Below are 71,445 nucleotides of genomic sequence, written 5' to 3' on the forward strand. Positions count from 1 at the left end.
GGGGGCTCTCATCCAGCTATTTCTTGTTGTTGTCCCCCATAGGAACCATTTCAATGTCATCACCATGCCCCTTTTGTAGGTCCACACTATCAGGTGGGAGAGTCAACATAAAGAGCTCCTTATTGAAGCCAGTGAGGTCTTGTTCATATCTGTTGTCAAGCCCATGGAGGTGAGCAGCCCTCAGAGCAAGACATTGGTTAACCACATGGGCTCCAGCTACCTTAACACCCATGTGAAGGTCAGACAAGCCAGTTGGTTCCTCTCTCACCGATGTGATATCTTGAGACACCAACATCCCACATTCCCCAACCTCAGAGACAGCCCTATTAACTATGAGCTTCCCTAGGAAAGGATCAATGAGGCCAAGGGAGAAATGATAGGGCAGCTTGACTCAAGGATCAAAGGGGCCTCATTTTGGGCATGTTTACCTTTTTCCATAGGCTTGTGAGGTCTGCCAGAGTTTTTCTTGGCCTTGTCCCCTCCCTCATTTGTATTTGTGTCACCCAGACTTGACTCCTCATCAAAATCAGTCATGTCCTCTCCATCAGAGCCTTTATCTTCATCATCGTCTGGCTTGTCTGGTTTTAATGGCCCATCCTTGAAGGTTTTGTCAATGAAGCACTCCATGATATATCTGATTAGATGCCCTTCACCATTAAAATATATCTCAATGAAGTTCTTTATCTTGTATGGATCCCTGCATAAAATCTTGACTCTAACAGGGTCATCCTTTAGGAGGCTAAGCTCATCCACCACCACAGGTTCTGCTACCAAGGAGGTGATTTTTTTAACATATTCCACATCCTTGGCAAAGGCAGATATTCCATAAATCTTGATCCATGTAGACTTAATGATGTCAGTTATGTCTGGGTCTTTCCCATGTTTACTGACTTTCACTTTCAGCTTATACAAGGCCAACTCCACATAATTGATTCTGGAAAAAGGTGGTTAGTGATTCCTTGTTAGGAAAGACCACTATGAACTCATTATAAGCAAGCTTCCTTACTTTCCAGTCCCATTTAGGATCTATTAAGTGTTCGAGTTCAACCTCAATCTTTTTTGCTGTTGCCTCCCCCTTGAGGACAGTAAGCAGTCCAATAGAGTGAATGATCTGGGATTTTTTCAACCAGAATATGCATAGAATAGAAACCAAGATTTTGAGTGGCAAATCCATACATCTGGATCTTCCTAGCTTTTGCAGGGTCAGTGGCACAATCCACTGCCATATGGCCAGACTGCTTGCATTTGTAACAAACCAGCTCATTGATGAATCAGCTTGGTGATGCCCTTCCATTTGGCATCTGAAGCACCTGAGCTTCTCAGCTGGCTTGCTTGGTTTGTCTTGTTAACCTTTGTGGTTTTGCCAAGAAGTTCCCCATTGATGATGTCCACTACTCTGCCATTCTTCAGACAGGCCTTCCTGTCTGTTTTCTTAACATCCACGGTGGCCTCCACAGCCAGCATCAGATTTGGAGTCGCCTCCTCTAAATCTGCGGCCTCCATGGTCCGCCGGTGGTCTTGTATTCCCGGATCCCCCACCTCGACCTCCTTGGCTGCAGTAAGGGGGATCTGCTCTTAGTGGCATCCGAGAGCTCCCTTGATCTTGGTAAGCACCCATGCTCCACTGAAGCTTGTGTCTCAGATCCATCTCGTGTTGTAGATCTCCCCCAAGAAGATCATCTTCCTCGGCCCAATCTTCTTGCCATTGCTTGCCCCACGCTCTTCCTAGATCTTGATCGGAGCACCTCGCCATGGATCCCTCTTTGACCACTTGGGAAAATGAGAAGGGCCGCGTCGACGGAGCAGTCCCTCTGCTGATCTTCTTCACGGTAGCTCCAAATCGCCTAACCTCCACTTGTGTCACTGGGAAACCTAGCCCTAGCGCGACGGATGCTTTGGGGATCCAAATCCATGGGTGCGGCGACGGGAGGGCGGAGTGAGCGTATATATCCATGTGAGAGTAACCGAACAGTAATGGCGACCCATCCCTGTTTGGTGAGCATAGGCCCAACTGGGCTGAGGGAAATTTGTTCTAGTTCGAGCTCGTCGTCGTCCCCGTCCCCACCATGTCCGGCGCCATCAAGGTCGCCGGTTGCCTGCCGATCTTCGATTCCGCCCCCGATCCAGAGTGCATCAGAATTTTCAACATGGATTCTTCTAGTCCCCTCACTGTGCTCTCAAGTTTGTCAAAATCCTCTGAGAAAGACGGTGACAGGAACAATAATTGCTTGATCTCCTTCGCCATTTGCTAGCGCTCCTCCTCTATTTTCCATTTTGGAATCGTCGGGACTGAGGTCGAGCCCTCTCTCAGCCTCTTAAGGATTTCGTCTTTGACAGGGGTCATCGAATAGATGTGTCGATGACTCGGCATTTCTTGCAAGCTCCGCCCTTGCACTCCGTGTGTCCAGGCAGATATCCGCACTAAGGGCCCCTCCGCCGAAGCACCATCCATGGTTAGGGGAGTCCCGGTCAGTGGCGAGGTCTCCAGAGGCGTACCGTCGCCTGGATCCCCCTCACCGTCGACATCAAACCAGCCCCCCATCTCCCCCAATGTGGGGTCGACAGGAAGGTCCAAACCCTTTTGATTGGGACCCGTGTGATGAAAGGGGGAGTCGCCACTTCAGGATCAGACGGTCGAGAGCACTAGTCATTCGTCTTTGGGGAGGGTACCGGGGGCAGCATCTTTGTGAGATCCCCCAGGAACCTCTCCCTTGGTGAGGCAACCTCTGGGACGCCGTACGAATCGTCTCTTGAGTCACCTCCTGTGAATGCGATTTCACCTTGGTGCGCTTCACATATATAGAGTGTTCAATATATAGGTCATGAGAAAAAAATGGACTTCTATATCTCATGCGGAAAATCTACACCATTATAATTAGGGCCCACCTCAATAATGAACTGTGTAGATTTTTCATTTTTTACTATGAATAACGTGGTAATTTCTAGTCCGAAGAGCAAAAGTGACTCATTTTAACTTTGCTATATTAAGATAATAGATAGATAGATAGACAAATCTCATACTTATTTGTTTAAAAAATAGTGTCGTTACCCCTATCGAAGTACTTTTCTTCTGATTTATGGGCATGCCTAGACATCGGTGGAGCATGTTGTGAAGCACATTGATGTTGCTCTCGTCGGCCTCCGCAACATCTAAGGTAATTACTGATTGATAGCAAGAGGCAATGCCAAATAGGCAGACCTGAGTGCACACGCACCAGGGTCCAAGCAAATTTTCAGTTATTAGCAATTAATTTTTATCTCTTGCGCACCCTCCAATTCCAAACATCTGCACTACCAATCCACTATCCATGCTAATGCCATCAATTGTCCAAGCCCATCGTGTGGCCCAGCAACTACACTTGCAGCCGAGCTGACCAACTAGACACACAGATTGCAGGTAGAGCCCTAGAGGTAGGCACCGAGCGAAGCGATTGGCTTCTTCTTGTGGCTCTGTTTTTCGCTTTTTTCGCGGATCCAAATTGATCAAGGCAAAAGGAAAAAAAAATAGATGATTACCATCTTAATTTCAGAGAACAAGTAAGAAGAAAGTACTTGGAAAATGAGCATCGTCAACCTCGCACTCTTATTTTTGTATCTACTCGTATTGAGGAGAAAGATAGAAGGATTAATGATGAATGGTTTGATGAATTTGATAGTTGGCTTGAGTATAGCGAGTTTATGGATAGAGCTTATTGTTTTACTTGTTTCTTGATGAGAGATCAGACTAAGAAGGAAGATGAATATGAGAATATCAAGTGTTTGTTGTAGATGGTTGGAATAACTAGGATAATAAAACTAGACTAAATAATCATGTAGGTGGTGTTGATAGTCCTCACAACGAAGTGCTGAAAAGTTATGATGTTTTGTTGAAAAGAGCACAACATATTGATGTTGCTATCCATAAACAGAGTGAAGCTTCTGGTATTACCAAGAAGCTTCTTTTTGAAGTTGATTGCTTTAATGACATTGTTGATTGACTACTTCAAGAGCTTGACAGTCGCTTTAACGAGACTACTCTTAACTACTTGTTTGTTTAGCTGCATTCAATCCAAGAGATTCATTTCATAATTTCAATGTTTAGGGTTTGATATGCTTAGCTAAATTATATCCCAATAATTTTGATTATGAGGGATTGAGAGAACTTAACCATCAATTTCCCCTTTATATAGCTGACATGCGGCAAAATGATAGATTCTCCACCTTACAAATTATTACTAAGCTTTCCTAGAAAATGGTGGAGATAACAAAACATCTTTGCTATCATTTGGTTTATCGGCTTTTGAAGCTAGTACTTGTATTGTCTGTCGCCACTGCTACAGTTGAGGGGTTTTTTTCAGCCATAAAAATTGTGAAAACATATTTGCGCAATCATATCGGAGATGAGTACATGAGTAATAGTCTTATTTGCTATGTGGAGAAATAAGAAATGTTGAAAGTGATAAATGATATCGTGGTTCGTTGCTTCGAGGCCTATAAATAACGTAAATACTAGAAGATATTGTATTACTTTTATTTGATGTTTTCAAATCAGTTTCTGGTTCAAAATGTTAAGTCATTTTGTTTATCTGTTTTATAGTCCATCAAGATTGAATAGTGTGTTTTACTAATACCAATTATATTTCGGTGTTATTTACCTTAACTATACTATTTTAACAAATATTATGGAACTCTTCATTTTGATAACAATTTCCGTTTACTTCTTTGTCACTGTATGTTGTGTTGATTTTTTTTTTTTTGTCACATGTATGTTGAGGTGCGCACTCCAGGTTTTGGAGCTCTAGCTTCGCCACTGTTGATAGCGTCGACAAGAAACAGTTATTTCGATGTGGTGTTACTCCTCATAGTTTTCCTCTTTAGGGTCTGCTAATTAGTTTAGTGTATTATGTTAGTGTTGTGCTATCAATTGGCGTCGTGTTAGACTGCGATGAGTTAAAGATCCTTTGAAATGGATGTTAGCCTGCTAGAAGGGGTCACATCCCTTTAGTTTGCTGGATTGGTGTATCTTTAATGTACTGCTGTCATCCTTCAATTCTAGCTCACGTTTCAGCGCATGCTTCGCCAATTATTTAGATAGTCCATGTTTTAATTTACTGAAAAGTAATCGCCAGATGCGGCACCGGCAGACAATTACTCGTGCTCTAGCAACCAAGTCGATCGCAGCAATCTTTCATCTTGAGCACCACCATCCACCCTGCCCACACACACACGAACCGCTCCCCGTTCAATCCATCCCTGGTCACAACGAAGGCTAACCACTAACGTAAAGCCGTAAACTAATAACACCATTAGACTGGCTGATCTAGTTAGCGAGCAAGCAAACGAGTAGCAGAAGTTAAAAGGAGGGAACAAAGTACCCAACCAAGCCAAGCGAAATGAAAATAAGGTTTCAAACATCATAAGAACTCGATCATTGCTGACGAAATGCTGCAAGGTGTAAGGTTACAAACATCACAAGAAAGAAGTGAACGAGGTTTGGACAAATCCAAAATTTCACCACGTTCCTCGTCTCCGAATGAGTAACTGCAATACATATGGGCAAAATAGAAAATGGAGCGTTGACCCGTAACACTATGTTTTTACACCACCATCATGTCTGAACGTTATGCAACTGACCTGTTCGCCTCAATCCCATAGCTTTTCCGCCTCATCTTGTCACGCAGCAGGTAGTCTTCACTCTGTTAACAACAAAATTAATCCACTTGTGGATGGCCACGCCATGGCTCATTTTTCTTTTCTTTTTGGGTGCTAGGCTGCTCTGGATCGTATCAGTCACTATTTTCCAATTTACAACAGTGCTACATCTGTGGCTCCGACCAGATAAAACATGACAACATACGGCAAAAAGATTAACTAATTTCACACAGATCAACAGTAACAGTTTATGAACCATTAACTTGCATCCACTTCTTGCTTCTCCGCATTTCCTTCCTTTGGCAGCTCCTGCAGTGTGGTCAGGTTACTCGATTCACTATCTTGTGCTGAACTGGAAGCGGATATTCCATCAGCAGGAACAACTGGGGTCGACCGGCCTGAGTTGGAGCCTGAGTATTGCCCCATGGATTGCTTTGATGTGTTCAATGCATGACAATGTGGGCAGTAGTACGTAATATGTGGGTAATCTTCCTTCCGGGCCAAGCCTGAATATATTGATATATTAGGTAATGCATTCGTTCTTTCTAGCACAACAGATGAAAAAGATAAAAAGAGTTTTGTTTACCATACGCACCATTATGCATATGGCAGTTGCCACAGATCAAAGCATACGACTGTGATGGGTCTTCCCCCACAAGTAAGGCAGCAATTTTTGCAATCCATCCAACATCACTTGCCCCTGAGCCTTGATGATGTTCTACCACCATTGGAGCTGGCGGTGCAGTTTCCAGGCCAGCACTAGCAGATGGACTGGATTCAGCTCCCTGTACTGGGCTATGAGCAGCTGTGGTGTTCCCACTCCTGCTGCCTCTTACATTGGGTTGCTTCCTGTTTCTCAACCCATCTGATGGCAATATCTCAACATCGTTGCTTCTAGCCACTGCTAGATCCAACTTTGGTTCTTCTCCAACATTAACTTTTAAGCCAGTCTCCTCCCCAAGCTTAGATGCCAAAACTGAAGCTGCCGCAGCCTTTGCAGCTGGATCGAGATCATATTTCTGCACATGTACAATTAAGGGTACATATCACACTTGAGTATTCGTGTGGCAAGAAACATGAAAATATTTTATACCAGGAACTATTGAATTTCTGTCCGCTTACCTGAATAAGCTGTTGGGTACGATAATAATTTGTTCTCTCTTTAAGCTCATCAATCTTGGCTTTCCTCTCAGCCCTCAACTTTTCAAGGGTCTTCTGGTCTTTCCGTTCAACTGTGAACAGGTGCAAATAGGAACCCATTAAGGTATACTAAAAAGGCATAGTGATAACATCCTATACCATATATGTTTATGTTGGATAAGATAATAATAGAAAACATATCAAGATGATTCCAGTGGCAAGATCTTTATTGGGAAAAAGAATGTTATATTTTCCTTTCTTTTTGTTATCTATTCTCTAAAACAATAATGTTATCCATTTGACAGTTCTACAGCAGAACAATCATTCAAATTTCTACAAATCAAGCAAATTTCTAATCCTTCATTTGTCAAACAACGGCAGACTATCATTATTTCACGATCTTGCTGATAGATACAGCAGCTATGCCAAGTACACAGTGCAGACAACTATGCAAATATATCCAGACATTATACTTTATGGAAAAAAAGTCATGACCAAGACTTTAACCAACTAGGTATAAGGGCACAAGAACAATTATTCATTCCATTTGTCTTCTTAAGATTGTCTTCAAATTGCTCATGAAGCTAGTTTTGAGACAAACTCAGCTTTCCACTTTTGCAGAAAAATGTAAACCAGGGGAATAATTGGGACATCAATCTACTTTCTCAAAAAATGTATTTGTATTGACAAAAGACTCAATTTTGGCAACCGTCAAATTTCAAAACGTTGATAAATAAAGTAGAAAGAGGAAATAGAGCAGCATACAAGACAAAATGAAAGCTTCACATTATAAAACATAAATTCTAGAAAAAGACCAGACACATGTTACAAGATCTGAAAAAAAAAAAGAACTCCCATCATAATTTTTACTGCAGAACACGCAAATTTTACAAAAAGGCCATTGAAAAAAAAGGAAATATAACATCTCTGATAAAATTGCACACAAACAGAAAAGCAAAGACTGGCATTGAAAAAGTTAAGTAGAAACAGTATTGTCTAACGGGGGGTTTCAGGGTACTTACGCATCCTTGTGAAGTTTACAACTGTTGAATATATCACAGAAGCTACAGCAGGCAGAATGAACATAGGCAGCACTCGAAATGCCCTCATTCGCCAAGTTTGATCCTCATTTTTTCTCACCATGATAGCATAAACAACAGCCAACACCTGAGAACATGACCGAACAATCAAACCAGTGGAAATTGCAAAATGGGAATATGCAGTAAAAGGTCAAACAAAGTCACTACTGGTTTAATACAGAATATAAACCACACCATATACAGTAAAGCAACAACCAAAAAAGGAAAAGCGAAAATTGCAAAAATCCACTTGCAGCTTCGAGGATTTGTTAAAAACAACCTTACGACTTCTTTTTTTCTCCAGTCTCCCACCTGCAACTATTCTATGATGTCAAAACACCCCTTATGACCATTGAACGCATGGTGTGGTGCATGCATGACTTCCTAATGTTCCTAGGGTGGCATCGTGATGTCTAGCGTCGCTTCCGACATCTTGATGAGCATTTAAATTGGCCTATCATTCATTATTGGGGCAATTTGCTGGGTACCATCGCAAAAGTTGTAAAAGTTGGAAAATACCATTGGTGTGAGGATGACATACATACTTTTGAATATTGATCCTATTTAAGTGAGCAAAATCAGAGTGGCGGATCCAATTTAATTCTCCAAGAGACTATGAATATCATTCTAGTAGCCACCATGCCGTTTTGGAAGTCACACAAGCACCATATTATGCAGTTAAATAGTGATATTTTTTTTGGGGGGGGGGGGGGGTATTTGGTGTAAAACAAGAGTTGCAATGGGCAGACCAACAATAAACTTGTAGGTTTTTTCTGACAAATCCTCAAAGTTGCTGGTGAGTTTTTGCAATTTTCCCAAGGGAAAAATCATTAGAATAGAAGAGATAAGAGTCATACAAAGGAGTATTTATTTTAGCATTCAATTGTGAGCAAGGTTTCAAAATGCAGCAATCATGCTCTATGAAATTCTTAAAACACACATCAGCATACATTTCACAAATGCGATTCCTGAAACTTCATAATCCCCAGAATTAAAAAAACAATGATTCACATAACTAGAAGAGCATAATGACAAACCAAAAAGATCCCATGAACAACTCAAAGGAAACGTTCTCAGTTTGACAGAAAACCAACTACATTCATTTTCAGTAAACACACCTATTGGCTATTGCTTCATTTCGAAATACCTGTTATCGTCAAGTTCTTCTAATAAAATATCAAGACACCAGCACAATGCTCGGTAAACACACCTATTGGCTATTGCTCCACTGAGATACCTGCTTCCAATGTGTCACTAACTTATGTATGCAAGTACACATATACCAGCTTCCAATCTGAATGAGTAGCGCATGACTGAACTTTTTGCACAACTGATCAAGATTCTTCTGTGAACTTCAAATGTTTCGCTGTAGGCAATATTTTTGCTTGCTAGTAACTAGAAATTATAAAAGAAATTCATGAATAGCATTGGCTTTATGAACATGAAAGCCTGACAGAAAATCACAGTGCACATCTCTGTATCTATTTCCAGCACCAAGATTTCACTCTTAACACTGGAAATTCAGAGCAACAGTCCATTTCCCACTACCATGGGATGATTACTCCACAGCCGATTTTAACAGAATTATCATATCCATCATTGATGCTAAGCATGAATCTTCGTATCATGTGAGGAACTGCTCTGTAATTCACTGCTGGTAACCTGAATGTTCCACGGCACAAGTAGACAATACATGTGTTGTAACTCGGTTGCAGTTTGTAAGAGATCTGAAACACTGCGTCTAATGTCTTCCAGAAAAGCTGTTGTCCTTTTACCCTTGGGTCGAAATAAAAAAGCGATACATCCACAAGTTCTGTAGCAAAGTCATCTCTTTCTGTTCCACACCACCCTATAAACTCCTCTCAAGCATCACAGCAACAAACCACAGTATCCACAAGAAAATCCCCAAAGTTCGATCACCGGAACACGCACAAATACGCAGAGGGTTTTGATTAGCGACAACAAATCGCATCACCACGAATCCAAAGATAAACACGACCGCTACCCGCATCGCCGGACCACGTCATCTGAAACAAAACAAAAAAAAAATACTAGAGGGGAAGGAAGGGCTGAAAGTCTGTCCAGACCTCAGCGAGGACGGAGATGACGATGAGGTTGCGCACGGCGCGGCGGGAGAACTGCGTCCGGCGGCGCATCCGCGCGTGCACGGCGGCCTCCTCCTTGGACAGGTACTGCAGCCGCTTCTCGAAGTCCTCGCGGCCGCCGAAGAGCGCCCGCCACGCCCGCCCCAGCACCCCTCCCCGCTTCTTCTCCATCCCCTTCCCCTCCGCCTCCGTCTCCTTTACCTCGGCCGGGGCCTCCGCCGCCGGGGAGGAAGCCATTGGTTGCCGTGCCGATCCGCGCGGCGCTGGATCCGATGGGGGAGGAGGTGACGGGCGTCGGCTCCCGCGCGCGCTCGCCGCCTCTGGACGCGACCCGAAGGAAGGAAGGGTTTGGGCCTTTGGGGGCTCGCTGGCTCCCTTCCCTCGAGAGCAAATAGCAATAGCCTTTCGGTGGCTCGGTCGGCGTCCCCGCCCCAACTCCGTGAAACCAGCGGGACGGGCGTGCGCGTGCCGGCTCCAAACCGTTCGGACCGGCCCCGTCTGCTCGAGTCGGGCGGTCTGGATGGCTCAGCCTTCTTTCGCTGCCGGCCTACTCAGATTCAGGCAATCACGAGAACGCAAAGGGGTAGGAACCGGAGGGGTAAGAATATGTATTTTTTTTATTAATTGTTTACGCCATCACATCAATATAATAAAATATTAATATCCATATTCTAATCCCGTATGCTTATATTATATTTATACTCATGTTAATAATAACATTATCGGAATATTGTTAAAATACCATAATTATTATATTATTACATGTTTTACCATCACAAGACATTACACATGTTAGTCAGCCCTTCAGCGACTTAGACGGTAGCCTCAGGGCCTAACCTCTACCTCATTCCTCTAAGCCTTTCGTCTCGCATCAGGTGGCATGTCATCCTTCAGCGAGGGCTTTGGCCTTCCGGTCCTTCACTTCGCATCAAATGGATTTTAATGTCTTCGGCACTCTAGCTCCTTGAGACCGGAGCTTTGGTATTTGAGCTCCTCCTTCGTATTGGTTGTTCCTTAGATTCTATACCTACGAAAAATTTAGTGATATCAGTTAGTTCTTGTATGAGGGGTAAGACCAACTCCAGCAAAGGTAGTATACAGTGCTACAGTACTCCGCAAAGCACTGTATTTTTTGCGGACTACTGTAGCAGCCCTTATCACTGTAGCAACACTGTAGCAGTCTGTAGCAACACTGCTCCTAGGGACTGCCAGTGGGCTCGGATGCAGCACTGTTCGTAGAGGCTGACAAACGGGTCCAGAGAGAGAAAAAGAGGAGTAGAAGATAGGAAATGGGATAGCTGCTGGAGATGAAAAAATGAGGGACGCTGTAATAGTGATAGAGGATATTGTAATAGTATTTTTGAGGATGAAAAATTAAGGTAGTTGCCATGCGCCCCCGGCATCTGCATGTTCAGGCGTCCATCCGGATCCGTGTGCGGGCAAGTCAACACGCGAGGGTTGGCCGATTGGGGACAGATCACCCGAAGTCGCCTGCTGCCATCTACCAGCACCGAAGGGGGGACCGGAGGCTCCACACGCGTCGTCCGTCATGCCTCCGTGTTCCTCCATCGATGTTTCCGCCGCATTAAAAATCGAATACCCTATCGATCGGACTCTGCTCCGAGGTCCAGTTGTACGATAGCAGCTGTTGTAGCCTTAAAAACGCATGGTGTGATAGCCGTATTTGTGACGGGAAGTATTGGTTTCTGCCTGTACGGAGGATTTACAGGGAATATAACCCTGGAAATCTTAGCGTATATATGGTTTATTTTAATCATATATTTCTTCTCTCTTATACATATTTATTCATTGATTCTTTTATCTATCTTATAATTTTTTATCTATTTTTTAATATAAATTTTAATATAAATAAACGATCTCATACAGTAAGTTGTAGTGTGTTTGCGATTACAAGTTCACAGCTATAGTTTGACTTTTAACTGTAAGTTGCTCATAAAGTCTTAATGATGTATGTTAGTGATGTCGCTCTTCCTTTTTTTTTTCATAGTGATGTATGTTAGTGATGTTCTCATACAGAAGCAATTGCAAGCTGCCATGGTTTGACTTTTAGCTATAAGTTACTCGTAAAATCTTAATAATGTATGTTAGTGATGTCGCTCTTCCTTTTCTTTTCATAGTGATATATGTTAATGATGTTCTCATACGGAAGTAAATTTAAGGACAGCGGTTGTGTTTTTTTCTTAGGGCATATTTGTTTTTATTTTGATTTCAGGCTTCTTATTTTAAAATCGGAATTAGAAATAAACAAACCAATTTTACAATCTAAATTCTATAATATGGAGATAAATTATGTCATAATTTGTAATCTAGATAAAGACTACTTCTAGATTGTGCATTATAGCATATATTTACCCACTATTATCATTACAAACATAATATTTCGCTTTTTTCTCTTTGCTCTCTCCCTCTTGATGCCGATCCGAGCTCCCACCGCCTAAGCTCTCACCGCCCAAGCTCCCGCCGACCTGAGTTGCAATTAGGGTCACCAAGGTGGGAAGATGGCGGATCCGATCGGAGTCGGAGGAGTGTCAGTGGCGGGGTGTCGGATTTTGGGGTAGCACTGGTGGGGAGCAGAGGCGAGCAGCAACAGGCTCGGTGGCGGTGAAATTAGGTGTGGCTGGTGTAGCCGAGGTAGCAACACTGCTCAAGGACGGCAGCGGGGTCGCGACGATGTGTAGTGAAGAGCCTCTCGGCGATGTGGGCGCCTCCAGATCCATCGTCCACCATAGGAAGAGGTGCGAGGAGAAGATGGGGAGTGGAAGAGTGAAGAGCTCGAGCTACGTCATGATGCGGTGGTGCGGCAATCTGGTGAGTGAAATCGGTAGGGTAGTTGGAGAGGAGCAGGATGAGATCGTCGGCATTGAAAGAGATGGCCGAAGCTGCGGCAATCGGTGACGACAGTAGTGCTACGTGGAGAGCGAGTCTGTAGGGGCGGAGAGAAGGGATATTATAATAGTATGATGCTATTTGTTTTAAATTGTACAGTCCAAATTTTAGATTATGAGAATTATATCTGGATTGTTAGAATCATAGTCAAAAACAAACAAGCCCTTAGAGGATGCACACTGCACACGTTTTCCTTTCAGAGGAAGCACAACGCCCATGTACAAAACAATTGCTTGCTAGTCTGGGAGTGATCAAGCCCAAGGCGGCATTGCCCTTCTTGTTAGACTTAGGTGATCATCGAAATCACAAGCTCCAAAATCAAGCACCTATAATTTATAGAAGTGTGAGGTGTACCTGCGTTCGAGGATGCCATCTAGTGTTGATAGGTGAGGTGTTGTCGATGTAGAAGAGTTGGTGTAGCGAGTTGATGCAGTGCCGGCATGAAGAAGAGGTCGGTGCAGACATGGCCGACGTGTGGTCGATGTAGTCGTCGATGTGTCAATGCAGCTAGAGGCGATGATGATGGTGTCGACGGTCTTTGAGCTGATTCAGCGTCACATTAGGGTCGAGAAGGAGTTGTTAGGGTGCTTAGAACCTCACCCGGGATGGATAAGCCCGCTAGGCACCTGACCCCCTTATTTATATGGAGCTGCTCGACTCAGGACCAAAACCATGTGTTGGTTGCGCCTCCAATCGTGGTGCGTATGGGACGAGACCCCCCCCCCCCCTCATCTCTCAATTTTATTAGGTAGGATACATTAGCTGTTTGCCGAGATAAATTCCAACATTCTCCCTCTTGATGGTAAGGCCAACATCATAAGCACACTCTTAAAGAAACAACACCAAGACAAAGAGTTACAACGGCTAATGAAATACCACTGAAATCCAAATATCTATAGTATATCACTTCATCTCGAAATGAAAATTCGTTATGCTTAATAGGAGTTGGTTTGCTTTATGATCCTCTTATCCAGAATCATAAGCTTTTCAATAACCCTATGCTTGCAATATGATCATGAAAAATATAGGATTTAAGCCTTTAGTGAGCAGATTCGCATGCATTGACTTAATACTTATATATTTGACATTTATTGTTTGATCCTGGATTATATCTTTCACAACATGATACTTAAAGTCGATGTGTTTGGCAGCACCATTTGGCTTGTTGTTACTCGTATAGAAAATTGTGGGTTGATTGTCGTAGTATAACGTAAGTGGTTTTGAAATGCTGTCGACCACTCTTAATCTTGAAATAAAATTCTTTAGCCATACAACCTACATGGTAGCCTCATAACATGCTACAAACTCAGTATGCATCATTGATGATGTTGTAAGTGTCTGTTTGAAGATTTTTCACGAGATAGCTCCTCCAGCGAAGTGAAGATATAACCGGACATAGATTTCTTAGTATCCACACACCCTGTAAAGTGTGCATCTGAATAACTAACAACCTTAAAGTTATAAGATTTTTTTAAAATATGAGCATATAGTTTTTAGTGCCTTGCAAATAGCGAATGACTTTCTTAACGGCTTTTCAATGGTGTAGTCCTAGATTTGATTGATATCTGTCAAGCATTCCGGTAACAAAAACTAAGTCAGGACGCGTACATACTTGAGCATACATAATACTTTCGACAGCTGAATCATAAGGAACTGACTTCATTTGATCGATTTCGTATTGGTTCCTCAGATATTGAAATGTCCCAAACATGTTACCCTTAACAAAAAGAGCAAGCGTAGCATATCCATATTGTTTTTCTTCAATACTCTGTCAGTATGTGTCTTTTAAGACAAACCTAATACTTCTTTAGAACGATCTTAGTGAATCTCAATGCCAAGAACGTAATAAGCTTCATCGTGATCTTTCGTGTCAAAACTGGAGGAAAGAAATCTGTGGGTCTCAAACAACATATCTTTATTGTTGTTGGCTAATAAAATATCATCCACGTAAAGAACTAAGATGGTGAATTTCCTTCCTTTAAAATTTACATAAATACAGTTATCAGCTTTATAAATTGTTTTCTTAAGACGACATCCTAAATGCTCCTTGCCTTCCACGACAAAACATTCCGGTTGAATCATGTAAATATTTTCTTCCTAGTCACCATTAAGGAATGTCGTATTTACGTTCATCTGATGCAGCTCTAAATTATAATAATGTGCTACAAGTGTCATGATTATTCTGAAAGAATCTTTTGATACATGAGAGAAAGTTTCATTATAATCGATCTTTTCTCTTTGCGAGAAGCCTTTAGCTACGAGCCTCACTTTGAACCTTTCAGTATTTCCCATAGATTCATGTTTAGTTTTATAGATCTATTTATAGCCTACTGTTTTAGCTCCTTCAGGGATTTCTATTAGATCTCATACATTATTATCGCTCATAGATTTTTATTCATCCTTCATGGCATTAAGTTATTCAGGTGAAAGCTCACTCATCATGATCTCTTTATATGAGTTGGGATCACACGTTAAGTTTATGATGGTCACACGTTAAGTTTATGATGCTCCACGCCCACATCTCAATTGCACGTATAGTATACCGCTACTTGACATATTATATTGTTTGATGCACAGAATGTCACTGGACTTATTCCATTCATATATTTTTCTTGAGTGTTACCAAAGAGTGTTCAGATTTTTATTTATGTCCTTCCGGTTTACATTCTATCAATTACTAGAGTCGTCATCTCACAATGATCAGTACATATTTAATTCAACATTAGAATGCTTACCTGCAAAAAATTATGCCTTATTTTGATATTAGAATTGGGGTAGTTTTGATTGCAGTGAGTAATAGTACAGTGATAGTTTATTTGGTTAGCATCTCTATCAAAATCCTACCAGTAAAAGCCTAAAGGGTCATTGTTTCTGACGTGCTTGTGAAAGATTTGGAGTTGAACAGGTACTTCAGGATATAATGTTAGCTATTCAGTTAGCTTCTCTTTTTCAAAGGTTCTGGCTTCTGCTGTGCTATAAAAAATTTGGCGTAGAACAGGCACTTCACAAAATTGTTCTGACGAGAACTCTAATGCACGATGTCTCTCTACAGGCAAATCTGCCTTCCCAAGTTACATGGCTGCTACTGTATGGATTGAATTTACTCTTCTTTTCTGTATATGCCCCAGGTGCACCACCTGCAAGGCAGTGAAAATATATTTTGGTTCTGATACTTCTCAAACATCGCTTGTAAGCAGCAGGAGAAGAAGGAAATAATGGTGCTAACGTCTACACCAAAACCAAATTGATAGCTGAATTCGGAAGGTATGTGCTTGCTTTGAAACTGACAAATTTCCTTCCCTCGGCAAGTTCTTCATATGTATTACATGCATGAAAATGGCCTATATTTATGTGTTTCATGATCTTAGATTTATCGTCCGTAGAAGACACTTAATTAGCATGAGTTGGCTACATAGTTTTGGTGTTCCCTGCAAATGAGAATGAAGCTTCTTTGCTGTTGCTGTATGCATGTTGATGATGTTGAACCCATTAATTTTGTACTACAAAGTGAAATCATTTTTCATTGTTTGCATATCATAGAGATGGATAGCAGTCTTTCAGCTTTTCCTAGTACACTGCAGGCTCCATGTTGAAAATCTTGTATTACACTACTTGTTTGCCTATTCCTAGGCCTGTATTACATCAGATCATACAAAACATGTAGCCTTAGGCCCTCTCCAACAACGTCGTTATCTACCGTAAACTACTGTAGCACCTGCTTTGCTGCCGTTGCCGTCCGCATAGGTCTCCAACAGACGTCGTATCGAGTGGAACAGGGATGCGGGGAGAGGCTCGGCGTCGGCAAACTTGCGAAGAGATGCGGCGTCCTCATCCCTGTGCGCGAGGGGACTGGAGAAGTGGTCGTTGCTCCAGCGGAGCGGCGGAAGTGGAGCTGGCGAGCCCTTGCAGAGGCGAGGCGGGCAGCTTCGGTGGCCGACGGAAGCGACCACCATCCGGCTACACGGCAGACGACGCATTCTCCCCTGCGGCTAAGGACTGGTGCGACGTAGATCCGACGACCGCGCTCGAAGCTTCGCCACCTTCCGTGTGCTCGGCCGCAGTAGCCAAACCGTGGTCCTCTCCAAGCCTGTGGTAAGTCCTCCGGTCCTAGATCCATGTCTTTGCATGGCGGACGACTGGAGCGTGGGTTGGTCGCCGCCGGCACTGAAGAAGATACTACTTGCTTGGTGTGTTTGGTTAAAGTTTAGTTTCTTAATTTGGTGTCTATAAATGGCAGTCTCGAATAATTTGAGATTTAGATTTGTCTGTGATAGAAATGGTCGTTCTTTATTTTTTCCTCAAAACTTGTTGCTTGGACGAGGTCCTCAACTTCGCAATGCATGATTTTCCCTCCATCCTTTCTGTATTTGATACTTGTATTCTTGGTTAATATCTAATGTGGAATGTGCAGCAGTAGCAAGCTGAAACGTTGATGAGAGAGGATATCACTTTGGTTGGTGAATGGTCGCAGATTGTAGTGGAAGTCACAACCGTTTCATACATTGCAAATAATCATTTGTGGCTGTGTAGTTGCAGGGGGCGAAAAAAATTAGCTCCCAAAAAAATAATGCCAAAAAAATATTTATTTTTTTCCGAATAAATGAAATTTATACGTACCACGAATTTTAACTGTGCCAATCAATACCCGTTGCAATGGGAACAGGTGAAATCGGATGCTGCTATGGCGGTTATGACGGTTGGGCAAAAAATATTTTAAAATAGGAAAGAGAATATAGAGGATGAGATATAGAGTTTCTGTTGAAGATGGATAGAATGAGGGATGCTATAATAGTGATAGGGGGTGTTGTAATAATATTTTAGAAGATAAATTTTTAGAATTTCTGTTGAAGATAGTCTTAGGATGTGGTGCTCCATATGAAAATCTCATGATGAAATGGTTGTTTGAACTGAGGTACGATCTCTTATTCCTTAGTTAACTTATTTAGTTTTTTCAAACTGTTATCAGTGAAAGTGCATCTAGACCCTCTAAGTGGGTTTTGACTTATTGATGACAAAACGATTAAGGAACTAATATGTTTATCTAAGTTATGAACAGGTTTAAGTATTAGTTGAGAAGACATATGACGTTTGACGCCCGTCGAAACTAAAGGAGAAGCATCTAAGAGTACTCAATAGGATTTAAATTCTTTTATTGTTGAAATTGAGTCTAGGATAGCCGCTCTATTAAGAGGGTTGCATTTGATTGCTTGAATAGTGTCTTGATGCTCAAGATATCCTTTAGAACCAACAAGTTGAGAGACACACTCACCCACGGACACCGGGTTAGTTCTGCAAAAGTCCACTAAGTCCGGATACTCCGGTGTTCACCGGATACTCCAGTACTCGGTGTTTAGTCCGGAGTCTCCGAGGTAGACTCTGGCAGAGAGTCTCGGTTCCGATTTATTTTTATTGGAAAAAGATCGGAGTCTCCGGTGTTCACCAGATACTCTGGTAGTTGGTGGGTTTTGAGGCCGGAGTCTCCGAGGGAGACTCCGTCAGAGAGTCTCGGTTAAGTCTTTATTTTTATTGAAAAAGACCGGAGCCTCCGGTGTTCACCGGATACTCCGGTAGTTGGTGGGTTTTGAGGCCGGAGTCTCCGAGGGAGACTCCGCCAGAGAGTCTCGGTTAAGTCTTTATTTTTATTGAAAAAGACCTGAGTCTCCGGTGTTCACCGGACACTCCGATAGGAGAAAAAGTTTTAACCGGAGTTTCCGAGAGAGACTCCGGCATGGGTGTCTCAGTTAGCATTTAATCTTTTTGATAAAAAGGCCGGAGTCTCCGGTGTTCACCGGATACTCCAGTACCTGGAGAGGCCGGAGGGTCCGGCAAGTCTCCGGACTTAGTCTTTTTGAAAGCCCTATCAGGACCGGAGACTCCAGTAACTTAACAGAATTGTAACGGCTAGTTCTAACACGTTCTGTGACCGTTCTGATGCCATTTTTGGATTTGGGGCCGGATACTCCGATGTTCACCGGATACTTCGGTCAGGTCTAACAGAACAGTAACGACTAGTTTTTTAGAAAGGGCTATAAATACTCCCACACCCCATGGCATTTAAGGCTTGCTGTTGCTGATGAACTCTAGACTCTTTGAGCACTTTAAGAGCATTCAAAGTCCCTCCAACCACCTCTAGTGCAAAGTTTGTAAAACTTAATGAGTTTGTGTTTAGAGAGGGTTTAAGCCACTTGAGCATTGAGTTCTTTCTCGAGCATTCGCTGTGATCATTACTCTTGAAGCTTCGTGCTTCTAGACGGCAAGGCGTCGCCCGTAGAGCACCCAAACTTTATGGAGTGCCATGGGAAGTTTGTAATCATCTTTTAATTGAGTAAGGGAATTCTAGCTTGATCTTTGTGGTCGCTAGAAGAGGATAGGATTGGAAAAGATCCGGCTCTTTGTGAGCTCCTCAACGGAGACGTAGACACTTCTTTGTGAGGTGGCCGAACTCCGGGATAATCTCTCGCGTTCTTATTTGTGCAATTTACTTAATCGTGTGATTTTGTGATTCTTCATATAAATTACCCTCGTGATCATCTTACTAGTAGTAATTGTTATTTTAGCTCTGTGATATCTAGTAGACCTAGCTTCAACTATAGATTCTAGCTACTTGCTTTAATTCGTAGCTGTTCTTGATTTCCTGTATAGTCCGGAAACTCTGGACTAGACGTGATACTCCGGACCAGACCAGAGTATCCGGCAGATTTAATCTACTGTTTTAGTTTTAATTTTCAGAAAAGCCTATTCACCACCCTCTGAGCACTTTCAATCAGAGCACCTCATTCATATTTCTCCTTTTCTCTATTTTACATGCCCTTTAACTGGCTTCTGATTAGTGTTTCATTCAGCACTGCTTGTTTTGCTCCCTCAACTTTACCTATGCAACACTAATTTGATAATTACCTGCTAAATGGAAAAAAGACACCTTCATAAAGTAATTCTCCAAGAGTTACACTCATTAAAGAGTCATCTGTGTATGTAGTGTGAATGTTGATATCCTCTTTGTATCAATTCCACAGCAGAGACAAGAAAGATGGAACTCAACACAAAAATACCTAGGAATTGAATCTTCAGTTTATCGTCGATGCTACTTTTCATATGTGAATTCTCATGACACAACTACTAAACGGCATTTGCCACACCGTAGATACCTTTATTTTGTGCACGCTCCTCCCTTGCACTCTTGTTTACTCATTGTATATGTGCTGCTTCTATTGTACAGTGAGGCTACTGCTCTCAGTGTTCCATGTTTAGTTTCTATTTAGGCATTCAAACTGTCGCTAAACTTTGGCATCTTAGTTGATCATATATTCTTATTTCATCTGAAAATTCCGTTGATGCAATTCTGGTTACCAAGTTATTGAATTCTACATTTCTAATAGCAAAAACATGTATGTTATTTTTGCTCACCTCTAGTGGCTACACCATTTCTTCTTTATCTTACATAATTTATATCTAAAAGTTATCATAACTTACTATTCACGCACCAGTAACTGACTACACTCACCTATTAAGCTATCATGTAGCGTTACTATATAAACCTCAATCAGATTTAACCAACATTTTATTTACCTGATATACATAATACTCCTATTAGTATATAGTCACCGCTAGATGCTCAGAACTGGATATGTTATGGTCTTTGTATAATTAAGCTAGGCTGTGCTATCGGACAACTAAACTTCCGTATGGTCCGTAGCTTCGCTGCTCTTAAGATTTATTGCACAGTTCAACATTAGATAGATGCCGCCTACCAAGAGAGGCAGGAACGCTATAGTGACCACTGTGCAACAATACAGTGAAGAGATTCCTTTAAAGACTAGGTGCAACTGCTATGAACCACCTGTATCTATTTACTTGAATTTTCCTTTTAAAAAATTCTGACACCATCAGAACTCATGCGTCTCAACATGGTCTATTTCTACTAACGGCGGGCAGGATTCAATTTATTGACGGTAACTGTTTGAAATTCATGGTTACCGAGCTTATCGCTCCGGTCCAGTTTTAAAAACCAAACTTTAACCGAATTTGAATTAAAAAAATTCAAAAAATTCAAAAACAAATCCTAAAAAAACTAGAGACAATTATAAGACCTTATGTGAATTTTTTTTTCAAAATATAATATCGTTTGCATCATACTAGAGACAATTATAAGATATTATGTGAATTTTTTTTTAAAATAATATCGTTTGCATCATACTCTATAGATAGGAAGTTTGAAAAAAAAAATGAAAAAAGTTAAAGCGTGCGGCTCAATTATTAACTCATGTTAAGAAAAAACTTAAAATGCAAACACATGTTTTTTTAGTACGTATCTTAAGAAGATCTTTAAAATTGATTTCACTTCATGTAGAGTTTTATTAATTTGTCCATAATTTTTACAAAGTTCACAGGAATAAAGTGAATATGTTAAGAAACAGTATTGTAATTAACTTTTTCATGTCTAACATTATTTTTCCAACATAAATCATAGTATAAATAAACTAATAAAAGTGGTTTCACTAATTTTGGAGGTGTGATGGGTCAGTTATGAATTAATCTAGTCGTAACACATTTACACAATCTTGCATGTTACAATAACTAATTCATGAGTTCACATATTTTTAAAATATATAGGATCATGTAAAAAGACTAAAAAAAATTAGTTTCATGATTTTTGGATTAGCAAAGAGTAAACTATGCATTTAACTTGGTTTAAAAAATACATTTTCTCACAAAAAAAATTCAACTTTTTTATGTGTATAAATACTTTTATCATGTAGATCATGTTACATGGAAATGAACAAAATTTGTTTCACTTGATTTTAAGCTTAGATGAATTAGTTATTGATTTTACAAGATTTAACCAATTTTTGAATTTTTTGTTGAACTTCACTGAAAATCGAGAAAATCGCTGAATAAATATAGAAAACCGAGCGATTACCAATAAATAGAGCGGTTACCGATAATACGGAAAATTTGAGAAAACCGCTCGATAAATCGAGAAAAATCGCTCGGACCGGTTACCGAACGGAGAATTTGGTTTTTTTTTTCAAATTTTAAAATTTAGCAAATAAATTTTATGCGAATTTTAATCGAATTTTGAACAGTTATCACACTAACAACGCATTTTCAGTTACTACTGGTTTACTTTATTAACGATATGAATAGTACAGCGCAAGCATTAGCTTAGCTTGCGTACGTCTTGGTTTTACCGATTCCAATTCTAATAGTACTGGTAGTTGATGCTAGCTTGTTTGTACGTTTCATAGCCAGCTAGCTTTGGTAGGTACCTAAAACTAGTATTTCCACCCCCAAAAAATAATACTATATTTGAGGCTCTGGCAACAAAGAGGAGATTAACAGCGATGGGCTAACAGGTGGGAGTAAAAAGCAATGCATGAGCGAAATGCAGGTGTTTCCTGTTTGAAGAGATACATGTCAACACAACATGGCATATTTGCTCCTGACGGACAAGGAAATGCAACTTCACTTAGATGTATGATCTACCTTATCCATTTTTACATACCTAATATTTATTTATTTGTTGATTTCTTTACTTACCTTACAAATAAGATGGATGCTTTCAGCCCCTTCTAGTTCATCTTTATTTAACGAGGAGTTAATAAGGGACAGTAGCAGCAGCGGGAAAGCTGGCCTGCTGACACTAGGTCAAAATAAACGAGTAACTATGCATGCGTCGCCCACGCGTGATCCTACGCTATGCGCGCGTGTGAAACCGTTGAATTCTTGATCTCAACAAATGAATAACGCGATAGAGAAACTATTGGGTTCATGCACTGTTACCAACTCCTGAGTTCGGGGCACTATACAAAAATGCTTGTGTTCGGGGCAGGACCGCGGGAGTATTAAACTAGGGAACGGCCGGTGAGGAACAAACTGCCGCCCTTCTTAATTGCTTTATTCTTCAGCGTTGAAATCGAACAGGCCGGAGTACATAATTTTTTTCTGGAGAACGCAGAAAAGGGTGGAGTATGTTCCTTAATTAATAAGAGTATAATGTTAAGCCAGCAGCGTCGGAACTTGCAGTTATAGACTACTACAAAATCGGTCATAAATGTCGGCACATCATTACTGGTTCCTAATAAGCCGGCAGTGATGATGCTTTACTATCGGTCCATACGCCTCGCGAGAAAAATCAACCAATATGACTTACGAACCAATAATGACAAGGGGAATCACTGTCAGCTGATAAATTGAACCGACAGTGATACCCTTCATTGTCGATTTATAATATCAACCGGCAGTGAAGAATTGCCTGGACCCAGAAATTTTATTCCACTCAACTTTTGGCTCGCAAAGCTTCACATCCAGCTCTCTCTCTTATCTTCACGTCCGGCTCTTTCTTTGCCTTATCCACCCACATCCGGCTCTCTCCCCCACCTTATCTCCCCCACCGGCCTCCTCCCCACCGCTGGCTCCCATCCCTCCCTCCACTGGCAGGCGGTTGGCCGCTGCCACTACTACCGCGCAGGCAGGTGACGGCCGCGGGAGGTATGTGCCGCCCGAGTGGGGAGAAGGGTGGGTCGTCGTCGGTTAGGCAGAGCCTCGCCTCGGAGGAGCGCAGGTGGTCGTTGCCGGTTGGGCAAGCCATCGCCGGGTGGCCTGGTCGAATCTAGGGGCCTTTGGCCACCGCCAGACTTCTGCGCCACCACCAGCCATCGGGGCTGGTCGGGCATCATCATCGTCTGGGCTGCATGGACCTGTCGCCTTGGGAGGGAGCCGCCATTGCCGGAGGGAGGTGCGGCCCTGCGTCGCGCGAAGGAGGTTCGCTGTCACCGATTCGTCCAGAGCCGGTCACCATCAGATCTGGGCATGCGGTCATGGGGCTGGCTGAAGGGGCGCCACGGGTCACCGGTGGCAGGAAGTGGAGCCGGGCTCTAGGTGGCGGCTTCTATGGTAGGCCGGCCAATGTCGTCGAGAAGAAGGAGAAGTAGCGCTGGCTGAGGCTCATCGAGAACATCCAGGAGCATGTTGATGCCGCAACACTCGAGATTTTTTTAGAGAAATTGTGTCTTGTTCATGTTTGCTTGTTGCCTTTTATATATGTATAGATAATGCATGATTTTTGTGTTCGATGTGAACAAAAGGGGGAAATGGGTTCATCTGTTCAAGGTGTTGATTTTTCTTTTTCGAGTGGTTGCAGCAGCGGTGGAGCTCGCACGGTGGGAGCACGAAGGCTCAATTTTGAGCCGGCTCGGTTTCTTTTTGGCTTCTGGAACCACCTTCACTGCTGGTTGTATAACCAATAGTAAAAGGGGTGTGACTTTCTCTGCCCCTTACGTACTACCGGTTCCAAAACCGATAGTAAAAGCCAGTTTTGAACCGCAACATAAGGGTGTTATGTAGTAGTGACAGTACGTGCGTGATCAGTTTCATTTGATGTAGAGTGTCTGAACACGCAAACATATAGATCATCATTGACCACCGAATCAGAATTTTCTGTCGCCAGGCTGGGCGTTAACAAAGTAATTATAGGAACGAGATTGAGGACTAGAGAGGGTGAATAGGCGTCTCAACAATTTTTTTTACAAAATCGATGGTCTTGTCCTATTTAGATCACCCAACGTACCTCAAAACTCAAGCGCAAGAAAAAATAGAGAGAAGTTTTAACAAGAGAAAATTGAGGCAACACGACTCCATGGATGTTATATGAACCATATATTCTATTTAAAATCAATCTATGTGTTTTAGCACTCAAAAGATCACAACTTATAAAGAAACAAGAAAATATGAACACCAAGCAATGAAAGTCTCTAAGTTGATTGTCTAGAGGCAAGAGAATTCAAGACCATATCACACAAGCGTGTGTATATGAATTTTATGCCTCTAGTAACGAGAAGAATGACCTCACAAGGTGTTAAAATTTCAGCCAAAACTCAAAACCAAAATCAAAACCGAAAACCGAAAAACTTGCAAACTTGCAAGGAAATCAATAGAGAGAAGCTAGAAGGAGTGTAATTAGAGTATATGCAAAAACATAAACTTCATTACTTAAAGAACTCAGCCATATTTTAGGCGGATTACAAAGATTTATCTCTCAAAAGTCTCACCTATTACACAGGTTAAGCAATCATTCTTCTCTTATCTAAAACTCTAGCTCTAAGCTCCTAAATAGGTGGCACAAGAGGGGCTCAAGTGGCTGGTTCAAACTCTCTCATAGCCTTACCCTTCTATTTATAGGCTTAGAAAATTTGACCCATAAGTTTCTTTATTTTTTTCAAAAATACCCCTCTTGTAGTACACTCTTACCTACCACCGAGGGTATTTGGATCCATTTTCTTCTCCATTCATCGAACGGCTGCGGAGCCTTCACAACTTAGCTTCGCCTCGACGCAAGTTTCGCGATGGTACCATGTACTCCTCTAGTCCTCCTACGGTTTTGAGGTAAAACCGTGAAACCGCCTGCACGCTTGTCAAAGCGTGACTCGCCGCCTTGCTTACACCTTAAGCAAGCGTTTTGATGTTAACGCGTGTACTCTGTTATGTGATTCTGACCGCCAGCAAGTCTCTCCCGCTCCCGATTCCTCGAGCCACCTTGTCACTTGCACCGATATTTCCTTCACTTGACTTTGTCAACACGCCATCTACATCCGCCTTTCATGCTTTACTTGACCTCTATGTATTTAGCTAGAATTAACATTGACTCCGCTCGGCCTCCTTGATCGTTTGGCACCCAGCACTCCGTTTGGCACCAATCATCCTGCCGTCGAATGCCAAATTGCATTCATCACTTGCACACCATGAGACAAACAAACACATATCTCTAACTTCAATTACAATTAGTCCATAATCAATATGCTTAAATGAAATCTTAATTCAATTCAAATCACATTACAGCCCGTGCAAAACCGAAGATCATCAAACTAAATAAATACCAATATCAATCATTTATCATAAGTTAAACCAGATATATTTTAATTTGATTTCTCAATAATAATATATCGATTAATCGTTTCTAGCTGAGACGGTCGTGCATTATATACTACGACTCATTTGAATGCATGATCATGCCTGGATGGTATTTAAGGGCAACAGCGTCCAACTGGTCTATGCCGTCAAAGCATACGGTTCCTTCATAATATCAGTATATCACCATGAGAGGGAGAGACGGCAGTTAGGACCTGGCCATGGGCCACTCCATTACTCTTTATAAGCTTTTGGCTGAACAAAAGTATCTCAGGCTCATACTGCACGTCTGCACATCGTAGCAAAAAAAAAGAGTAAGATTGATCTGTGATAGGATGTTGCGTGTTCTTTTTTTCTAAAAGAAACTGTCATGCGGCGTTTTGCCCTTTTTTTTCTGATGTGGAGGGGAATCAGAACCAATTCAAAGTGCAGTTGCAACTCAAAATATAGGGTGCGTTTGACTTGGTATGGCCTTCAAAACATGAACGTTAATTGTTAATTTCGCTTACCATATATTGTTGATAGCAGCAAAATCATATTCATAGTAAAGTACTTTCAAATTCAAATCCAAAAATATCATATTTGTATCTCAAAGCCTCCCCTCCCTATTATTAGACTAATCGTCGGTCAAAGATTAAAAGCCTTGTAAAAAGAAATAAAGGGAGTAGGAACATCCTCAAGCCATGACCCACCCAGCCGTAATGCCTCCCCTTGTCTGCCGGGAGCAGGATAGCTTAATTAACTCGTGTTCCTTGGCTAAATAATTTCGGTATCAAAGTGAGTTCGCACCGTCCATTTTTCATCAACGGTGGCACGTGCATCGTCCTTTTGCACTCAGAGCCAGACGGAGGTCTTGTGCTACGAGAGGAGAGAGAAACCCGAGCAATGCACCAGTGACGAGCGGGAATGTGCCGTGCCACAGTACCAGCACGATGCTATTAGCGACTGCTGACGCGCGTACCCTGCCAGCTGCCGCCGAGAGACTCTGTCGAAAAGATCATTCTGAGATTCTATTTATATTATTCATTTTATAATTTAATGACTGAATTAAAGATGAAGATGAGATAGAAGAAAGTAATATATATTATTACATAAGAGAATAATTAATTAAATTAAAGGAAGAGTCTTGTACAGAACAGAATAGAACAATTTGCTTCCGTCCGTAGCGCCAGCGCAGCGCGCGTACCCTGCCAGCTGCCGCCGAGGTGGGTGGGGGCGCGACGCGATGCGGAACACCCTTCGTCGTCCCTTCGAGAAATCTCACTGCTGCTGATGCGTACGCGCACACGTGCCATGTAAACCTTTGACTCTTCAACCAGCAGCCGGTACTAGCACTACTGTAGCATTTAAAATGTCTCTCTGCGTCGCCATGCACGCCCAGTGTCAGTGACAGCCCTGCTCGCCGCGCTGGCCCAGTCAAAGCAGGGACCCCCCCCCCCCCGTCCCCACCATGCTGCGTCGCGTCGCGCCTGCCGCCCCAAGTGTCGGCCTGCGCCGGCGCGCTGTCCGAACGAGAACCCGACCCCTCTCGATTAAATACGTGCCTGCGGCTTAATTAAACTGATCAGGCCGGATCCATATGCAGATTGAATAAGCTTCCTGGCCACGTGTGCCCAGCTGCGTGTCCCCGATCGAGGCCCTAACTGGCTAGCCAAACAAAACCACCGCGTCGCTCTGTGTATATAAGCCCGATCAGATTGTGTTGTGTTAGTCGAGGGCACTCGCACAGGCAGGCACGCACAGCTAGCTCCTGATCGTCGCTTCCTCGTGCGTGCCGTGGGACGCCAGCGAGTTTGAACTCTGCACAGCTCGGGAGCCAGCCTGCCAGCCATGCCGGCCTTCGCGGGGAGCGCGGCTGAGCCGCCGCTGGCCGACAGCTACCACGCGCTGCTCCACCTCCGCGGATGCGCGTGCACGACAGTGCCGGCGCCGTCGGAGGTCCCGCTATACGTGTCAGAGTGCGAGCTCCCGATGATCGACGTGGGGTGCCTGACGACCGGCACCGGGGGCGCGGAGAAGCGGGCGGCATGCGCGGCGGCCATCGCCCGTGCCGCCGAGGAGTGGGGCTTCTTCCAGGTGCGCAACCACGGCGTGCGGCAGGAGCTCCTGGAGGAGATGCGCCGCGAGCAGGCGCGGCTGTTCCGCCTGCCGTTCGAGGCCAAGGCCACGGCAGGCCTGCTCGACGACTCCTACCGCTGGGGCACCCCGACCGCGACGACGCCGCAGCAGTTGTCCTGGTCCGAGGCGTTCCACTTCCCGCTCGCCGGCATCTCCGGCAACAGCTGCAACTTCGGCGAGCTCACCACCCTGAGGTGAGTACGTACGTGCCCGGCCGTGTACAGTGATACAGTCACCTCACCCCCTTTATTTTGTTTTATTTTATTTATTTTGCAAAGCACCTCCTTAATTAGCAAGCGGCTAGTGCCATACTTTTTTCATTTTTGTGCATAGTTATTGTCTTATTGAGCAACGAGAATAGAGTGTTCGACATGTGTACATCCTGATTCATATATATTCTTGTTTTTTTAATCTCGTGCACGTAGAGAAGTAGTACTATTTCCATTTCTGATGTCTCAGGAATCGTATCGAAAGGCTTTCCAGTCCTAGACGGACTGACAACTAAATATGATTCGATCGGGTTACATGACTCTCACGTTGATTAGTGCGGCGGAATATGTATCGGAGCAGGGAAGGAGAGACGGTTAAAATATACGGCTGTTAAGGAGTGAAATACAAGTCCACGTGAACTTGTGCATAGAAAATCGAGGGGAATTTAAAGGTTGCTTGCGTGTCGACGTCGCTGCAGGGATGTGACGCGGGAGGTGGCAGGCGCGATGTCGAAGCTGGCCAGCACGCTGTCGCGCGTCCTGGCCGAGACCCTGCTGGGGCACCCCGCCGGCGAGCGGTTCCCGGAAGGGTGCGACGAGACGACGTGCTTCCTCCGGCTGAACCGGTACCCGCCGTGCCCCTTCTCCCCCGACGCATTCGGCCTGGTACCGCACACGGACAGCGACTTCCTCACCGTGCTCTGCCAGGACCAGGTCGGTGGCCTGCAGCTCCTGAAGGGCGACAGGTGGGTGGCCGTCAAGCCCATACCCGGCGCCCTCATCGTCAACATCGGGGACCTCTTCCAGGTACACGCATGCACATTGCTTTCCACTCTACCAATCGGCCGAAATCGTCCTACCTAGTAAAGCCTACTTTGTTTTGTGCACGTGAAGAAAGACCATTCACAAGAATCTACGAACATATTCCGATTCCAACTCTTCAAAAGTGAGTCAGTGACGGTGAGGCTCGCCGCAGAGAGTGAGTTGCGTGTACAGTGTACTCGCGTGCGCTAGCTGTTCCTGCGTGCTGGATGTACTGCCGCAAACGAAAGAGCCTAAGGATCCCGCCGAGTTCGAGAGACAGCTCAGACAGGAAAACATCGCAGTACAGAAGCTGACCTGTCCATGCATGATGTACTAAAACATCGCAGTCCATAAGCTGACCTGTCCATGCATGATACACTCGATCATCACCACATGGTACGTTGCAGCTTTTGACAAAGGCTACCGAGGGAGATCACACTAGTCCAGCTACTATACGCAGAACTAAAGTAACTTGCCATTATCCAAGAAGAGCAACTGCAGATCTAGCTTTACTCGCAATGCAAAACTAACTTATTAGAAAATGCGTAATATGTGCTGTACGTATGCTTTTCTTTTACAATCTATCAGCATCGATCATGCATGCATTCTGATCCCAAGATGGCTTCTCTTTGTTGTTTTGACTGGTTGTATTTTTGAAGGCATGGAGCAATAACAGGTACAGGAGCGTGGAGCACAAGGTGACGACCAACGCGACGACGGAGAGGTACTCCGTTGCCTACTTCCTTTGCCCGTCCTACGATTCGCCAATCGGCACTTGCAAGGAGCCTTCGCCTTACATGCCATTCACGTTCGGAGAGTACAGGAGAAAGGTGCAAGAAGATGCCAAAAGAACCGGGAAAAAGATTGGGCTCCCGAATTTTCTCGTATAGATTATTTTGCATACATGGACGACCTATACTTACACACACCCCATCATGTCAATGCATGTTCCTTTCTGTATACCAAAAGTGTACGGTCGAGAGTGCAGTGTGATTGGTACATCAATTACTAGTTTGTAGCTTAGCTTGATGTAGCTAGCTAGCTTACAAGGAAATAGTAGGATTGAGAGCGTGCAGGTCGTTACAGTTTAGGGGCTGATCGTTTGTGTTTTTCCTATTGATTGTTTCCCTTGACCTTCGTATGCTTCTATACTTTGCTAAAACATGTTGTATGTTGATGAAAGTTTATATATGTTTGTTGGTGTACAAGAAATATTGAAACTTATGTATACACAAGTTCACACACTACCACAGAACAGATTATCACATACGGTTGTTATGATCCGTCTATGTCTTTACATTACAGACAATTTTCTTAATATCTGTTTATGTCTTCACATCACATATGGTTTTTCTCAATGTTTGTCTATACATTACAGATAATTTTTTTTAATATCCACTTATGTCTTATAAAACATTACAGACGATTTTTTTTAATGTTTATCTGTATCTTATCACATATGATTTCTATCAAAAACCGTTTGTGACGTCTGGCATACCGAGATGAGCAGTCATGTTACAGACACGTCTATTTTAGTAACCGTCTTTAAATATTTTGTTAGTGATGAATATTAGGAAACCGGCTGTTTTTGTCCAAACGTTAGTTTGCTCCTCTTGAGGTTTTTGTGCAAGGTTTGCCACACCTCAGGTAAAAAATAATCGTTGTTTAGAATTTTGACAGTTTGGATCGATTGCAAATTATTTTTTGCGGTTCTTCAGATCGCATAATTAATTTGTCTTGTGGGACATCAAGCTTTCCACATTGATCAATGATCATGGGTACGGAAATTTAAATTGATGCATGTGTATGAACTTCCGTAAAACCCATCGTAAAGTCAACGACAGGATCAAATTAGTTAATTACCGCTACATTTCAGCATTGATCGAAGCAGGATGGATTTGCCGTATCTAGTACTGAAAATATTTTTTGTGTCGTTCCTGAACAAACAAGTCGGGGGCCGGCTGGCCGGGCCTCAACGGCACAAGACTACTAGTGGTAGTGTATCTGACGATGCTTCTACGTGTGCAAGTATAGCTCGTCACCTCCCTCGCCCGCGCGCCCGGCGCAGCACCGCACGTACGATCGGAGCAGCCTCTCCGCACCTGAAGCGCGTCGAAAGAAACTGGCGAGCCTCTCCACCTGCGTGCTTGTGCGCGATCGATCACATCTGATCCGAGGCCACCCGGTAGCGTCTTTCCAAGATCGCAAATACGGGCTGCAGGAAGCAGGAGCGCGCGTAGCCTGCCGCTGCTTGGGGCTAGGGATGATAATTAAACTTGATTACCTGTTTATTCACGTATAAATATAGGATCATGTATGAGTTGTATTTGATACCTATGGATATGTTTATGGGTTAAAAGTACTACCTGATGGGTAGACGGGTACGAATATATTTAGTATTGATAAAGTATATCTGTACTTGTGAAACCCGTATACCTCTTTGACACGTGGGCTCGAGTATCTCCAAACCCTAATCCTTTCATCCCATGAGTCCATGACTGTGTGCCCGTCGCTATCTCACTCAGTCACTTTCTCCCTTCATCCCGTGAGTCCATAACTACGTGCCTGTCGTTACCTCACTCAGTCACTTTCTCGTCTCTTCTTGAGACCCCAAGTTCCCATCTCCCTATCTCGTGATTGTGTGCCTGCCGCCGCCTCCCTCTCCCTGGCCACCCGCAGATCCGTGCAGGCACAGTTGAGATGCGCGCCACCGCCTCACCCAGCCAGCCCGCCCACCATCGCCCCACCCAACCAGCCCACCACCGCCTCCCTCTCCCTAGCCACCCCGCGCTGCCATCTCCCTCTGTGTGTCTACCAGCTAGAGGCACGGACCCTGAGTCCCTGATCCAGCAGCCCGCTGAGCCGCCGTTGTGCATCCTGTGCTGTTGTGTTGGTAAGCAATCCTTGCTCACTTGGATGGATTCCTTTGCTTGTTTGTTGTTAATACACTTACATAGATTTGTAAGCTGTCCAGTTAGAAATTTCAGAGATCTTACTGGTGCAAAAACAGTTAGCTGAGTATACCTTGCTTGCTGCTGTTCAGTTAGAAATTTCAGATATGTAAACCTGTTTGAAATTTGGGTACCCCTATACCTTGCTGCTATTGGGCTGACAATGGGTTAGGTTAGATCCGGATGGAGTAAAACTATACCCAACTCAAAACCTGATAGCCTCAATTCGACCCGAACCCAAATTACTAAATGGGCTAAAACTAAAATCTAAACCTGAACCCGTCAGGCGCCAGTTGGGTTTTAGGCGCCCGTCGGGTTTGACCTTCTTCCTCTATCCTCTCTCTCTATCTCCACAGCACCGACACCTCCTGCTCCTCTCACCGTGTGTCGTGCCTCTCGCCCTCTCCTTCCCCAAAATCAACCTAGCCGCCCAGATCTAACGGCGGTAACACGTCCGTTGAGCTCTCGATGTCCTAATGGCCTAGATCTATCGTACCATATCCCCGACCTCACGCATCTCTAGGCGACGACCTATCTTCCCAGAGATCCTGACCTCGTGCAACCGCGTGGTGACGGAGGTGTGGTGCGTGGCGGACCGACGACGGCGTGGGGTGCAGCGATCGCGCAAGGATGGCGCACGACGATGGAGGCATGGCATGTGGCGGACCGGCGGCGGTGTGTGGAGGTTTGGAGAAAGAGGAATGGGTGATCGACACATGGACAATGAAGGTTTTGGAGGAACATGAAGTGGGGTCCGCATGTAGTCAGGTCATTAGGTGACTCGGGTCTTGGGTGGACCATGGGCATCGAGTGGGCTGTCTGGGCCTAGGCCACCATCTACTATTTCGTGATCCGATGGGTACCCGCGTGTGAAAATTGAAACGTAAGCTCGACCCAATCTAGTTTGGGTACCCGACCCCATAGACCTATGAGTAAAAAGTAGAATCCGAACCTGGATCCGTCGGATGTAGAACCCGTGGGTACCCAAACACCGACCCGAGATGTGCAGATCTGTAAGCAATTCATAGTAGTCCAGTACGGAGCATGCCTTTTGTTCAGTCATTGTACTGTCATTTGTATGGCTGACCAGATTTGTATGGCTGATCATATTTGTAAGCAATTCATTGTTCTATCATTTGTATGGCTGGCCAGATTTGTACATGATAGTTTCTCAACCAGCAATTCAATAGTTTTGACTGTTTGTTCTGTCATTTCATCATTTGTATGCCTTTTGAAATGCTATATGTGTGCTGTATTAATTTCAGGTTGTAAGTGAGTATGAAATTCTGTACTTGTGTGGCTGAAATGCTGAGTATTGATTTCAAATTTTAGTCATGCTGTAAGTGGGACAGTGAGTATTGATTTTAGAACTGATAGGTAAACGGGTATATCTGTAGGTGACGGATTTGATACCTACTCTTCGCATGTAGATGTTCAAGGATATATCCACTGGTGAGCACTATCTGTACCCACCATACCCAATTGCCATCACTACTTAGGACCGTGTTCTTGCCTACTGCAGCCTGTATTCTTCTTGGCTTCTGGCGTTGTAGTCGGTGTTATATCCCTCAATAACACCATTCAACGGCTCATGTTTGTTTGATGATCCTCCATTTAGTCCGATCTAAGGGCTCACGCTTTTGATGGTTCGTCCTTCCCCTTCTGTTCTCTTCCCGAGTTACATTCAACGCATATGGAAACAACTGATCCTTTCTTCCAAAAATAATTCGAGATAAAATGATTAGAATTTGGAAACCGTTGATTGTGCGGTTCTTTGGAAACCAGGATGCTCGATTCGATAGCTTTGCAACGTAGCCTAAGGGTGGAAAGACAACACAACGACTGCATGTCCATTCCATTTTTGCTATTTACCTTCCTTCTAAAAATAATTCGAGATAAATGATCACAATCACAAATAAATTAATTTCCCAAACCATCCAAATACAGAAGGCACGAGCATGTTGCTCCAATGATGAGCACCTTTGGCCATGTTTAATTTAGAAACCATTAATCAATTCACCACTCAATTAGGACTAATCAACTCACCACTCAATTAGGAAACCCCTAATCAAATGGCCTAGATTTGGAGTTGGACCCGCTAAAATTACGGAACGTCATTCATTCCCTCCCCCTGAAATCTGAATTATGGAACATAATAATCATGGCGAAGCGCCGTGGGATCTGAAGTGCTAGAAGTATATTTTGGACGTCCACCTATCCTGGTAGCGGTTAGCAAGTGCAACAGGTTGCTCATCGGACGGTAGGTTTGGGCCTGGGACGATCCACCTCAAGCTGCGTGCGTGGAGAGAGTAGAGACCGAGAGAGCAACAACGTGAGCAGCCTGAGCCATGAGAGCCGTGGTTTTGGGGGCTGTGCAAAGTTGCGGAAGGGTGGGGGCAACTGGCAGTTCTGAGCCAACCGGTGGAGCAAAACTTGGGACCTCGCCGATGCGGGATCGTGACATGCGCGGCCACACGAGGTGAAGTGGCCGAGCGGGACTACCCGTGCATCAGCTCACATTCTTTTGACTCTCCTGGACTATCAGATCTTACTTTGAGTCTTTCTATACATATCACAGACATACTTAAAAAATTGTACCTCAATTAAAGACTTACGTCGTAGCGAAACTCAATGGGTAAACCTAGCCCTACATGCAACTTGGGTGCAGATGAAATCTTACCTTCTACTCTTCACTGCCATCACGTAGTCTTTATCAGGATCTTCAACTAAAGTTCAACTAAGCAAGAGTGAGTATATAAGATACTCAATAAGTCTTACCTCAAGGAGAATAAATAGATACATAAGAGTAGAACAAGGATAATGCTATAAAGTCTTTAAGATTTGTGGAAAACCAACTTTGACGTAGGGACTTAGTTTTACAAAACTTTTTCAAAACAGTTGAGAAAAGCAAAGTTGTATTTAAGATTATGGGGTTGATGGCTCTAAGGAAGATGCAATCCGTCCCGCCAGCTCTCAAGTTTTATAATTAGTGGACACCGTGTCCTTACCAACTCAAGGCTCAAGGCCTGCATTTCCAAAACACGGGCATATTGGCCACTCAAACATCAAGGAATACTCACACCATAGGGCTAATCATTAAGACCATAGCATTACCCATGACTGTAGGATGGCTATTTAAATAGTTTTTTACTCTGTAGAGGTGTACAACTTCACCCATATGATATGCCCGACCTCCAACTGGGATCATCAGTGGAGTGGCGTAATAAGGCTACTCACCAATCAAACCTTCTGAATTCCCATCTACAGGAAATCCACGACCAGCAGCTTTCGGCTTTCAAGTCAGTCGCTTAGGGCTGGGGCCTCTTAGTGCATATCCGGAATGTAACAGCCTCCAGCCAAACCTCAAGTTGTTGGATTGATTTCGGCTCTAACAGTCATATCCTAACTAACTACCGAATCCAAGGGGGTTACATTGCCCTCATCCCACACTTTGATCGGAAGCGCAACCAACCATTGGTTGCAGTCCCATCTCGCCTTGCGCTACATAAAAGGGGGAGCCGACACCTCACGGGTTAAGATTCTCGTGAGGTCTAGCCTATCCCACACAATCAAAACTCTAACACGACCATAAGAGCGCAGTAGCGAGGCGAAGGCCGCCGCCATCGCTATCTCCAACATGCGTTGCATCTGTGTCAACTCGCTTCACTAGGCTCGGCTACCTCTACATCATGTCGGCATTGCAAGGACGCTCTACATCACGAACGACTCCATCTCGATCACGCTCTTCACCTTTCAACTCAAGATGGTGTCACCGAACAATGGTATGTCCTCACGCTTCTGCAATTAGATGTGTTTGATATTAGGGCTAATCATTAGTACTAACAATGGATCAGAGCAACGTAGGGTTACTTTCATGCAAATTATTTTTTTACCGTCAATGTAGGTTCATAATTACTTTTTGGCCAAAGTTGACTATAATTATGCATCATTTTATGTGTTTAATTAAATTATTTTTCGTTTTATGCCTAACGGTGATGTGGATTGGAGTTTGATTTTTGCATGATTTAATCAGACCAACATAGAGTTATATTCGTGCAAATTATTATTTTTTGATAAATATTCTAATATATCCCAACTTTTCTTTCCAGTTCTTAACGATTCCTCCGTTGCCGGCATAATTGATGGTATAGAGCAACTTCCGGGGAGTAACTTTTCCGTTTGAAAAGCTAAAGTGACAGTTGTCCTTGGCGTTTTAGACATTGACTATGCACTTAGGGTTGACGCTCCTACTGCTCCCGCTCTTGGCATGGAAAATTATGATAAATTAAAGAAAACTCATGATATGCTTTCTAAGAAGTGGGAGCGGTCTAACCGCATGTTACTGAGAAACTCGATATCAAATGCTATAAGGGGAGTAATCCTAAACTCAAAAAAAAGCTAAGACATACTTGACATCTGTGGAGGAGCAATTTAAAGGCACATATAATGTTTATACCAGTACACTCATTCAGAAATTCCTCAACACTAAGTATAATGTGTCCGGTAGCATAAGAGAGCATATTATGATGATGATAGACATGACTACCAAGCTAAAGGGTATGGACATAGAAATCTCTGAGGGTTTTCTTGTTCACTTCATTATGACCTATCTCCCTTTTAGGTTTTCTCCTTTCAAGATTAACTACAATACTCAAAATGGGAAATGGACTATGAGCAACTTGATCACGATGTGTGTCCAAGAGGAAAAGAGGCTGAGGGTTGAAAATAAAGACTTTGCTAATCAAGTAAGTAGCCTCAGGAATAAAAGAAAATTCCAAGTGGATTTCAAGTTTAAGAAGAAGTTGCATTTCGTCACTAAATATGATAAGATAGTGCATAGGGCGCCCAAGGCACCTGCTCCTCCTGCTCCTATCTCTCAAGAACCTAAGGATGATGGATGCTACTTCTGCCACAAGAAGGGTCACTACCAGAAAGACTGCGTTGGTTTTCTGAAGTGGCTCACAAAAAAGGGTAATGATTTAGTAACGTTATTGATGAATCTCTTTATGTTGATTTCTCCCTTTCCTAGTAGATTGACTCAAGTGCCACTGTGCATGTTGCCAACTCCTTACAGAGATTTCTTATCACGAGAATACTAAGAATGGGAGGAGTGAAGTCTTAGAGTAACCAATGGTAAAGAAACTGAAGTTGAAGCTGACAGATCCCTTCCATTAATTATTGATAGTGGCTTCACTCTTAGGCTGAATAATGTAGTTTATGTTCCTTAAATGAGGAGAAATCTCATTTCAGTTTCGATGTTAGACAATGATTGTTTTCATTATAATTTTGGAGACAATAAGTGCATTTTGAAGTTTAATTCAGATATTATTGGTCTTGCCATTCAACACAATAAACTTTATATGATTTCTCTTAACGAATCCTCTGTTTCTATGAATGTATGTGATGTAGACCATAAGTGAAAGAGAAGTACAATTAATGAGACTTCTTTGTAACTATGGCATTATCGTTTAGGCCACATTTCAAGGTGGGGGTGGGAGGGGGGGGGGTGATGGAGCGTCTTATTAAGGAAGAGATTCTCCAACCCTTAGACTTTTCTAACTCTAACCATTGTATAGATTTCTTTAAAGAAAAATATTTTAAGCAAATAAAGAAGTGGGCCACTCGGAGCACATGGTTATTACAATTAATTCACACAGACATTTATGATCCTTTTCCTGTGACATCGGTGGATGGTTTTGATTCATTTATTACCTTCACTGATGATTTTTCCCATTATGGTTACATCTGCCACATTAAGGATCGATTTGTGTCTCTAGATAAATTCATGATTTTTAAGCTTGAGGTAGAAAATCAGCATAACCTAAATATTAAAGTAGTGAGATCGGATTGAGGGGGAGAGTATTATTGGGTACATGCCCCTTACGGGCAAATCCATGGTCTTTTTGCTAGATTCCTTCAGAAAAATGGCATAGTAGTATAATATTCTACACTTGGTGAATCTCAGCAAAACTGCGTAACTGAGAGATGCAACTGTAAACTTATGGACATAGTGCAAAATATGCTTAGTTATTCTAGTTTACTAGTTGGACAATGGTTGGAGGCACTTAAGACAGTCACGCACATTCTTAATCGGGTTCCCAATAAATCAATTCCAAAAACACCTTACAAATTATGGACTAGGAGAAAGTCATATTTGAAGTATTTGTGTGTGTGGGGGGTGGGGGGCTGTGCAGCTAAAGCTAAAGTTTTTAATCCACATATTAGGAAATTTGATCCTAATACAGTTAGTTGTCACTTTATCGGGTACCCCGAGAGATCAAAGTGGTATCACTTTTACTATCCAGATAGGATCACTAATTTCATTGAAACAAGACATGTTGTATTTCTTAAGAATGGAGATCTGGGGCCTAGGGAAGTTGATCTCAAGGAAAATCGGGTTTATGTTCCTACACCGCTGATCCAAGAGCCCTATATTCCTGTGCCCCAAGTGGTTACACCTTCCATAGAAACTAACGTCAGTGCACCCACTGCTGAGGTCTCTGAAATTTCTAACGATGCACCTAACGATGAGCCTTAGCAGTCCCCTACAGTACCTAGTCTTGGTGCTGCAGTGCCTAACGAATCGATTAGAAGATCACAACATGACAGGAGACCTGCCATCTCAAACGTTTATATTATCTACGTGAATTAGGATGTTAATGATATAGGGAAGATAGAAGATCTCAACTCATAAAAAGAAGCCATGATAAGTGAGCATTCTCCTGAGTGGCTTAATGCCATTAAGGATAAATTAAAGTCTATGAACAATAATGATGTATGAGACCTAGTAGAAATCACTGACAGAGTCAAAACAATAGGCTATAAATGGGTCCACAAAAACAAGCATGACTCTAAGGGGAACATCAAAAGGTTCAAAGTAAGGCTCATAGCTAAAGGCTTCTCACAAAGAGAAGGGATCGACTATAATAAAACTTTCTCTCATGTATCAAGTAAAAATTCATTCAAAATAATTATGACACTTGTAGCGCATTGTGATTTAGAGCTACATCAGATGGACATTAAGACGACATTCTTTAATGGTGAATTGGAAGAAAATATTTACATGGCTCATCCGGAAGGTTTTTATCGTGGAAGGCAATGAACATTTAAGATGTCGCCTTAAGAAATCTATTTATGGTCTAAAGCAAGCGTCGAGGTAGTAGTATCTTAAATCTGATAAAATCATTAGAAATTTTAGCTTTAAAGAAAATGAAGTTGATAACTGCATTTATGTAAAGTTTAAAGGGGGGGGGGGAGGAATTCACCATCTTAGTTCTTTATGTGGATGATATCTTATTGGCCAGCAACGATAAGGATATGCCATTTGAAACCAAGAATTTTCTTGCAACTAATTTTGATATGAAGGATCTTGGTGAAGCTTCTTACGTTCTTGGCATTGAGATTCACCGTGATCGGTCCAAAGGAGCATTTGGTTTGTCTCAAAAGGCATACATTGATAGAGTATTGGAGAAATATGATATGCATAAATGCTCTGCCACGTCTACTCCTATTGTCAAGGGCGATAAGTATGAGACATTTCAATGTCCGAGGAACCAATATAAAGCTGATCAGATAAAGTCAGTTTCTGATGCTTTATCTGTCGGAAGCATTATGTATGATCAAGTATGTACGCGCCGTGACTTAGCTTTCGTGACCGGGATGCTTGGCATATGTACGGACCACTAAAAAGCCATTAAGAAAGTCATTCGCTATTTGCAAGGCGCTAAGAACTACATACTCTTATTCAGAAAATCCAATAACCTTGAAGTTGTTGGTTATTCGGATGCAGACTTTGCGGAGTGTATGGATACTAAGAAATCCATATCAGGCTAAATCTTAACCCTCGCTATAGTAGCTATCACACAAAAAAGCTCCAAATAGACACTTATGACATCGTCAACGATGCAAGCTGAGTTTGTCGCATGCTATGAGGCTACCGGGCAGGCTATATGGCTAAAGAACTTTATCCCGGGATTAAGAGTGGTAGACAGCATTTCAAAACCACTTACGTTATACGACGATAATTAACCTGCAGTTTTGTATACGAGTAACAATAAGTTGAGTGGTGCTATCAAACACATCGACATTAAGTATCATATTGTGAAAGATATAATCCAGGATCAAACAATAAGTGTCAAGCATATAAGTACTAAGTCAATACTTGTGGGTCCATTTACAAAAGGCTTACCATCCCATATTTTTTATAATCATATTGCTGGTATGGGGTTATTGAAAAGCCTATGATTTTGGATTAAGAGGACCATTAAGCAAACTAACTCCCATTAAACATAATGAATTACTATTTCGAGATTGAGTGGTGTACTATAGGTATTTGGGTTTCAGTGATATTTCATTAGCTGTTGTAACACTTTGCCTTGGTGTGCTATTCCATTAAGAGTGGGCTTATGATGTTAACCTTACGATCAAGGGGGGAGAATGTTGTATTGATGTCAGCTCTAACAGTCATGTATCCTAACTAACTACTGAGTCCAAGGGGTCACATTGCCCTCATCCCGTGCTTTGATCGGAAGCACAACCAACCATTGGTTGTGGTCTCATCTCGCCTTGCGTTACATAAAAAGGGGAGCCGTCACTTCATGAGTTAAGGTTCTTGTGGGGTCTAGCCTACCCTAAAAGTGTATCTAGGCCTCTAAGTGGGTTTTGGTGATAATGAAAAAACAATTAAAGAACTAATGAGTTTTATGAAATATGGACTCGTGTAATTTCATCAAACAAGAATTTGACACATGGTGAACCTCCCAAAAGGGAAAAAGGAAAGTGGCACATGGATCTTATAATTTTTAAATTCTTTCATCTTTTGAATTTGAGTTTAGGGTACCGTATTATAAAGGGGAATACGAAAATTTACTTGTTTGCGTAGAAACAATGCTCAAAAGTTCCAACAAACCTATGAGAGACATAGAACGCAAGATTTTCACATTTGTTAACCCTAATCCTTTTAAAACAAGGAAATGCAGAGTATCCACATATTTGTACGGATAGTCTGTACTTTGGCAGTTTTGGGTTAACTTGTAGAAGGTCCGTACTTTTGCAGAGTATCCGTACTTTACAGGTGTAATAGCTAATTTTGAGAGTGGGGTATTTATACTCCACACCTTTTCAATCCAACAGCAAACAGACATTCATTTTCAACCAAACCTGAGACAAAAAAACTCTAGCTCATTCAAAGCTCCCCTCCTCTCTCCCCTTTGTGATTCTTGGAGAATCTTTGGTAGGATTGAGTGAGAGCAAGGAGTAGTGCTAGTGAGATACAAATCCATCATTTGAACACTCGTTTTCTTCGTCTTGCCGGTGATTTCGTGTTTATTACTCTTGGTGGTTCGTCCACCTAGACGGTTAGGCGTTGTCCGTTGAGCTCCCAATCTTGTGGTGAGCCCCGAGACGTTTGTATCATTCCGATGAATTGCGTAAGAAACCCTAGCTCGATCTTTGTGGTCGCTTGGGTGAGAAAAGGGTTGAAAGAGATCCGGCTCTTTGTGAGCTCCTCAACGGAGACGTAGGCACTTCTTTGTGGAGTGGTCGAACTCTTGTAAACAAATTCCTGTGTCTCTTTTATCAATTTCTTGTGATTTGCTATATCATCTTGCTATAATTGAATTTTAAGGTTTCAACCCGATCTATCTTTTTTTAAGGTTTGAGCTGTAGGTACTTAGTCATACAGGTTGATATACATTCTCTAGTGCTTGGTAATTTGTGGAATTGAGTCACGTCATCTTTACATAGGAGTCAATTTAGTTTTTCTCTAGAAAGTCCGGACTATCTGCAAATTTCTGCGGAACCTCCACACATTTGCGGAGTTTCCGGGCATATATGCAGAGAATCTACACTTTTTCTGATCTGCTACGTTTAGATTTTTCAGAATTTCAGGTTTCGCCTATTCACACCTCCTCTAGGCGACATTTCAACCCCAGACAACCAAAACCCTAACACGATCATAAGCACGTAGTTGCCATCTCCAACGTGTGTCGCGTCTACATCAACTTTTACATCACGAACGACTCCATGTAGATCATGTTCTTCACCTCTCAATTCAAAATGGCGTCACCGAACAACGGTATGTCCTCATGCTTCCGCAATTAGATGTGTCTGATGTTAGGACTAATCAATAGTGCTAACACGAGCCTCCTAATGGATGACCAGAGTCTTCTCCTAGCTCTCACTGTAACGCCTGCCTTCAGGCAATCCTTCAGAAAGGCCAAAAGGTGAGTTGCCAAACCCTTTACCCATTCTTAGGGACATGTGGTTGTACGAATGGTCTCTAGGTGAGATGTCAAAATGAATCGGTCTATGTGCGACTGAGGTGAGTGTCTCCCAGCATCCTGCTCATCATACTCACCCCCGTCAAAACATCTTTGGGGTTTCTTATTAAGACACACACACACACACACACACACACACACACACACACACACACACACACACACACACCACATTTCATACATTTCGAAAGAGCATGATTCAGGTTATTATGGTGATTCCTTCGTTTAAGTAGAGCAGTCTTAAGCATGTTAGTAGGCAAGCAATCATCCAAACATTCAAAGGGGACCTTCTAGGGTTTCAACAAAATAAATGTAATCAATAACAAGACATGGCTATAATAAGCTAGGTCATAACTATCTCAGTATTTTAAATTATAGTTAACAACTTAAGCATGCATATTACTATAGTTTAAAATAAGGCTCTACTAGTTGTGTTTGAAAACATGGGTGCAATATGATCAACTGCGTAGGACTTGCCTTCGTTGTAGTCCTTGCACGCTCCTTCGTCGTAGTATGGTCCTTGGGGTCTTCTTTGAACATGTCTTCTAATCTACGCAAGTGAACGTCGATAAGAGCCTGATTGAAAAACATCTACACGGATTTCTAATGAGGAACGAACAGTAGGGAGAGCGAGCCTAGCGGCTCTAGAGGGATATCCTCTATTTCTATCTACTGCTATGTGAATCGGAAACATGAGATCTACATGGTGATTCTACATTATTGAGTGCACGTGTGTCATATTCCCAAATTCATATTTTATCTGGTATTTTACTTAAATAATAGGTATTTACTTATTAATTATTCTAATAATCTAACATTTATCCTAAAGCAAATTAATTTTAATTATTATCTACACAAATTAAACTACACTAATTTTTCTTGTATAGCCTAGGTCATGATTATCTAATTTATCTAATCTAAAACTACTATAAAACTAGCTAGAGAGCTAATTCTAGATTTTTGGCAACACGTAAACGATTTAAACAAATTATATTAAAAACTAATCAGATTACCAAAATTATGAAATTGACATGGTTGGATAGATATCGAATTTAGGTGAATATTGGTGGAGGAATCAATGGAAACATAGTTAGGACGGAGGAGAAAGATGCTTTGGAAGATTTAACGGGAGGTTAATTCAGAAAAAGAAAAGAAATATTCCTGGAATATTCCTTCAGCTTAGTTGGGCTCATTAGGGTTCAGCTCGGTTTGGTGAATGATTGGCTTGGGCTTGCTTGAAATGGCGGTTTGGCTCGGGGAAGAGATGGCTCGGCTGGGGCTTGGCTCGGCTTTTGCTCGCGGCTCACTCGAGTGGGGAGAGGATAAGGTGAGGGAGAGAGAGAAGGGGCTGACTTGGTTTGGGTGTGATCGAACAAGAGAGAGGGAAAATTGAGGGAGAGGGAGGTGATGGGGACCGATGGTGAGAGGGCGGCAAACTCCGGCGAGCGTCAAAACGGAGTGGTGACCTCAGGAGATAGCGGATACGGGAGGTTGGTGGCGAGATATGGACGACGGGGCACCGAAAGCTGGGAAAAGGGGCGGTGATATCTGGTGTGGGCTAGTCGACAGTGGAGGAGGAGCTCGGTGACATGCAAATCAAGACAACATTGGTTGGATCTACACCGGGGTGGGGCGGAGCTCGACGAGGTGGCTCTGGTATGTGGGATTCCTCTCAGGTGTGGCTTTAGGTGAGAGAGGGAGGAGAGAGATGGAGAAGGGTTTGAGCTTTCTGGCGGTGAGCGAATTGACGATGGAAAGCTCAATGGCAGTGTTTGGTGATGTTGTTGGTGAGAGAGGAGGGCATTTGGTGGCGGGGTGAATGGTGAGGGGCGACATGGAAGGAGGAGCTTGATGCCATTTATAGGTAGTTGGGGGAGCATAAAGAGGACACGATGGCATGGGTGCGACATGGTGTCGAAGTGGCAGAGCCACAATTCGCGCGACATGTGTGTCATGTCTTACAAGGAGGGACAGAGGGAGGCATGGCGTGATGACGGGGTTCGCACGGTGTGGTGATGCGATGGGTTGAGGGATGATGATGGCACAAAGTTTCTTTAGTGGTGACTTGGACATGTGATGACGTTGGTGGTGAAGCTGCTACAGTGCCAAACAGCGCACTGTTGGACAACACGGAGAGGGAGAGAAGATAAAGGTGACGAGAAAGACAAAACGACTTTTTTCCTACTCTAAATATTACGGGTGTGATATGGACTAACCGCACGTGTTGGGAGCTGGGATCGGGATGGTATACTATGTCCACTAACAAGAAATTTGATCGATTCTCCGTAGCACTAAGCTGATTTCACAAGAAACATATCACACACAGATCCATTACATCCCTGTTCAAATGAGGATCTTACAACATCTTGCACAAACACAATGAAATATATAACCAACTAATATAACCAAACTATTTTATTTGGTTGTGTACATCTTAGTTATACAGAGATTATAAATGTACTCATATGTGCTTGTATGATCTTGATGTAACAACGAGTCAATAAAATATCCTTTATGAGAAGAGTATAACCAGCTCCCCAAGTGAAGCTTAAATGACCCACCTCGCTACAATGCCACTATCTCATTTTCCCCTCAATTTCTTTTCTTTTTCAGCTAAAATCAAACATGGATGGACTGATTTGCCCCTGGTTGAATCGATCCCCTGAGGCTGAACAGGCCCGCCTCCACGGGGTCAAACTGAGGCCATCATTCCTCTTCTTCCTTTTCTCGTCGCTTCGCTCTCATCCGCGCCGCCGGTCTCCTCTCATCGTTCAATCTCGTCACTCATCAGTGCTGGTTGCCTCTGCTGCCCGAGGGGATGTCGCAAGGAAGCTTTTGTGGCTGCTTCACCATGAGAACAGGCATCATGTCTCAAGCGCAGATAGGCCATAGTGGCCTCCCACTCGTCCCTTGCCCTTGGTGCGGTGAGTAGGTGTTGGAGCTCAAATCATGGAAACATTGGGGGCGTATCTTCTACAAATGCTGCAGGAATGAAATAGAAGTAAGTTAACTTTGTTGTATTTCTTCGATTGGGATTAGTCATTTGTAAATTGGGGCTAATTTGCATATTTTTCGTGTGGATAGATGCCCTATAGATGCAATTTTTTCAAGTGGCTCGAGGAGTATCTGGAGTTCCTTGTGGAGTTTGGTTTCTCTCGAATGGATGAGCGACGTAGTGCAGACATCCAGGTACTTGGTGGTACAATCAAGATGAAGATGAAAGCAAATGGTGGAGTTAAAGAAAAGATGGACAAGCTGATCAAATTGGTGTAGTTGATGGTGCTGAGTAATATAGTCATTGTTGTTGTGGTCATATTGGGTGTGATTGTGATGCTTGTTAAGTGATGTAGTAGCAATGGTAGGCAATGTGGTCAGAGCAAAATTATGAGGTATATTAAGTGATATTGTGATGATTGTGATCCTGTAATGCTGATCACAAGGGAAGAGCATATTATATCTGACTCTGCTCTGTGTTTGGAATCACCACCGACATATGTTTTGCAATATTTAGTAAGTTTTGATGATCGACACCTGATGCTGCTAGAACCAAGTGATCGGTAGTAAAATTTGTCCTGTGACATGAAGAGCATTTTTCTCATTCTTTTTGCATAAACCTTTCATCAATTTGTTCACTGAACTCAACTAAGACAACTTAGTTCACTGAGTTCACATCTCATCCATTGAAACAGTACAAATTTCAGAACAGGGTGAATACAAGGTGACTGAAACAATACAATATCAGTTATTCAGTTCACATCTCGGAAAGAAGACCATATAGGGTGACTGAAATACATATAAGTTCACATCTCATATCATATGGGACTGCAACACAATCTCAGCTCAAAATGCATCTCAATGCATAATATATAACCTCAAAATACATCTGAGTTTAAAATACATGTTGTAGCTAGTTCCTCTTCTTTTTTGGAGTCATCTTCTTTGGTGGAGACTTCTTGGATGGAGATGAGGAGGTCTTGGTGGACTGATTGGAAGCACCTTCACCCATCATCAACATAGCTAGGCGCCTACACATGAATTAAAGGAGTGAAATTACTATAGGTTTTCTTAGCATTCACACATCAGCAGATATATGTTTTTGGTGAACTACAATTTTCTCACCTTCTTGTCACTATTCCCGGGCTTTCCTACAGAATTGATTCCAATTGTACAATTGTTGAAAACTCTCTTCTCAACTACCATACAACTCCTGCAAAGCTTTCTTTTTCCCTTCCACACTGTGTCATATGCAATGGTGTATTTGTGATCATCCTGCAGTCTGATCTATAACTCTTTGGCACCAATATTGGGACTCTTTCCAAGAATAGGAATAGCCTTATCAGCAACCCAGACACTTGTAGGTGTAGTAGTCTTCCTGCAACTACTAGATATACATGTGTGACCATCCATCACTACAGTAATCTGCAACAACAAAAATGTGTTTGTTAAATAACCAACAAGTACAAATACACTTGAAAGAAATATCAATGTTAGACACAAAGTTAGTACCATAATAGTCTTGTTGTTAGACTAGAGATGGCCAATAATGTGCCAACAGAAACCATCACCTTTGCATTACCCTTAATATCTACTTGGATCAGATTTCTCGATTCCCAATTCAAATTCCTTATTCATGAAAAATTGTCTCATAGCCAATCGAAATTCCTTCATGTTGGGGTACTTAGAGCCAAGATCCATATAGGGGTTATTCTTGTCATACACCATCACCCTCTCCTCTGGGATAGCATCATCAACGGGTATGGCTGTACCATGAGTACCATCACAACAGGGACTCCTTCAGCACTTGTTTTGGCTGCATCCTGTCTAGCCTCCCCTGCCTTGTCATCCTCATCCCTCAATTCCAGCAATAAATACAGTTGGTCATCGGTGATTATTTGTATAATTCCTTCCTCATCTTGTTTTTCCTCTATTTGTAGGGTATCCCAAGCAACCATCGGACTCGTGGTTAACTTGTGTCCGCACCATACTCAAGCAAATGTTGCACATCTGCTACTGTCGCAGCAGGTTCTACAAGTTTTACATCTAGCCTAATCGACATTGTTGAAAAATGAAGAAGAAGAAAAAGAGTTAGGGGTGCCTAACCTGTAATATGGCTAACATCAGATCGAACGTGAAATCATGAGAAAAAGAGAAAGGAGATACCCCACAAAGACATCAGTTGGGTTGTCTTCCATTCCACCTACTCCTCACAGGCAACTCCTAGCAAGCATCCTTCACCTAGGGTCTGAAACAAAGAAGTAAATTAAGGAAAAAACATAGGAGGAGCATCTCAGATGGAAGGAGGGAGTGGCGAGCGTCACCTGCGTGGTCGGGGAGGGCTTCGGAGTTGCTGCAGTGGAGGCGCCTGGCTACCTGCATGCGGCGGAGAGAAAAGAAATTGAGTGGAGGTGCGTGCCTGTGTGACTACAATGAAGGCGGCCCTGTTTAGCCTAGGGGATCGATTCAGCCAGGGGCAAAGTAGTCGGTCCATATATGATTTTAGCTAAAAAAGAAAAGAAATTAAGGGGAAAATGGATAGTAGCATTGTAGCAAGGTAGACATAGAGTTGACATCTTAACGAAGTCGTGTTCATCGATGACATTTTAACTAGCTCCCATGATGAGGGTGGCAAAATGCCAAATTTCCTGTCCCCATCTCTGCACCACATCACATATACAAGGCATCACATTTCATCCCATTGCAACGTACAGATTAGCTACTAGAAACAGGTGCCAGAGCAGTAATTACTTCGCATGGTTCGATATATGTAACGACCAACGCAACGCTTGACACCGAGAATCAGGCACCTGTTGCGACGAGGAGAAGGGCGACGAGGGCGGGCGCGGCCATGCGGCGAGACAGTGCCATCTCCTTGATCAGAAACTGAACCACGGCCACTGCGTGTCTTGGCTAGGCTGATGGACACAGAAACGAAGGGATGGAATGGACGGGAGTAGGATACATGGGCTCATATATTTAACAGCTGCTAAGCTGTTGTTCCCCTGACGAATTCGAGAGGACCAATCAATGTTCTGCTGGAATGAGTCCTCAAAAATAAAAGGTTCAGCTGGAACAGGGGCCCAGGGCTGAGACCCAATACAGGGCACGGCTGCAAAGTCTGAACGCACGGGCTCTGCTCGCTGGCTTGCTGCGTTCAGTGTATGGACAAGAAAACTGATCAAGTTCCCAAGCACCAATCTGATTCGACGCGAAACGATCACACACAGATGCATTACATCCATATTGAAACGAGGACCTTACAGCTTCTAGCATAAACAGGATACACGAGAAATTATCGCAATCACCCCGACTGAAACCGAACGACGAACCTAGTACCTACTACCTACGGGTGCAGAACAACATTGATGTTTCGCACGCGCAGGCATTTCAGCACCAGTATACTACTGCCGAGAGTTTATTCTAAAGAGAGAAGCAATGCAAGAAAGAGGAAACACACGCCCGGACATAACCAAGCAACATGAAGAGCAGTTCACAGGACCAAAGTAGGAACGACAGCGCAGCAAGGACGAACACCCGGCGATCACGGTCGAACAAACAACCCGACGGCAGGACCAATCCAATGGGCAACACTAGCAAATTTTCTTGCAGAAGCATTTGCGCTCGAAGCCGTGCGCCTTGCATTCGCCGCCGGGGAAGTTCTCCGTCCTGCACACGTTGGCGCAGTTGCCGCTCCTCACGCACATTCCCTTGAACCTGTGGCTCTGCGACAGGCAGTGCCTCGCCTCCGCCACCTTCGTCGTCCCCATCTCTGCACCACATACGCAATTCATCGCGTCGCGCAAGCGCAACACACAGATCAGCAAACACAGATAATGCGCGGTTAGATGTTTAACGACCAGCATTTGACAGCAAGAACTAATCAAGAACCTGTCGCGACGAGGAGCAGCAGGAAGAAGAGGACGGGCGCGGCCATGCGGCGAGACGGTGCCATCTGCTCAGTGATCAGCTTAACCAGAAAGCTAGCTGAACCACACCCACGCTGAGCTTACTACGGCCACTCGCTATCTTGATGGACACAGGACAGGAGCGAAGGGATGCGAGTGGATAGGAACAGGATGCATTGGTTTATGTAGGGCTGGCGTCGAGGTAATCAGGTAAAGATTAGTCGATGTTTAATCTGTGAACAGAACACTGGTGCAATACTTGATGCCCAACAGTGTGCTACTGTAGTTTTTTCACGGGCCGCATTCACTCGCTGATTATGGACGGGCAGAGCACGCGTGCTGCTGGTCAGGAGACTGCGACCCGATTCAGGGTACGGCTGGATTGCAAACTGGCGGCCACTGTGCCAGGGAGCGAAGGGATGTGATGAGCACGACGGCACGAGCTATGCTTGCTACCACTGCAACGTACTACAAGGGAGCCTGTATGGCATCTGCCAACTTGCTGGCTCGTAGCGGATCGTGCATGAATCATGATGGGGGCCACGGCATGATCTGATCGATCCGCATTCGGCAAGCAGGTGCGCGCGCGCGAATCTTGTCAGTTGTCAGTGCTCATGGGGCTGAGCGGGCCGCTAGGAGAGCAGATCGCACGGCCAAAAGTGAGGGGATGAGGACACGAGGGATCGATTTGTCCCGGGGCATTGTCGTATGTGGTGGTGAGAGAGAAAGAGACAATACAGCTGGCCTTATCGAAGAGATTATGTAAGGAACTTATAGATAGCAATTAGTTTTTATTATTGTGATAGGTAGAGATAGAAGATAAATAGTGGTAGCGGAGATGAAGCTGACGTAGAGTAAATCTCGAAAGACTAGTTCTTAAATAAGAAAAAAAAGAGATAACTCTAAGTATTATGAGGTATGAAGAATTATAAATAAAATTTTAAAAAAATATGTCGAAAGAAATAAAAGATAGTAGTTAGAGATAACCATTGAAGATGTAAAAAACGAGACGTCTATAGTGTAAGCATTAAAAATATAAAAATATAACTATATATATATATATATATATATATATATATATATATATATGAAGAAGTTATCTTTAATATAAATTAGTAGATGACATACACTATACCTAGCAAATTAACTACAGTATCGGAGATGCTTAACTACAATATCGGAGATGCTCTGTCGTGTCGGCGTCATCCGGTCCACAGTTTCCAATGTCCACAGTCACGGAGAAATATGAAATGGGCCATGCAGAACTCTAGATGGCCAGGGCAAGACGCAATGGAGTCCATCGCAAATAAACAACAAGCCCACAGCCTCTGATGGCTCATTTTCTTGCAGAGAGGAGCTGACCCTCTGCAACCCATTACATTTTGTGTTCAACTGGCCTCAGCAAATGCGACACCCAAACGGCCTGGATCCCGGCTCATGAGCATCCCGTTTTCCATTTTGCCGCTGAGATATCCCATCGTTCTTTTTCAGCGGTTCTTTAAAAAACAGCACATATCTTGGATCACTTTTTTTTAAAACAAAAAACAGCACACGCCTTACATTATCTTTCGAGCGTATGTGTGCGCGGTCTGTGTCACTGTGTCACTAGCCTTACCTTCCACTAGCCCTACTGTTAGAAGATAGATAGGCCATGCTAACTTAAAATGAATTTTTTTTTATTGTAATCACACGAAATCATGCTTATAGATTATCATAAATCTTTATCACTCGACGTGTAGTGCAGCGAAAAAGAGTTGGAGTAGGTCTATCTAACGTCGTGCGCGTCAAACTTCTTGAACAACTTCTCGATCAAATTCATGATCAACCATGCGCAGATGGTCACGCTCGACCAACTCTGAGCAGGTGGTCGTGCCCCTGGTGACTAGTTCCTCAATCAACTTCCGATCAGGTCTATCGCGGCCTCGACTAGCTCTGAGTGGTTGTGTCGTGCTATCCGATTAGATCTGAGTGGTCGCGTTGTGCTATGCGATCAGATGAGCAAGTTTGTCGACTAGTGCGTCACAGTCGGCGACCAATCCCAAACATGTTGCGATCAACTCGCCAAGAAGATCAGCACCATTATAGCAGCAGCGCCTCTACAGTATCCACACGCACTGGGCAGAAACATCGAGCGTTGATGTGCTAGCACCTCACGCGTGGCTAGGGTTTCGAGAGATCGTGTGGAAAGCTATGGCTAGGGGTTTCGAGTGGCTCAACCTATCTACGTCTCACCCCACGCCTCACCTTATATAGAGCTCGCTAATGGGATTCTACATTGGAAGCTCTTTAGGACTCGAACACCTCATGGATCACAATCCAATCAAACCCATATACGAATCCAATTTGCATGTTTTGTTCCATCTTATTAAGTGTGTGACCCGTTAGATTCATGTACAAACGGCTACGACTCGAAAACCCTTTTCAAACCAAAATCAATAGCGGTCCATAGCATGATATGTTGACTCCCGAGTATAGACAAAAGATCACATCGACTAAACCTTGATATACACATGCACTGATCCCTTCGCCTCACGATACCAGTCAAACTCAAGGTAAGATACGTGCCACCTTTGTGATAGCTCGACCATTCACTCGATCAAGTAATGAACTCATCATGATTAACTCTTTAATCATATTAGCATAGCCATACACTTTGTCAATCCAACTACCTCTATGGCTCAGAGATATCTCTCCTGTTATCAAGGAGCGGTATGGCTAGGGAAGCAAGGCCCATGTTGAAAAAGGCCTCGAAGACCACGGTCTCGTGGCCCCATGGTGTTGGAGCTATTCCCCCCTTGAGGGGCTTAGGCGGCAGATCTTGAGGTGATCTTCCCCTCCTCAATCATCCGGTCGAGCTTGGCCTCTGTAATAGTGGACGGCCCCAGCACACTAGTTTGTTAAGGGTACTTCTTGCTGGCGTGACAGAGCTTCACGCCTGGCAACAACACTAGCAGTGACGAAGGAAATCGATGCCGCCATAGTCTCTGCCTGTGTGCGCACGTTAGTGGCCTCGCTCATCACTGGTGCTCTCTGACCAATGGCGATGGAGGCCACTTCCATGTGGCAAGAGGTGACGGCCGAAGTTGGCGACATGATGACAAGGTCCCCTGATGTCGCCTTCGCCACCCTCCCAGCAGGGAACCGGTTCTGCCACGAGTACCAGAGCGAGCCATGGAAGATCCTTAAGGGCAGCAAGGGCACTCGTTGGCGATAGAAGATGGGAGCACAATATTCAGTGGATGCGCACTTACTAAAACAAAGATAGCTGGAGAATGGGAGCTCTAGATCAGACCGTCGTTTGGCCGAGACCCTCGCCTTATAAAGCTAAGGGAGTGGTTATCGTCTCCTTGAGACGTGTGCGCATGCCCTGTCCCGTCACCCCCGGTCTTGGGGAAGCGTAATCACCCCCATTACCCTCCAATGTCATGATCGACGCTAGGACGTGACCACACCACTAAGCATAGATTGCATTTAATGCCCTCTATCACATGTGGCGTTTGGCATTTGGCTCAACCGTTGGATTGGCTCAAAACAAACGGAGGGTCACGGGCCCATAGCAATAGAGCCAAGGATCACCAAAGGCCCTGCTTCGGGAACCACAGAGATGGTCGCTCCTCTGGCCATCCTGGCAAGGGGCTGGTGTTGGGGTCGCCATCAAGGACCCCAGTCCCCCTTGACTCGGCCCGCTTAAGATCAAAGACCAATCAAACTCAGGACCTCTCCATGGAGCTGTCCCAGTGACCCAAGCTTTCAGAGCCTTCCAGAGGCTCAGAGACTGCTAACCACCGGAGGCTGGGGTAAGGGCGAGCCCCCCAGTAAGACCAGAAGGCCGGGTCCACCAACCATGTGGTATATGGTGTGACGTGACTAGCATTAAATGCCGTCAAGTGGTGGCCGCCCTGACACATTGGATAGGACTGGCGTAGTAGTTAGCGACCGACCAAGCACAATGGCCACTCGCCGCTGGATGACTGTCACGGTTAGATAATGTCATTAGTATGTCGATATTTTAGTCTATGGCCTGGATGATATAGTACGAAACTGGCCTTATAACATAGTTGTACTGGTAGTAAGTCGTGCCTCTACCACTAAGAGAGCATATCAGTAACCTTATGCTCAGAAAAATAATATAAATACCGACCATAGGCACATGGTACGAGGGGCAAAAATTTCGAAGAACTACTGCAGACGGACTCACTCTTTGCTACTTCTTCAAGCTTAGTCTCATCTTATCTTGTTCCTGGAAGAAACTTATTCCACCAACTCCTGTCACCCTAATGCACCATCCAGTTAGCATGAGTCGAAGTCCACTGGAACGAGGAGTCACGCAACGGCAGATAATAGCGGCCACAGCCCCGCCCAAAGCCTCCGTAGTCTGTAGCTTTTCCTGGCTAGACCCTGGCACTTAACGAGCAAAATCCACGACGCAGCCGGACTGCCGAACAGCCAGTCCGGTCGGCTCGGCCGGCGCGGCCTGGCCACCTCCGTTTCTACTTTCTCCGCTGCCTTGGATGGTCCGCTTTGACGTCCACACACGTATATCACACTCACACATATACGAATATGTCTTTATCACATATCTATAGATAAAAGTAAACATATAGATTTAAACTTTAGTGAATAAAATCGTACCTTCCGTCTCCGCATCACATCAATCTCGGCCGGTGAGACGTTACTTGGGCGCTCCACGTCGAGCGCACGAGCGAGCGGCGTCGTGGTCGTGCAGCGCGCAGGTGCCGCCGCCGGATCGCGCGCTGGACTGGAGCCGAGGGGAATAAAGGTTCGGTGCGCACTGCGGGAAAAACTAGCCATATCGCGGTCGCGAGGAATCGAGTATCGTCCGATCACGGGCTGGTGCTGTGCTACTCGTTAGTGCGTTGTGTAGGAGATAAGACGCATCATTAGGCGCGAGCATCCGGTTCTTCAGCTCCGATTAGTGCAGGGGGTAACCGCGTCATGATTGTTAATCGATCGCGGGGATATGTTCCTCGTCGAGGCCTTTTGCAAAAGAGACAAAGAGATACGCACTCGGGCTGAACTAGCAAAGGCAACTTACAGGGAAGCAGACGCACACCACCATTCGTCCATTCCAGCTTATTAGAAAAACAAACAAACGACCAAACATTTCTGTCATGGACAAAACTGAAACTACAGAAATGACTTCAGAAATTGCGCGACATGCCTGAGTCAATTTGCCTTTGGATACTGCAAGTGGCGTTGCATTTTACGGTAGGTAACTGGCAACATGCCTGAGTCAATTTGCCTTTGGATACACGAACCGCGCACTCTAGCGGTAAACTGCAAAGCAACTGGCCAATTTGTTTTTTTTTTTGGGAGCCAACTGGTCAATTTGTTGCTCCTTTACTTGGCTCACGTTCCTATCAAGTCTACTAACTTTAATCCAGTTACGGAGGGTAGTCAGTCAAGTAATCGACAAGAAAGTCATGTGGTGAACCGCAGCGCAATCCCTTGTTAAGCTTGCTGGGTGCGCAACCACGTACGAGTTCACGCAGTGCCGAGTGCATGCGCAGTGGTGTGTCCGCATCTATAATTTCATAGTTGAGAGTTGTGACGTTAATTATGCCCTTAGGTTAAATGTACTACTCAGATGCCTACCGCATCAATTGCCATCATATATAACTTATTAGCGGACCAACTGTTTGGATGAACTAACAAATCCCAAAATTGTAAAAAAAAAAGAGAGAAAGAGAGAGTAAAAGAACCTAAGCAGCGTAAGCAAACAAACTATTTACATTTTGAAGAAATGTACTGTAGCGCAGTAGCAGAGTGCATTTTGGATAAAAGACATCGAGCCAGATAAAATTAAACCGGCTACCCAATCCCCACCATCAACAGATCTGCCAATGGATCATCACATCCGCAACGCAGCAGCCGCCGACTACGTCGCGCAGAGTTTTTTTAGTTGTCCGGAAGCCGCCCGGGCCTGATAGACCAAAACGCAGGGGATGCAGCAGTGTCTTCTCCGGTTTTGTGGATCCATGCACGCACCCTGGCGGGCGAGGCGTTGGCGCGGCCAAAAGAAGCGGCACACGTGCCCCCTGCCGCTGACGTTTGACTTCCCTGCCAACCTGCCATCGCCTTCACCCAACTCCCAGCGGAATGTGCAGTCCTGCACATTAAAAACCCTTCTAGTCAGGACGGCAAGGACCAAGAAGTAATAGCATAGCAGCTCCGGGCTATATTATGATATAAGATCATCTTCAACAAATATTTTAAAAGTCTATCCTCTATAATACTATTACAACATCTCCTAACACTATTACAATATCTTCTATTTTTTTTCATCTCCAACAGCGACTCTATTTTCTACATTCTATTACTCTCCTTCTTCTTCCGGACCCACAGTCATACACTCGGTACAGTAATACAGAGTCCTTTTTCTCCCGCAAATATGCGACTGCCGACCTCCCTCCGTTTCTCTGCCGCAATACTGTTCACCTTGATACCGACTCGGTTGGAGCATAGATACGGCAGCAACGATCGGCAAACTGGGCGGAACAGTGATACGGCAAGTCGATTCCGGCTCTGTTGGAGTCGGCCTAAGAATAGTAGTAGCTCATAGCAATTCTTTTATTATTGCCACCATTAAGCATGCTTTCTACACTGATGTATCATGTATAGCTACTCATATTTATTCTCTACAATACGCTTCTGAGCATTTCATGAATAATAATATCTTCAATAGTCACAAGAATTTTTTTCTGATAAACGGGTTCAAAGGGAGTACGTATCTGGCTGGAGCAATATCCATTAATATCTATTCGGTATGCAGGTTCTATCCTTAGTGGTCTGCTTTCATGCAAGCTATAATAATGAAGTCCATCCGAACAGCCAAATGGGAGGAAAGCGAAAGCAAAAGCGATGGTTAGGCCAATTTTGAACAGAGGTCAAAAGACTTCCAACCATGGATTTTTGTAGCAAGTTGACAAGAAAATTTGGGTCTGCCACGGCTGAGCGCTTGCACAATCACAAAGTCAAAACCGAAGCACACCACGCCGCCTCCCTGACCTCCCTGCTAGACTGTCCCGTCGTCTCCCACCTCACCTGCTCCATCTTTCTCTCCACTTTCCACCATTGTTGCTTGGGGTGCAAGAGCGCAGGAGAGGCCAGCTTTACGCACCATATGGCTTAGATATCGTACAGGTCCTGAAAAGGCCAAACAAGAAGTCTTCTTCCCTGCTCAGCGCCATCACTGTACTGCTTCTTGCTTCTATGGATCATTTCTTGATGCAAGGCACCACCACATGGCCATTCCGTTTCTTCCTCTGCTTGTCTGTCGTGCTGCTCTTCTTGTCTCCAGCCAACTCCCTGAACCAGAGTTCCTGCAACCCAGGTGACCTTAATGCCCTGGACGGCTTCTCGAAAAGTCTGGCTGGAGGCGTCAGTGGCTGGACGTTCCCAAACGCGACCTCCGACATGGCCAACTGTTGTGCATGGCCCGGCGTCAAGTGCGATGACGGTGAGCGAGTCGTTGGGTTGGACCTCCAAGGCACGAGGCTAAGGGGCGAGCTGCCACTTTCGCTCGCGCAGCTGGACAAGCTCCAGTGGCTCGACCTCTCCGACAACAGCTTCCGTGGTGCTGTCCCGGCGCCCGTGTTCCAGCTCCAGAGGCTGCAGCGGCTCGACCTCAGCTACAACGAGCTCTCCGGCGTGTTCCCAGACAACATGTCTCTCCCGCTGATCGAGGTCTTCAATATATCCTACAACTTCTTCAACGGCTCCCACCCCACGCTCCGAGGTTCGCCGTGGCTCGCTGTGTTCGACGCAGGATACAACATGTTTTCCGGGCAAATTGACACAAGCATATGTGAGTCGTCTGGTGCAATTCGAGTGCTGCGATTCACATCTAATCTCTTCACTGGGGACATCCCAGCAGGCTTCAGGAACTGCAGAAAGCTGGAGGAGTTATATATTGAGCTCAACAGCATCTCAGGTAGCTTACCAGATGATCTTTTCAGGCTGCCATCTCTGAAGAACCTGTCTCTGCAGGAGAATCAGCTCTCTGGTAGGATGAGCCCAAGGTTTGGCAATCTATCCAGCCTTGCTAGGCTGGACATATCTTTCAATTCATTCTCTGGGTACCTTCCAAATGTTTTTGGTAGCCTTGGCAAGTTGGAGTACTTCTCTGCACAGTCCAACTTCTTCAGGGGCCCATTGCCTTTCTCACTGTCCCGTTCGCCATCACTGAAGATGTTGTACCTGAGGAACAATTCGCTGAGTGGAGAGATCAATCTCAATTGTTCCGTGATGACACAACTGAGCTCACTTGACCTTGGCGCAAATAAGTTCATTGGCACAATTGATAGTTTGTCAGATTGCTTTCGTCTGAAAAGCCTGAATCTTGCCACAAACAACCTCAGTGGTGAAATCCCTGCTGGTTTCAGGAAGCTTCAGTTGCTAGCCTATATCTCACTCTCAAACAATAGCTTCACAAATGTGCCTTTAGCACTATCTGTCCTTCAAGACTGTTCAAGCCTAACAAGCCTCGTGCTGACAAAGAACTTCCGTGATGGGAAGGCCTTGCCGATGACTGGAATACATGGCTTTCATAACATACAAGTGTTTGTCATTGCTAATAGCCATCTTTTAGGATCGGTACCACCATGGCTAGCTAATTTCACAGAGTTGAAGGTGCTGGATCTGTCATGGAATCAGTTGGTCGGGAATATTCCAGCATGGATTGGTGATCTTGAGTTTCTGTTTTATTTGGATCTTTCTAACAATTCACTTACTGGAGGAATTCCAAAAAGCTTGTCAAGCATGAAGGGCCTTCTAACACACATCTCGCAGCAATCTACAGAGACTGATTATTTTCCTTTCTTCATTAAAAGGAACAAGACATGCAAAGGGTTGCAGTACAATCAGGTTAGCAGCTTCCCGCCCTCTCTAGTTCTCAGCCATAACAAGCTCAGTGGTCCCATATTGCCGGGCTTTGGAGGCCTCAAGAACCTGCATGTATTGGACTTCAGCAACAACCATATTTCTGGCATCATTCCTGGTGAGCTATCAGGCATGTCAAGCTTGGAATCTTTGGATTTATCACATAATAATCTTACCAGGGGCATCCCATCTTCACTAACAAAGCTGAATTTTCTATCAAGCTTCAGTGTGGCATACAACAATCTGAATGGTACCGTTCCATCAGGAGGGCAATTCTCGACATTCACTAGTTCTGCTTATGAGGGTAACCCCAAACTCTGCGGCATCCACTTAGGAGTCCAGTGTCATTCAACTCATGCACCTACGATGCCTGTAACAAATAACAGAAAGAACAAGGGTATCATAATAGGAATAGCTCTTGGTATTACACTTGGAGCAGCATTTGTTTTGTCTGTTGCTGTTTTACTTGTTTTGAAGATGAGCTTCAGAAGGCAGGATCATATAGTAAAGACTGTCGCAGATGCAAAAGGAGCCCTCGAGTTGGCACCAGCCTCACTGGTGCTTCTGTTTCAGAACAAGGATGATAAGGCACTGACCATCAGTGACATCTTGAAATCAACAAACAACTTTGATCAGGCTAACATCATTGGTTGTGGTGGCTTTGGTCTAGTGTACAAGGCAACATTACCAGATGGAGCAACGATCGCCATCAAACGACTATCAGGTGATTTTGGTCAGATGGAGCGTGAGTTCAAAGCAGAAGTGGAGACGTTATCAAAAGCTCAGCATCCCAATCTTGTGCTTCTGCAAGGTTACTGCAGGATTGGCAGTGATAGACTCCTGATATACTCTTTCATGGAGAATGGCAGCTTAGACCATTGGCTTCATGAAAATCCTGATGGTCCATCTAGATTAATCTGGCAAAGAAGGCTACAGATAGCAAAAGGAGCAGCAAGAGGTTTGGCATACTTGCACTTGTCATGCCAACCTCACATTCTCCATCGCGACATCAAGTCAAGCAACATCCTTCTGGATGAGAATTTTGAAGCCCGTTTGGCTGATTTTGGGCTTGCTCGGCTTATTTGTCCCTATGCTACACATGTGACAACTGATCTAGTTGGCACACTGGGTTACATCCCACCTGAGTATGGCCAGTCTTCGGTAGCCACTTTCAAGGGTGATGTTTATAGTTTTGGCATTGTCCTTCTGGAGTTATTAACTGGAAAGAGGCCTGTAGATATGTGCAAGCCGAAGGGAGCTCGGGAGTTGGTCTCGTGGGTTATACATATGAAAGAAGAAAACCGTGAAGCTGATGTCTTGGACCGTGCAATGTATGATAAGAAGTTTGAGATGCAAATGATGCAAATGATTGATATTGCATGTTTCTGCGTAAGTGACTCACCAAAACTGAGACCATTAATACATCAGCTAGTGCAATGGCCTGACAACATTGGGGCTAGCAATGAAGCATCAAAGTGAGGCAAGTTCAATAACAGCAACCATTGTGGAAATCCGTGCTTAATTTATCTACTCTCAGTTGAATTTTCTACTCATACCGAAGGATGTAAGATAATGCATGATGATTGTATACAAAATAGTGCTTGTTTCATGGGAGTCTAACTCACTAATTCAATAACAGAAAGACTTGATATTTCATATGCAGCAGATGCAATTTTGCAAAATTCAAGAAATTTCTGCTTCTTTTTATGCTTTTGTCTGAATTTCTTGTATATTTTAGGAGCTGTTCTAACTTCTAAGGAAAGACATAATTAAATGTTTCTCGGTTTGTCTAATAGCTTAGGACATGTATTAGTTCACTATATTTTCCTGCATTTATTTCACTAGTTCATGGTTGTGTCGTTTTTATAACTTAAGTAAAATGTTACGCAGTAGCTAAGTACAATGTAATAAAAATGGATCAACATGGAAGATTGGAAGGAACCAGAATAAATCCTGGATCTATGTAGGAAAATTACCAGTACCTTCACTGTATCCAATGCAAGCTTGACTTCCTCTGCCTGGCTTTCCAATTAATGTCCAAAAATTGGTGGTCCTCGCCTCCTTGCCATAGCGAAGGCTTTTCAGTCTGTAATTGTCTGGAAACACAAAAGGAAGGAAACTAATACAATCAAAGTAGCCGGATAAAAGAACTGCTCTTCCTGGTCGTATTTGTTAGCGTCAGATCAACAAATTGCTGTTAACCAAACAGGGGTCAGTAAACACATCAAGCAGAAGTATCATCCCGAGTAGTACATGATACAAAAACAGGCAGAAATAAAGGGAAGCAACCTATGGAGCGTCGAGCGTTCCCTAACTGGCACGCTTTGGCTCAGGTATTTAGTCGAACAGGCGGCGCGCATGGGTGTTGAATGAACCCTGGGCTATACCGCCTAGCCACCCCGAAGCCCGAACCCCACTAGTGTAGATCATGTTCCCCCCTGCGCCGCACCATGGTGGTAGCTTTGGGCATCTCCCGGAGACGAGCGCCCAGGGCGTCGCGGAATCGGTGGGACTTCGCGGCTTCCTGTGCGTCGCACCGAGCTCTGGAGCACGGTGTGGGCATCAACGGAGGAGCAGAGGGCATCGGCCTCGCGGGCAGCAACCACGAAGCGGCCGCGGGCCGCCGGCTACCTCTACGTTCTCCGGGCCTCCCGGCTTCCTCTTCCGATCGTGCCGACGCATCGTGCAGCCGCAGCGTCATCGAGCTGGGTTGGTGGCTTCGTGCTGCATCGGCCCGTGCAGCGCAGGCTAAGGCATTTGCCGGATCGGGCCTATTCGCTTCTGGTTAGCAGATTGAAGCCCCAGCCCGGCACTGCCGAAATGAAGCCCGTACTAGGCTTGCAAAATTGGGCCGAAAGGCCAACCCACGAGTAACTTTATCTGTCTGCAGCAGTTCTCATGCAAGCAGCACAGAAGAATATGTAACATGCAAAGATACAAATCGAGAGGGAGGGGAAAATTCGCCGTTTATTTACATTGAAATTGAAATTCATATTGAAGAGATAGTGAAACAAATCATAGGATATGTGGGAGAACCAACAGATAGATAGATATCAGATGAGAGAAATTGGCGAATGAGATAACACGTGTATCCACGTCTTACCGTGGAGTTGTCTTTCATAAGTTTGAGAGTCTAGACACTACAACTCTGTAAATCTAAGATGCGACAAGTAGTGCTTCATAAATGATAAACCTCACATAATTCGTTTCCAAATTCTCCATATGCATGCATACATACAGGAAGTAAAGAAAGGATCACACTTTGGAAGAAGAAACAGCAACGTAACGGCGGACTCCGGAACACATTGATACACGGATGGCCGAGACCGCATGCATGACGACGACTACCGGCGTAGCAGAAGACCGAGCCGGAGCCGCTGGACTTAGGCGTTGCTCCGGTAGGAGCCGAGCTTGGAGGCGCTGGCCCTCAGCACGTACTGGTGGTAGGCGGCGGCGATGGCGGCGCCGATCAGCGGGCCCACCCAGAAGATCCACTGCATGCATGCAGAGAAAAGAACAAACGACATTGAGTGGTAGAGCTAAGTTATACCGTCGATGCTTCCATGGAGTATAATGTATGATATCCTAAGCGATTTGTTTACTTGCTTGCATTGTCTTCTAAAGATTTGATTGATTATCGTTTTATGAAGCGTAGTTGAATGATTGACCGTGCCAAGGTGTGCAACAAGAGGTGGTTAGAACATACAAACAAATACGGGAATCTTTTGGGTGTCTGCTGTAAGGTAGGATGATGCTGTGGGAAGGGATTAGGTTCAGCATTGCAATAAGCGAGTGCATATGTCATGCATAAGCTAAGCAGCTCACTAAACAATCGAATGATATCATGGTAGACTAAAAATAGTGCTAATTGAACGTTATCCCCAGCCATTATTGGTTTGCACACTTGAATACTAACTACTACATAATATATCATAAGTACCGCTCTATCAGTATCGGTTGTGTAAAAACTGACACAAAAACGTAACAGTGTCGATTGTGAAATTCTCGCTCACGAACAATGGCTGAGACGCTAAGAACCGATACTAAAAAGTCACTATCAGTGCCGGTTCATGATTAGAACCGGCACTGATGTTCGTGCCACAACTGGCACTGATAATGAAGGGACTCAGTGCCCGGCACCGATAGTTGATGACAACCGATTTTTCAAAATTTAACTTTTTCATACGGTGTTGGATGGAGATAAATTTTATATAAAAATTATAGCTTTCGATAAGATCTATAACTTTGTAGTTGATAAATTTTTTCATTTGAAGTAATTTAGATACCGAAATAATAATGACAAACTGATTACTGGTTGGTTCCATAAAAATCATTTTTTTGCTTCGAAACATCGATTTTTGGAACCGACTATCAGTGCTGGTTCTTAATTGGAACCGACAGTGATAGTAATTTCAGTGCCGGTACTGATAGTCGGTGACTATCAACGCCGAGTAATCAGTACCGGTTCAAAAATCGTCACTGATGATGATTTTGAGCCGACACTAATAACATGTTATGTGGTAGTGACTATTCATGTTTCTCCTCTAGTAATTGAGCGTGAGAAATTAATCAGGCGTATGCATATTGAGTCATTTTTAATTTAGTACTGCTGAATAGGGATACGTGCACGTACGTGGTCAGTCCAGGCCTCGTTCTTGTTGTAGATGACCGCGGCTCCCAAGCTCCTCGCCGGGTTGATGCCGGTGCCGGTGATGGGGATGGTGGCCAGGTGCACCATGAACACCGCGAACCCAATTGGGAGAGGAGCCAACACCTGAAGAAGTGAAGAGCATTCACAGTTATATTTCAGCTCGTCGATCAGTTCCAAATCCAAGAATATACCAGCACTGGTTGCAACCTTTTATGCGCTATATATATCAACTAAACAGCTACTGACAAAACAAGTATCATTTTCAATTTACTCCAAAAACGAGGGCATGGTTTCGAAATCGTAGTCCTAGAAAGGGATGCATCACCAAATCTGAATGCAAAAATAAGATGTCGCTTCACCAGAAATTTCTCTTGGAATTTCGCTCCTAGTTCCTATTCATAATACGTTTATCCTCGTGAGAATTGCCAATCATTAGCGATTTGCCACCACACATTCGCTGTAGAGGGCAACGATTAAGACAGGGACAGCTGACGACACTGCTGCCTACTAGACTACTACTATACGAGGAGAGTACCTATGAACACCAAAATTCCACTGGCCATAGAGATATATCAAAAACATTCATTTGCATTAAAATTCGTATTAATAAAGTGATGAAAAAATTAAAAGATATATGAGGAAATTAACGGATGTATGGATATAAGATAGGAGAGATGAACATCGAGATAGAACATGTGAAAACCTATCTGCTTATTGGCATGCAATGGCCATATGCATCCGGCAAGAAGATACACATCTGCACATGCGTCTGATTTTGAGAGCTCTGTACAGCTGGGAGTTGGGACCGTTGGTATGGCGTATGTTACGTGTCATGATCAGTTGTGTACACTAGGTGGCATGAAAATTGTTAATTTGTCAGGATTTGTGAGCTAGTTTGGCCTAATTTTAATACTCACTAGCTACTCTGTATGAGCAGGTAAAGGCAGAGTTGCGTTCCAAAAGTATGTTGTTAATTCTGGCAGCAGTAGATCTTCAGACTTTTTCTTATATGTTCAGAAAATTGTGCTTTAATTTGCTAAGACCAATGTTATTATTTCTCGTTACACACGTGCACGGTTGCACCTATATGAAAAATGAAGGAAAACATATATAATCGTTTTTATTGCTGTAGCAAAAATGATCTTATTAGGCTATGCTTATAATTTTAATGATTAATAACAATATAGTCATTGAGGTTAACATGTTTGTCAAGAATATATGTTAGTAGGTCTTATAGATGAAATACATAAAAAAAGTTACCATAGTCGGGACAAAGTTTGATTGAATTGAAGAAGAACTAGAGAAAATAACCTCACATTATGGTCCGGCGTTGGACAAGTTTGTACACGCCGGAGCTCTGTGTCTATATGCAGTTGACCTCACCGGATGGTCCGGTACTCAATATGTAGTACACACCGAAGCATTTCCAGAAGAAGAAAGAGAAGAAGACATACGCCGGATGATCCGGTGCGTAATGTGTAGTACACACCGGAGCATTTTCAAAAGAAGAAAGAGAAGAAGACATACGCCGGATGGTTCGATTTATAGAAATGTGAACACCGGAGGTCTACACTGGCCTATTTCTTGCAGAGGCGTTTCAAAAGTTGTAGAATGAAGATCAAGACACCGGATGATCTGGTGAATAATGTTGTGTGCACCGGAGGTTTACATCGGAGCTTTTAACAGAGTGTGTGAAAAATCCTGAAAAGATGGCGTTATACACACCGGAAGGTCCGACAATGAAGATTGTGTATGCTGGAGCTTTTTGCACAGAGAAAAAGTGGTGCGGCCAGGCTCAAATCAACTCACCGGATAGTCCAGTGATGGAAGTGAAGGTTACACTGGAACATCTGGTATTCTGAAATATGTTTGAGTGGGGTTCTAACAGCTAGTTTTGTCTACTGTACTCACTAGATGATCCGGTGTTTGTACTTCTGTTAACACTGGATCATCCGGTGTTCATAGTTTCTATGAGCTGTTGGAGCAACGGCTAGTTGATGGGTTTGAGATTATAAATATCCACTCACTCGGTTATTTGATGGTGCTGGAGTTCAGAAAACCTCATACACACTTGAGAAGACATCCAAGTCATCAAAGTGCTTAAAGTGTTCATCCAATGCGATTAAGTATAAAATTAGAGAGTGATTAGTGCTTATAGACCTAGAAAGAAGAGTTGCTAGGTGCTGCAACCTAGAAAGTGGATCAAGGAGTGATCCAACCGTGTACCGAGAGGTATGCCGGTGTCTCTGGAGTCTTGCTGACTCATCGGTAACTTGTTGATCCTTCGGCTTGGTATGGAGCGGTGGCAAAAAAATTATGCGGGGACACGAATGCTCTTATTTTTATGACTAAAGCTCCGAAGTGAAGTGACGCACAAGTGGCCGGAAGAGAGGTTAGTGGTGAAACCTTGCCTTGGTGGCTCATCGTGCTTGAGGCATTGTATTAGTGACTTGGTATTTCAAGTCATGACCAGAAGAGACTTAGTGATCAAGAGCATATCTTTTGTGGAGCTCCAGTGTGGATTAGGAGTGACTTGTGTGCCATCGATACCAAAGGATAAAAATCCCTTATACCGAGTTTGTCTCTCTACCTTATTTATATTTCCGTATTCACATACTTACAATTTATCTTACTAGAGTATGTTACAATCCTCTTGAACGGTAGAGTAGACACACTAGATAAATTTAGAGCACATGTAGATAGAAATTGAGATAGATTTATCTAGTGAAGTTTTTAAAACTATTAGTTTCTAAATATCCTAATTCACTCCCTCTTAAAACATCATTGTTTCTCATAATTGCACTACAGTGAATTGCACTCTGATTTTTTACTGCAAAACTCTGCGTCTGTATGTTAGGCTCTTTAGCCCTAAAATCAGTGGTCAGACTGTCAGAGAATACTTGAACTAATGTTTTTACCTACTTACACGTATAAGCCAATCCGGTCATAGGATAAAGGTCCTGTTTGGTTGGGTTTTTTCTGGCTTCTACTTCTCGGAAGCTAGAGGTCCAACCAAACAGGCTGCTGAGAAGCCGGCTTTTGAAAAGATGAACAATTGGTTTTTGAGAAAATGAACCAAAAGCTGATAAACTGGTTGAAATAAGATTTTCTGGCTTTTGGCATGCTAAGAAGCTAAAAAATTATTGTAAAAATCAATAGCAAAAAGACATCAGTCAGAAACCAGCTTTTCGGCCCAAAAGCTAAAAGCCTTATCCCAACCAAACACAGCCAAAGTTGATGACGAAAGGTGGGCTTCTACTTCAAACATTTTGATAATTATTTTTTGTTTTGGATTGCTACTTATAAATATACAAATAGATGACGAAAGGTGGGCTTCTACTTCAAACATTTTGATAATTATTATTTTTTGGATTGCTACTTATAAATATACATATATATATATATATATATATATATATATATATATATATATATATATATATATATATATATATATATATATATATATATATTGCTAATATACTCGCAAGAGAACACGACAAAATAAGTAAGTTCCTCCAAAGCTAAGTCAAAAAGGCTAGTACGTAAGCTCAAGTCCTTTCTCAACACTCGGCGCGGGACCTAACAGAATATTTAATTTTTTATTACTCTATTAGAATGTTAAATTTTTATTGAGACGAATAAATAGAATCCCTGAAGTCTATAAATTGTTAACCGTAATAAATTTGTCACTCTGCCAAATAGCAGAGTGTAAAAAATCAAATACCCCGGATCCACTCTGTGGCCATCGACTGTGTACTGTACTAGCAGTAATCCACTACTGACAATTCACTAGCTAACTGTTTACCGTGCATGAATTGTGTCTGGGAGTGCACTCACCGGGACGTGGGAGTCACGGGCGCTACGCTTGGGGTCGGTGGCGGAGAAGACGGTGTAGACGAGCACGAAGGTGCCGATGATCTCGGCGGCGAGGCCGGTGCCCTTGGAGTAGCCGGCGCTGAGCTCGTTGGCGCCGCCGCCGTAGCGCACATAGTAGGCGCTCTGGAAGCCCTTGACCAGCCCCACACCGCAGATGGCGCCCAAGCACTGCGCGATGATGTACAACACCGCACGGACGAGCGACACCTTCCTCGCCAGGAACAGGCCGAACGTCACCGCGGGGTTGATGTGCCCACCTGCATGCGCCCATCGTGCGTGTGTTAGTTAGTATACGGCACGAACAGTCAGATCCCCGCATGCGTGCGTGCAGTAAAAAAGTTGGTGGATGGTAGAATCATCTAGCGATAGGCGGACCTGAGATGCCGGCGGTGCAGTAGACGAGGATGAAGATCATGCCGCCGAAGGCCCAGGCGATGCCGAGGATGCCCACGCCGCCGCACGCCGCGTCGGGGCCTGACGCCGACGCGTCCGTCTGGTGCTTGTACCCGATGACGGTGGCCACCGTGATGTAGAGGAAGAGCAGCGTGGCGATAAACTCGGCGATCACCGCGCGGTACAGCGACCACTTGGTCAGCTCCTCCGCGTCGATGAGCGGCGCCGGGGGCGGGTCCGTGTAGTCCTTGGCTGAGAACGACTCGCCCGCCTCGGGCCCCGACGCCTCGATGTCCTTCGCCATGCCAACACCCAACTCACTCCCTGCTCTGAAGAAGCTTAGCTCAGCCGGCTATGCGCTTGCTGCTGCCTGTGTGGTGTAAGGAGAGATGGGAGAGGCGAGCTAGGTATATATGGGACGCGGGAGGACGGCTCGTGCAGGGGAGAGGTCGACGAGCCCATCGATTCAATGATGGTTAGCTTAGCGATTGCTTGAATACATTATTAGTCGGGATAAGTGTTTCTTGTTACAACTTTTTTGGTTATAATTTGCCGCCCACAACCGACTAATCCCTCATCATTATGTCATGCCACAGTTAAACTGGTAGCTAGTGATCAATCGGAGGGGCTAGCTGCTCCTTATAATAAGGGCTGTGTGCTTACGTACTGTACGTTCTGAAGAAAGATTAAGCGAGGAGCCTAGCGTCTGAAAGCACACCACTGCTGCTTCTAATTCGTGGTCCAGCTTTGGCAACGGTCCATTGTCGGCCCCACCTTTAGGTGTCTCTCTGCAAATAGTATCAATCCCTAATTAATAACTGATACATATAATTTCAACAGAAATAAATATTATAGATATATTTCAAATATTATATATGAATCAAAGTCTTACGATACAACAAAACTCAACGGGTAGATCTCAAGCCCTACAAGCAACTTAGGTGCGGACGAAACCTTAGTCTTTTGCTCTTCATCGTCATAGGTGCAGTCTTTCTCGAAATTTTCCACTGAATTTCAACAAAACAAGAGTGAGTACATTAGTTACTTAGCAAATCCTACCTTAAGAGGAATAAATAGATACATAGAGATAGAACAAGAAAAAGGCTATAGAGTTTTTAGGTTTTGCAGAAAACCTAGTTTTGATGCTAGGGTTTAGTTTTGCAAAGCCTTTCCGAAACAATTAAGAAAAACATAGTTGAGCTTAAGATTATAGGGTTGTTAGCTCTGGGGGAGATGCAATCCATCTCACCAGTTCTCAAGTATTATAATGGGTGGACACCGCATCCTTGCCAACTCAAGGCTCAAAGTCTGCAATTTCAAAACACGGGCACATTGCCCACTCACACATCAAGGAATACTCATACCATAGAGCTAATCATTAAGACCACAATGTAGTATCACCCATGACTGTGGCTATGCTATTCGAATAGATTTGCACTTTACAGAGTTTGTATAGCTTTAGTCATATGATATGCATAGACCCACACCACCATCATGGTGGAACTAGCATAACGAGATCTATATCTACCAACACTGCTACGATAACCACCCATGGGACCACTAGGGGCCTAAAGCATTAGATCATATTTAAACATGGCTCGAACTTGGCTATCAATATAACACCAGCTGAACCTTGGACTGCGCATAGCCCGAGTCTTCTCCTAGTTCCCGCTACAACCCCTGCCTCCTAGGTGGGTATTGAGCCAAGTTCTAGTGAAGTCTTAGGTCAAGTCCTACCCATACAAGACGTGTGGTTGCACGATGGTTGCTAGGTGAGATATCAAAACGAACCAGTACTTATGCGACCGAGGTGAGTATCTCCCGGCGTCATGCTCATCTTACTCACCCCCTTCAAATCATCTTTGGAGTTTCTATATTAACACACTCATTCACACCACCAAGCACACATACCACATTTCACACATTTCGGGAAAAAAACATGATTCAAGTTATTATGGTGATTATTTTGTTTAAACAGAGTAGTCCTAAGCATGCTAGTAGGCAATCAATTATCCAAACAATCAATATAGTTGATGTTGGAGACCTTCTAGGGTTTCAACGGAATAAAGATAATCAATAACAATGCATGGCTTTAACAAGCTAGGTCATAACTATCACACCATTTTAAATTAAAGTTAGCAACTTAAATATGCATATTACTATAGTTTAAAAACAAGGATCCACTAGTTGTGTTTGAAAACATAGGTGCAATATGATCAACGGTGTAGGACTTGCCTTCATTATAATCCTCGTTTGCTTCTCCTTTGTAGATTGGCTCTCAGGGTGTTCTTCGAACACTTCTTCTCCTAATCTACACAAATGAATGTTGATAAGTGCTTGATCGGAAAGCATCTACCCAGATTTCTAACGAGGAATGAACACTAGGGAGAACAAGTCTAGTGGCTCTAGAGGGATAGGCTCTATTTCTATCTACTGCAATGTGAATCAAAAACATGAAGTACGGTTTACATTGTGGTTCTACACTACTGAGTGCATGTGTGTCATATTCCCTATTCATGTTTATCTGGCATTTGTCCTAATTAACATGTATTTAATTATTAATTATTCTAATCAAGCTACTATTTAACCTAATGGGAAAATTACTTTTAATTTTTATCTACAAAAATTAACTTAGGATAAACTAGGCACTAAGATCTCTTATATATTCTAGGTCATAGTTATCTAATTTTTATCTACATCTAAAACTACCATAGAAGTAGTTAAAGAGCTAATTCTAAGTTTTCAGGAACAGATAAATGATTTAAACAAATTACATTAATAACTAATTGGGTTACCAAAAATTATTAAATTGACATAGTTGGATATATCTCGAATTTAGATGAATATCGGTGGAAAAATCGATGGAAACAGAGCTAGGACGGAAGAGAAATGAGCTTTGAAAGATATGTCAGGAAATTAATTTGGAAAAATAGAAGAGGAGGGAATATTCTTTCAGCTTGGCTCGGTTTATTTTTGGGTCGGCTCGGCTCAGGCTATTGGCTCGGCTAGTTTTCAATGAGTTGGCTTGGTTTAAATGGCTTGGGTTGATGGCTCAATGAATGGCTTGGCTCACTGAATGGCTCAGCAGTTTATGTGGCTTGGCTTGGTTGGTGCTTGGCTCGACTCGGCTCATTTGAGTGGGGGTTCGGCTAGGGCCCACATGTCAGCACTTGTGAGAGGAAAGGATAGGGGAGAGAGGTGGTTCTGTTTGGCTTAGATCCAATCGAGAGGGAGGGGGAAACATAGAGGAGGGAGGAGATGGCCAGCGGTGGAGGGCGGTGGTGGGCTCCGATGATGGGCAAAATGGGTCGTTGTTGGCTGAATCTACACCATGGTGGCAGTGGCTCGCTACGTGGCTAAGGTATGTGGTTTAGATTGGAGGATTCCAGGTGAGTGGGAAGAGGAGGAAGGGGAAGAGAATTGCAGTGCTCATCGGCGACGGGGATGGCAACGACGAGCTTGAGTTTGGGCAGAGCTTGGTGGTGGTGTGAGAGAGAGGTGGGGAGCTTGTTGTGGTGCGGTGTGGAGGGAGGAGGACTCAGTCGAGCTTTTAAAGGTGGACGGGAGGAGCTTGCAGAGGACGACAGCATGGCACCGGGACATGGGCGCGGTATGGTGTCGGAATGTCGCCGCTGTGAATTATGGAATGTACGCACAACACACGATGGAACGGGACAACGGGTGGTTGGTGACGATGATGGCGAGTGCATGGCTATAGTGGCATGAGAATGGCAGTGATAGGACAGTGAGTGAACAAAAGAGAGGGATACGAGAGATCTTTTTTAACTTCTTCTTGTTGTTCTTCGATTTTGTTTTGAAATTTTGAGGGTGTCACATCCATGGCCCTATAGCTTTGGTGATGAATGTTAGGCTGAGTCTTGGAGGAGAAAAATTCACTTTTGACATCTGGAATGCGTGGCTTTCACGTTTTGACACTATCAACATTGGCTTCACTAAAATGACACCAAAAAGATGAATTACTTTATTTCTATAACATTCTACCCATTTTAATCCATTCTATTTTATTTTTCTTGTTTTTGGTGCATGAAAAGATAATTATGCCCTTGGCTCAACAACAGTATCGATCTTTCAAGAAACACCGGCTTTCATCAAACAATCTGTAGGATCAAGAGTGAGGAGGGGGGGGGGGTGGATAGGCGTCTCAGCAAGTTTCTTATGAAATTGATGGTCTTCTCCTATTCAAACACTGAACACACCTCTACAAGAGAATCACAATAGAATGCAACACAAATACGCAGCAGAAAAAATACGCCTACCCAGAAATTCTGGGAACTCTGGAGAAAGATAAAAAAACTAAATTAGAAGATTCAACATAAAATGGGTCTCATGGTTGGAATCGAATACTAGGTTCTACAATAAACTAATCCATAACTCATCCCCATATAAAGGTTGAATCTTGAGAAAAGTTCACTCAAGGATCAAGAGATGAACACCGAGTGAAGAAGATCTCCAAGATGATGGTCTAAAGGCAAGAAAATTCAAAACCCTATCACATATGTATGTGTCTGTGAATTTTATACCTTTAGCATAAAAAAGAACAACCTCCTAAGGTGTTAAAATTTCAGCTCAAA

General features: G+C 43.7%; 5 protein-coding genes across 6 annotated transcripts; 2 read left to right on the top strand and 3 right to left on the bottom strand.

The window, feature by feature from the left end:
- Nucleotides 1-5,379: 5,379 nt before the first annotated feature.
- Nucleotides 5,380-10,364, bottom strand: LOC133921721 (uncharacterized protein At2g24330-like). The gene is made up of 5 exons (XM_062366714.1): nt 9,938-10,364; nt 7,794-7,938; nt 6,754-6,863; nt 6,227-6,650; nt 5,380-6,137 (listed from the first exon to the last, which is right to left on the bottom strand). The coding sequence occupies exons 1-5, from the start codon at nt 10,190-10,192 to the stop codon at nt 5,890-5,892; spliced, it is 1,182 nt and encodes a 393-aa protein (XP_062222698.1). The 5' UTR covers nt 10,193-10,364; the 3' UTR covers nt 5,380-5,889.
- A 16,952-nt stretch (nt 10,365-27,316) lies between these two features.
- Nucleotides 27,317-30,108, top strand: LOC133921722 (gibberellin 2-beta-dioxygenase 6-like). 2 transcript variants are annotated; one of them, XM_062366716.1, is made up of 4 exons: nt 27,317-28,077; nt 28,572-28,899; nt 29,556-29,620; nt 29,720-30,108. In XM_062366716.1, the coding sequence occupies exons 1-4, from the start codon at nt 27,596-27,598 to the stop codon at nt 29,784-29,786; spliced, it is 942 nt and encodes a 313-aa protein (XP_062222700.1). In that variant the 5' UTR covers nt 27,317-27,595; the 3' UTR covers nt 29,787-30,108. The 2 variants fall into 2 exon arrangements, with proteins under 2 accessions (XP_062222700.1, XP_062222699.1); XM_062366715.1 differs by having other exon boundaries at nt 27,318-28,077; nt 29,556-30,108.
- An 18,233-nt stretch (nt 30,109-48,341) lies between these two features.
- LOC133920466 (defensin-like protein CAL1) lies at nt 48,342-49,313 on the bottom strand. The gene is made up of 2 exons (XM_062365084.1): nt 49,013-49,313; nt 48,342-48,893 (listed from the first exon to the last, which is right to left on the bottom strand). Exons 1-2 carry the CDS (start codon nt 49,074-49,076, stop codon nt 48,715-48,717), a joined length of 243 nt encoding a protein of 80 aa, XP_062221068.1. The 5' UTR covers nt 49,077-49,313; the 3' UTR covers nt 48,342-48,714.
- A 6,589-nt stretch (nt 49,314-55,902) lies between these two features.
- Nucleotides 55,903-59,621, top strand: LOC133921723 (phytosulfokine receptor 1-like). Its single transcript, XM_062366717.1, has one exon. It carries the CDS (start codon nt 56,263-56,265, stop codon nt 59,407-59,409), a length of 3,147 nt encoding a protein of 1,048 aa, XP_062222701.1. The 5' UTR covers nt 55,903-56,262; the 3' UTR covers nt 59,410-59,621.
- A 1,471-nt stretch (nt 59,622-61,092) lies between these two features.
- On the bottom strand, nt 61,093-67,458 carry LOC133921724 (aquaporin PIP2-4). Its single transcript, XM_062366718.1, has 4 exons — nt 66,836-67,458; nt 66,422-66,717; nt 62,564-62,704; nt 61,093-61,424 (listed from the first exon to the last, which is right to left on the bottom strand). The coding sequence occupies exons 1-4, from the start codon at nt 67,155-67,157 to the stop codon at nt 61,314-61,316; spliced, it is 870 nt and encodes a 289-aa protein (XP_062222702.1). The 5' UTR covers nt 67,158-67,458; the 3' UTR covers nt 61,093-61,313.
- Between the last annotated feature and the right edge of the window lie 3,987 nt (nt 67,459-71,445).

Source organism: Phragmites australis, chromosome 6 (assembly GCF_958298935.1).
Source record: "Phragmites australis chromosome 6, lpPhrAust1.1, whole genome shotgun sequence".
NCBI classification, from domain to species: Eukaryota; Viridiplantae; Streptophyta; class Magnoliopsida; order Poales; family Poaceae; genus Phragmites; species Phragmites australis.

Bases quoted from the DNA above. Each gene is read 5' to 3' on its own strand.
- LOC133921721 (XM_062366714.1), bottom strand. From the start codon at position 10,192: ATGGCTTCCTCCCCGGCGGCGGAGGCCCCGGCCGAGGTAAAGGAGACG. The intron at 7,939-9,937 runs GTCTGGACAGAC...TCATGTTCTCAG, and splicing joins TCATCTCCGTCCTCGCTGAG to GTGTTGGCTGTTGTTTATGC. The intron at 6,864-7,793 runs GTAAGTACCCTG...ACCTGTTCACAG, and splicing joins TGTAAACTTCACAAGGATGC to TTGAACGGAAAGACCAGAAG.
- LOC133921722 (XM_062366715.1), top strand. From the start codon at position 27,596: ATGCCGGCCTTCGCGGGGAGCGCGGCTGAGCCGCCGCTGGCCGACAGC. The intron at 28,078-28,571 runs GTGAGTACGTAC...ACGTCGCTGCAG, and splicing joins GGCGAGCTCACCACCCTGAG to GGATGTGACGCGGGAGGTGG. The intron at 28,900-29,555 runs GTACACGCATGC...GTATTTTTGAAG, and splicing joins ACATCGGGGACCTCTTCCAG to GCATGGAGCAATAACAGGTA.
- LOC133920466 (XM_062365084.1), bottom strand. From the start codon at position 49,076: ATGGCACCGTCTCGCCGCATGGCCGCGCCCGTCCTCTTCTTCCTGCTG. The intron at 48,894-49,012 runs GTTCTTGATTAG...TATGTGGTGCAG, and splicing joins GCTGCTCCTCGTCGCGACAG to AGATGGGGACGACGAAGGTG.
- LOC133921723 (XM_062366717.1), top strand. From the start codon at position 56,263: ATGGATCATTTCTTGATGCAAGGCACCACCACATGGCCATTCCGTTTC.
- LOC133921724 (XM_062366718.1), bottom strand. From the start codon at position 67,157: ATGGCGAAGGACATCGAGGCGTCGGGGCCCGAGGCGGGCGAGTCGTTC. The intron at 62,705-66,421 runs GTGAGTGCACTC...TCACTTCTTCAG, and splicing joins CCCGTGACTCCCACGTCCCG to GTGTTGGCTCCTCTCCCAAT. The intron at 61,425-62,563 runs GTACGTGCACGT...GCATGCATGCAG, and splicing joins ACGAGGCCTGGACTGACCAC to TGGATCTTCTGGGTGGGCCC.